This window comes from Cydia strobilella, chromosome 10 (genome assembly GCF_947568885.1).
Source record: "Cydia strobilella chromosome 10, ilCydStro3.1, whole genome shotgun sequence".
NCBI classification, from domain to species: Eukaryota; Metazoa; Arthropoda; class Insecta; order Lepidoptera; family Tortricidae; genus Cydia; species Cydia strobilella.
Genome location: NC_086050.1, coordinates 10,759,557 through 10,821,528, shown reverse-complemented (window position 1 = coordinate 10,821,528; position 61,972 = coordinate 10,759,557). Strand labels below are relative to the sequence as shown.

Below are 61,972 nucleotides of genomic sequence, written 5' to 3'. Positions count from 1 at the left end.
ACAATTATTTACGCAAATTAACAAAACATTATTTGTAAAATTATCCGCCCAAATTACGTAGGTAGGTAGGAGTCTGAGGTCAGCCATTTTTAAACTTCTTCTTAATTTAGCTGCATAACAATCATGTTAGGGATACCAGACGAAAATATCATAATTTTATGGGTAATTTTGACCTCGAAGTTTTTTCGTACTTCTAATTCCAAAAAATAAATAAACAAATGTTGTGAAGATTAAATGTGGTGTACATTAATTGGTGTGATTGCGATTTGTGATTTCTTTAAATTAAAACCCATAATACATTTTATTTTACGTTTTATTTACTAAACATGTTTAGTTTTGTACCACCTGCGCGAATTATAGGAGGTATTTCATTGTTTATACGCCTAAAAAGAACGGCCCATTGACATTATATTTAACAATTTTTTAATACCGTCAAACAAGCTAACTTTGCCTCCAGGGTAATCGCCCCAACGTGATGTCAAATATTGGGGTAATTTTTACCAATATGGTATCCCCACGTTTATGACGTCATCTATGTCTATCCCTTACGGGCGCACGCGTATAGCTGGTCCATGAATCTAGTATAACTGGATCGGTCATGAGGGGTGGGGGAAAATGACGGAACGGGATAGTCTTATGTATCTTTCAGTAGGAGTAGCAGAGAAAGCGCTGTTATTGTTTGTCCTTTTCATAGTTTCACTTTTCCACCGCTGCCACAACCGAGGTTGTGGCAAACAAATAAGTACGTGACATGTCATGTTTGATCGTTGCTTGTTTAATTATCGTTGTTTTGTATGAAATTGTGCTTTCTCTTATGAAATATAGTGATGGTTAGCGTTTTAAATGCTTGAACTTTGATAAAATACTGGTGAATTGTTCTGTAATCGGCTGTAATAGCCGCTCTGAGCATAAATATGAGATCATAACCTTTCACACGTAAGTACGGTATTTTACACTTTCCTCTTAACGCAATATGTGAGAATAACATCGTAAAATTACGTTACACTCAAAGCAATGTAGAATCAAACGATTTCAATAAAAATATCACAATTATTTACGCAAATTAACAAAACATTGTTTGTAAAATTATCCGCCCAAATTACGTAGGTAGGTACGAGTCTGAGGTCAGCCATTTTTAAACTTCTTCTTAATTTAGCTGCATAACAATCATGTTAGGGGTACCAGATGAAAATATCATAATTTTATGGGTAATTTTGACCTTAAGTTTTTTCGTAATTCTAATTCCATAAAATAAATAAACAAATGTTGTGAAGATTAAATGTGGTGTACATTAATTGGTGTGATTGCGATTTGTGATTTCTTTAAATTAAAACCCATAATACATTTTATTTTACGTTTTATTTACTAAACATGTTTAGTTTTGTACCACCTGCGCAAATTATAGGAGGTATTTCATTGTTTATACGCCTAAAAAGAACGGCCCATTGACATTTTATTTAACAATTTTTTAATACCGTCAAACAAGCTAACTTTGCCTCTAAGGTAATCGCCCCAACGTGGTATCAAATATTGGGGTAATTTTTACCAATATGGTATCCCCACGTTTATGACGTCATCTATGTCTATCCCTTACGAGCGCACGCGTATAGCTGGTCTATGTAATGCTAGGTCTATGAGCTGGTCTATGTAATGCTAGGTCTATGAGTGCGACGCACCTATCGATAGTGTGTAAGGTAGTCGCCGTACGTGCGTTAAGGAGGCAGCTATAAGTTAGAGCGAGAAAGAGATATATTATATTATTTTGATCGCACCAAGGTCACGGAGCGGTGCGAGTCTCTTACGGCTTTGAGATGTATAGTTAAGGCCTCTATACACCTTCGCGATATGTCAGTCAACAGAGTGAGATGGAGCAATAGTTAAAATGAGACAACGTATCGCAGCCAACATTTTGGAAGCGTTGTTGTCGCCAAATTAACGTGACCGTGAAAAAAAGAAAAAGAAAATAACTTTATTTTGCCGACATGATATGGACGTCTCTTTTCACGCGGTTTTGTACCGATTACGAAATTTTAATTTTATTTTGTTGCTTAAAGGTTACCTGGAAGAGATCCGTTAAAGGGATAATTTCGCCTTTGTACACATCTGTTGTATTCTCTCTTTGTTATGTAAGTACCTACTTCTTTTTTGCAATAAAATGTTTTACTACCACTACTAAATTTTTGATAAAACTAAATCTTATTCTGGAATTTAATGGATAATAATGGATTATTTAGAAAAATAAACATCTTTTTCTTAATTAGGGACTATAAATAATAATTACCACTGCAATGCGTGTATAAACTGTGTCTATTGGCCTCTACAAACGTCACGAATAATCGTATGTGATTTGCAACACATTGCAGCATTTGGTCGATTGATTCAAGCACTACACACACCTTACTTAATTCAGTAATTGACGACAGGGATGCAGCAATAAGTAGAAGTCAGATTCAGGTGTCTCTATCGTGTCTAACGTAAAGCTGCGTCCCTGTCGTCAGTATTAAGTAAGTGAAGCGCTTTAGCCAGAAACTATCTAAAATCGCATGCCATTTGTTGCACCGTCTGCAGAAGCCTTATAAGTCCAGACGGAACAATTTTCCATCCAATCTAGTGGTCAATTTTAATCTTGGGGTGTGGACGCAAAAATGAAATTGAAGGACATTGGCTCGCCGATTCCTTTAGAAATTGTGTACGTGTGGACGCTAGATGAGATTGACTTCAATTTATTTATCAATTGTCAATTCATACATCCCGCCTGGACGGCCTTAGGGCCTTTTTTTAATTTATTATTTTACAGGACCTTTATACTTACTGCATATAATTATAATGTATGTTGATCAAATCACCTTGTGTATTTCTTCCTTAAATAAACCATAGTCTAAAGAGCTCATCGCGCCAAAATTATTGCCAAACTTGTCAAATCAAAGTTTTTTGACAACAAACTGACGTTTACGAAATTCGGACAATTCGGTTGATGCAAGCAAATATTAATTAAACAAATTTTACTCAGTATTTTAAGCACTAATTAGCTGTCTGCCCAACACAATGAGTTTGTGGGTGGACAAACATCGTCCAAGAGATTTGACGAAACTAGATTTTCATAAAGACCAAGCCGTTCGCTTAAAAAATCTAGTTCAACAAAGCGATTTCCCACATTTACTTGTTTATGGCCCTTCTGGAGCTGGTAAAAAGACCCGAATCATGTGCTTATTGCGGGAGCTGTACGGTTCAGGAGTGGAGAGGTTAAGGCAAGAAACCATGACTTTTACTACTCCATCTAATAAGAAGCTTGAAATAATGACTGTAAGTAGCAATTACCATATTGAAGTTAATCCAACAGACGTCGGAATTTATGACAGAGTCGTAATTATGGACTTGGTCAAGAATGTTGCACAAACTCATCAGATAGATTCTTCTGGACAAAGAGAATTTAAAGTTGTGATCTTAAACGAAGTTGATGACCTTACCAAGGATGCTCAGCATGCCTTGCGCCGAACAATGGAGAAGTACGTGTCCACTTGCCGCCTTATTTTGATAGCGAACTCTATTTCGCGTGTGATACCTGCTATTAGATCGCGATGTCTGACTATTCGGGTTCCTGCACCTACAGAGAAAGAGATTGCTTCTGTGCTACACAATGTCTGCAAGAAAGAGGGCTTGAATCTGCCATCAGAGCTTGGTTTACGTATTGCCAAAGCAGCTGATAGGAATATCCGAAGGGCTCTGCTAATGTGTGAAGCCTGTAAAGTTCAACAATACCCATTCACTGCGGATCAAAAAGTTCCCGAACCTGACTGGCAAGTGTTTATAAGAGAAACGGCATCTATGATTCTGTCCGAACAGTCTCCAAAGAAGTTAGGAGAGGTGCGCCAGAAGTTATATGAATTAATAATACACGGTGTGCCACCAGATATGATTTTTGGTGGACTTTTGAAGGAATTGGTTCGGAATTGTGATATGGCGATGAAGTGTCAAGTAGCAAGTCATGCAGCCAAGTTTGAACATAGGATGCGTCTCGGAAACAAACCAATATTTCATTTGGAGGCTTTTGTTGCTAAATTTATGGCAATTTATAAAAAGTTTGTTGAGGAATCTATGGGAGATATGTTTTAGTTTTGTATAGTTCCTCTAAATAAAACTTTAAATACATGTGGAATTTTGTTTGTAATTGCTCTCACATTACATTGCAATATTAAGCTTTCACAAGTTAACAGTTATTGAAAATTTGTCTGGATTTAGTAACTAAACTGAAGTTAATACAATAATTAAGAATAAAAGAAACTATTCATAATTTTCTGCGTCACTTAAGAATTTAACCCATGGAGCGCCCTACTGAGAAACTGGGGAACTCCAGGGATTAATTAATGATACTAACCAATAGCCATAGTTTTGCCGAAAGCAAGCATGTTCTTTTTTAGAAGTTTTTAAATGTGTTATTAATGTTTTGAGCTTTTGCATTAAGGCCGTTCCCTGAGCCAGAAGGCGAAAAATCTCCTTATATGATCATGTTTTTTTAAGAGGCGTTGATATTCGTAGACGTGGAAAAAATACGTGGAATAAAGTTCTTGACTATATTATCTTTAATAACATAGCTTCCGATACACGAATTATGACACTTTGATCGATACAATTAATTCCCAAAGTAACCTCTAACTCGGACTTTTAATCAAACTACTTGGTTATTTATTATAAACAAAAAAAGAAGAAAAACCAATTCATAGCTTTCGAATTTCGATATTGTAAGGTAATGTTTTTAAAATAAATAAAAATCGTCAAAATTCGATCAAAATTTACACTTGGCGCGCATGCTCTTTCCCGTTCTTTCTTGCGAAATGTGACAGTGACAGCGGCAAACCGATGGAACGGCCTTAAGAATAAATAAAGTTTGTCAAAGGACTGTCTTATTTCAAACATAGACAGAGAGAATCATACTATCTTTGTCTTACACTAGTACTAGCACCCAAAAGAAAAGGATGAGTATAGTTTTTTTTTTGTTCTTATTTACTGGCGAGATTTGCTTGACCAACTATAAATTGTAGTTATATTCCATGTTTGCTTTAACAATAGATGTCCCAAGGCATCATGCCTTGATATATGGGGCATTTTCTATGAAAAGGGCCTTATTGTCGATGGCGCTTACGCCGCACAGCTTCGCGCGGCGTTGTATTTATATCTGAGCATCGTTTATAATGGCGTAAGCGCCATCGACAATAAGGTCCCTTTTTAAAATAGAAAATACCACATATCATGCATTGATGCTTTCTGCAAAGCTATGGTTGGCTCGTTACGACTAAATGAAAGAGCTGTACTGGTAATAATATTTGACTGGTATCTTCCTTGCAAAAAGTCTGAAGTTATCCACCACAGCATGCATGATGGCCGTGACAATTTCGTTGGAGAAATGGTCCAGAACCGAGGTCTTTGCCTGGAGACCAGCCTCAATCATGTTCATGTCCAGGAAATCTGTAATAAACGCCCCGTTACATTTTTTTTAAATCATCAAAGATTTCCATTTATATATCAACCTTAATGTCTAAGTAAGACCATTTTAAGTTCAAGTTTCAACTATTATTTGGTTAAAAATTTATCAAATCAAAATTCTACCTAAGTTAACCTAGGTACATATTTGTTTCGAGTGTTGCATAGTAGTGTTAAAATTGCTATGTAATACCCATTTTAAAGACATATTTCATTAGCAAATTTTTTTAAATTTAAATTTTCATTATATTGTCTTCGGTTACCGCGATAGTTACTCATGAAATAAAACTATGAAAATGGATTATATCGCGTATATTGAAATTACTTATATTACATCCCGACGTTTCGAACCCTTTACAGCGTTCGGGTACAACGGGTGACTGAGGAAAAACTACAAGTGCAAAGATATGTGGATACACATACAAAAAATAATGTGTACATGCAAAATCGGTGCATAAGGCTAGTTATACAATAGAACTATTTTCAAGTAAAGATATATATACGCGATAAAGCTACCTACCCGATTCCTGAACCCCCGAGTCGCCCGTTGACCACGAACGCGGGTTCGAAACGTTGGGATGTATAATAAATTCAATATAATCCGTTTTCATAGTTTTATTTCTTAAATTTTCATTAATAAATTTTTGGTATTATAGGTTTCCTTTAACACCAAACAATCTTTGGAATCAGGTGTCACTTAGCTGTCACCGTAGCGTACCGTATTATACGCTTGTCCTGGGGTGTCACACGCGTGTTACTAATTGGCCCTACACAATCTATTTAGTTCATACCATCGCACATTGGACTTGCTGGGGTCACATAGCCTAGTATAGACATAAATATCTCGTGTGGTTAATTAAGACAAGTAATTACATAATTATCCTATTGACCCTTGATCTGCTAACTGCATAGATACTGCAAATGACATTTTCTTGTTTACCTATCTAAGTTGGTCATTAAGATAGCAGTTCGCTAATGGGTTCTCTGATAATCGTATGCGATTTGCAATAAATTGCGGCATTTGATCGATCGATTGAATTCGTTGCTTCTATTTACTTAGCCAACAATTATCTAAAATCGCATGCCATTTGTTGCAAGTTGCAAGGTCTGTAGGTAGAAGCCTTATTATAAATATCAATATGTTTATGTTATTATTTATTATACATAATGAGGTCACTTGGGCATTGCAACTCGCAACTTACGTCAGTTCACTTGGAATAGGTAGGTACCGACATAGTTAAACAAAACCTTATACTTACTACATAGGTAGCTCCATAAAATTACAAAATCATTCATGGGTAATTGTGTAAGATTTTATAATAAACTTCCAAATATGTGGTATTTTCTATAAAAAGGGATCTTATTGTCGATGGCGCTTACGCCATTATAAACGATGCTCCGATATAAATACAATGCGGCGCGACGCTGTTAGGCGTAAGCGCCATCGACAATAAGGTCCCTTTTCATAGAAAATGCCCCATATCATCTCTGAATTATCTGTTAATAAATTAAAAAAATATGTAAAACGTAAACTTAATTATTATACAATTTTGGTGTTTGACGATCCTTTTATGAAATTTTTATTATGAAGTTTGACATATCTATAATAATTCAATGTTTTTAAGAATAATAATAACTGTATCAATAAATTGCTCTGATATTTAGATTAAGGCCAGGATTACACTTGTAAGTTTTACTTACGTAAGTAGGGACAAATCTATTTGCTAGAATGAGATAACGATATTCATATCTCATTCTGTAGTATAGCTGTGTCCCTACTTACGTAAGTAAAACTTACAAGTGTAATCCTGGCCTAAGGTAATATTTATAAAACTTGACAATTTAAAAGTGCTTGTTGCTAGGCCTATTTGAATAAAGAATATTTTGACTTGACTTTGGTATTAAGTCCTTAGCTCAACATGTATCAAAGGTAACTAAGGCAATTTTATATTATCAGCCTTTTCAAATGCTCCGTTTCGCCGAAATTTACTTACTTTGGGAAAAACACATTTTGAGATCGGGCGCTTTTGTAGGTACTTTATCGTGGTCATCCACGTTAACGACACGATTTAGGCTGTGGCTGTGTGTGTATGTTGGGCGGGAACCAAAATATATGATACCTATTGCATGTCGTTTTTATACTGTCGTGGACTATAAAGGTGGACGAAATAGCCGGTGATATTACTTACTTACTTGGCTGGCGCGATGACCCAAAATGAGTCTTGGACTCCAACACAAGAGGACGCCACTGCCCGGTCCAAAACGATATCACGCCAGCATTCGCCGACGCCGAGCTCGTGAAGATCCGCCTCCACTCCATCCGCCCAACGATATAGGACGACCAACAAGACGGCGTCCAGTTGGTGGACCCAAGCCGATAATATTGATAGTATAAAATGAGATTGTATGCCGGCATAACAATCTCATACATTACAATCCCTGCTGTGTTGAGACATGTCGTATCGTTAGCGTGGACGACCAGATAAAATGTAAAAGCGTGAGAAAAAGATGATCTTTACTGTTGTTAATCGGCTGTAGGAAATACGTAGGCGTGCGTCGATTCCTCACTGCGATCCGCTCCGGTCCGATTATGATGTAGTCATCGTTGTTGACGTTAGTGCCAGCCCAGGTGTAGGTGATGTTGCTTTCTACCTCCTCTGTAATCATACATAACTGATTGAATGTGTAAAACTAAATTTAATGGTAAGTTTGAGAACAAATAAAATTATATTTTCACCTCAGCAGCTCGAACAAGCCTACTTTAGTCACTGCGACGAAAGTGCGACTTTCCTCACTCCAGGGAGTAAAACAGAGTAGCTTTTTAATTTAGTGAAGGCCATGAACTGCCACTTCATACTTCTATTACAAATTCGGTTTTTTTTGTCTGTATTATTCTGTGTAATTCGAAATACATTTTAACCTTTAATATGTTCTCACTACTGAGGTGAAAAATTATATGTGCAACACGAGAGCAAAGTTATTTTACATCTCGTGTTTTTAAGTCCCTCGCTACGCTCAAGATTCTAACTTAGAATCTATCGCTTACTAGGGGCTCAAAATCAACACTCGCAAGAAAAACCAACTTTCCTCTCTTGTTGCACAAATATTACCTATAATCAAATATTTTGATTTGTGTTTTTAAGTAGACACACTGCTAAGTACCTATACATACGAATACGAATCTTTTACGATTACGATATAGTGAGAGAGACTGGAGTGGCCTAATAAATAGTCATAGCGGTACACCCCGAAATTCAGTAAAATGCTGCAAATGGTGCAAACGATTGATCTTTAGGACATTTGAATCAATTTTGCCCGTAGCACCAATTCTAAAAATATATCCCATCATTGCATTTCAGTCACTTTTATAAAATCCACGACCACTATACCCGGTTCCGTACCCAAAGGGTAAAAACGGGACCCTATTACTAAGACTCCGCTGTCTGTCTGTCACCAGACTGTATCTCGTGAACCGTGATAGCTAGACAGTTGACATTTTCACAGATGATGTTTTTCTGTTGCCGCTATAACAAGAAATACTAAAAAGTACGGAACCCTCGGTGGGCGAGTCCGACTCGCACTTGTTCGGTTATTATAACTACCGGCACGTGAGTGTGGGCATTAGGAAGGTATCTACTGGTTCGCCGAGCGTTGAAATAAAAGTCTACTACCTAAGCCTAGTCACGTACCGAATTCCAAGCTCGTCAGATTAAAACAGATCCCTTTTATTAAACGGAATATTCTGTTGTATAAAAAGACTATACTGAAGCGGACAGTACGCATTTTAAGCCCTTCTGGGTAAGCCAATATGGCAATATTGAACGAGTACCTTCCTACATAATCTGCGTTGTAAAAATGAATTGGATTTTTTGGGATTATTTCTCGAATCTCAACTCAACGTTGGTATTAGGACTTGGCCACGTGGTGACGGTACCTTAATAGAAAAGAAAGAATCGAATTTTGTCCTATTGTAAGTATGTACTTACCTATAGGTAGCTACATAAAACCTACAGTAGAGTCATCGTGACTTTTGTTTGAACTAAATGCTTCTTGTTAGAGTTGTAAGATATTTATTAGTGCAGGTGCCTGTACTTTGAATTTGAATCGCGCCAGTAGGTATTCTGTGCTGGCTTTAGTATTTGTATGCACAGCGTCACCAGTTTCAGTATTTTCGTTTTGATCATTTATTGTTCAGAAATAAAGATAAAGAAAGTTTATTATTCAAGCAAATGAATATGAATGTGTAAAACTAAATCTTTCAGCAACTCACTTTTATTCATCGTAGAAACGATGCCATTATTAATTTGTTAACTTACTCAAATGCGATGAAATCTTCGACAGTTCGAACGGGGTTATCAAAGACAAATAAATCATAAAGAATGTTTATATCTCTATGTAGGTAAAGTCGCATTTTATTACGAATTAGCGCTCTAGCATCTAAGCAAGGTCGGGGAACCATCTAATAGGTATTTTATACTAACTGCATATACCCGCGGCTTAGAGCGTTTTCACATTGTCCGATCCGATGATCTGATGTCGGATACGACTACAAAAGCATAGAGTAAAAAGTTCCTTTTTATGTTTTTTATGCAATTAATTATTTTTTGTTCTTAAAAAAATGCAATAATAAAAGGACTTGATGCCATAGGGCATTTTCTAGATGCATCCGATATAGGATCTGACATTGTGAAAACGCTCTTAGTCGGCGTGCGTTTCGATAGTCCGAATGTGTGGGTTTTTAGTCCTATTCACTACAAATTACTGTCCACTAACCTTAAGGCTTACTCTTTCTACATGTCATATTTCATAAAAATTGGTTCCGTAGCCGTGAAAAGGATTAAATTCCGCGAAAGTTTCACGTAGGGCTTAAAACGCCATATACCATAAAGTGTGCGCTCCAAGAGTGTAAAATGAAATGACATTAAAATATTATTATGTTAAGAAGAGGTCAAATGTGTACAAAACTGAACTATTTAAGACCTCGTTAATTTCACACCATCGTGTACAAAGAACAAATTAACAATCATATAAGACATTTCAAGATTTATTAGTTACCTGGTCTCTTAAACATATAAGTATCTATCGATATTAATCCATAGATACTTATATGTTTATGGTAATTATACCATAACGCCAATCAACAAGCGTCAATACTAACAACCTTCACTATTGTTAGAAACTTCACTGAGTTTAATAATTACCTTATGTCTGTTGCTCTTACAGTACAGACACAGACCAACCCCTAGGCGGTTTTCTGTGAGTACAAAGCTGCACGTGCAAAATGCACGATTCCTGTGAATACTATAGGAACTTAATTACATATTATGTACCTAATATAGTTATACTTACTTGTTTTAGTGCCCCTTTGGCATGTTGTAGGTAAAACCCGCTCCAGATTACGCGGCGCGAAGCCGCGAACGCGATTGTAGAGCCGATTTCGCTCATTAGCGAACTAGGCTCCACACTCGCGTTCGCGGCTTCGCGCCGCGATTCGCGCACGAGTGTGGAGGGCCCTTAATAATAATTACATATTAGAATAGAGTTTTTTTAAAGGTTTGCAGACTCATTATGTAGTCATTATGTACTTAGCTAAGAAGCGCTGGTGGCCTAGCCTAGCGGTAAGAGCGTGCGACTTTCAACCCGGAGGTCGCGGGTTCAAATCCCGGCTCGTCCCATTGAGTTTTTCGGAACTTATGTACGAAATATCATTTGATAATTACCAGTCGGTTTTAGGTGAAGAAAAACATCGCGAGGAAACCGGACTAATCCCATAAGGCCTAGTTTCCCCTATGGGTTGGAAGGTCAGATGGCAGTCGCTTTCGTAAAACTAATGCCTACGTCAATTTTCGGGATTAGTTTTCAAACGGACCACAGGCCCCCATGAGCCGTGATGTGATGATGATGTAAGAAGTTTGATTAATCCTGTCCATAGTGTCCATACTTATAAAGGAAACATTCTTTTATTTTTAAAAAGAAACAAAACTGCATTAATAGTTTTTTTTTTTTTTTGTCAACAAATATTCCTGAGTACTAAATATTCGATTTTATGGATATTTTGTACGACAGACTAGTGAAAAACCTAATGTTTCTTGGAGAAATATTATTTAACATTAACTGTATCGACTAGTAGAATAAAATATGGTGTTTATTTTTTGGAATTTTTAGTCGGTTCAATTCCCGGGCGAGACAAGCGAATTAAAAAAAAAATCTTTGAATGCAGTTTTGTTTCTTTAAAAAAATAAAAGAATGTTTCATTTAAGTAAAATGATTAAACTTAAGGTTTTAAGGTACTTTTCATCCAGGGCCCATAATTTTTTTCCACACTGTATATTCAGTATCTCCACTTAAATCTTCATGAATAGTTGTCAGTGTCACGCTGCGTTTTAAGCTCCCTCCCTTCACACTCGAGCGCGAATCGCGGCGCGCAGCCGCGAACGCGAGTGGGGAGTCTATACTAGTTCGCTAATCAGCGCACACCACACACTCCACAAGTCCACACTCGCGTTCGCGGCTTCGCGTCGCGTAGTCTGGAGTGAGCTTTTCGTAAGGTAGTGTTATTTGTTTTTATAGCGGCAACAGAAATACATCTGTGAAAATTTCAACTGTCTAGCTATCACGGTTCATGAGATACAGCCTGGTGTCAGACGGACAGAGAGACAGACAGCGGAGTCTTAGTAATAGGGTCTCGTTTTTAATGTTGTAAATGTTATAATTAGACTAACACTTAGTTTATAGGTTCCCTAGTTTAAGTATCACTAACAAAATATGGATTTTTTGAAAGTCTGAATTAAATAGATTTTATTTTTATTTATTTATTTATTTACCCTTTGGGGACGGAACCCTAAAATATGTATTAATGAGTATAGTAGCATACGATAATAAGGGGATTTCTTACGTATGTCCATAGTTATGTAGGATGTATATGACTCAACCCTATCTGAAACTTTCATGATTATCTCGGCTCCAATATGAAGGTCGCTGTTGAATATGGCCCCGCTTTTACCTCCGTGCACGTGAAACCTGAAAAAAAAAAAAAAACTAGTAGGTACCTTACGACCATACGACCCATCTATAGCTTCAAACTATCGTCAAAAAATAACTCGAATATCTTCGTTCTGTTACTGATAACAGAACGAAGATATTCGAGTTATTTTTTTACAGTTCGAAGGCAAAATATTTATATAAATACATACAAGAAGAAACCCACGGCACGGCTGACATCTACTACAGATATCAACTAGATATCCATATCCATTAGATATGAACCAGCACCGGTATCATGGTCGCGTTTTTGTCACTTGTCATATCATGCGTCACGTAAGTACTTAGAGCGTGTGAGCGTTAGTGCAATTTTTTTATTTGTTAGCCCAATTGTTATAAATGAATTTAAAAGAAATTCTGCAAAGTAATATTATGCGAAAAGCAGTATGCGAAAGGTAATTCTGCCAAACGACATTTCTGCCAAGTTACATTATGCCTCATTATGCAATACAAAAATATGTCAAAAAACTTTCTGCAACACAATTATATAGGGAACCATAAATAATACTGGCACTGCGTATTTGGTCTAACTCTATGAGTATCTTTGTAGTAACAAATTGAACTTTATTCGTCCGTTGTATTGGATTGTAACGTGTAAAAAGGCTTAAACCCAGCTTATTCTTCTAAGTAACCCGGTACTTAGACAAAAGTAATAAATCAAATAAGTAGTTAATTTTTCCTTCCTTTTGTAGTCCGCAGACCGTGACTTGCTATCCTTATTCTTTGTATCGTTCTGAAAAGCGTCAGAAGACTAATGATAAATAAACCCCTGCTAGGATTAAACCAGCCGCGTAAACATCACTTTTCTTTCGTGAAACCAGGAAAATTATTTTCATGTTTCATTAAAAAGATCCCGGAACTTCTTTACTAGGAAAATGTAGGCGCTTTGAAATTTGAACTCAAGACTACACTTTCCGATCACATTAAATATAAAGAGATTAACATAAGTAGCAAAACTGAAAGTTCTTAGAATCTCCAAAACTATATCGTTAGCCAATTATATTTTTAGTAATTAGTTTTCTACTCTTTCTGGCAACGAGTAGGTAGTTTTTTGTGCAATTCAACATTGCCCCAATAATTAATAGTACTTTCCTCAAAAATAAGAAAAAGGGTTATAGTTTTTTATTACGTGATCTGTAAGTGCTACACTATATATAGTACGTAATTTTTTTTTGCCCGTTTTAAGCATAAGTAAATTGAAGGCGCCGAGAACAGATTCGTACGCTAAGTGAAGACCTTATTTCGATTACGTGTTGATCGGCACTAACGTTATCAAATGAGGTAAAAGGGATGGGGGATGTGTCTAGGAATGTCTATGAAATAATGTAATTAAGGGTTATCAGCAATCAGCATGTTGATTTTTGATAATTCGACTTTTGGCCGCCTTGATTGCTTAAATCTACGTATGTGGCGCTGGCGCTGGACTAAGGACGCGGCGCGCAGTCACATAGTGGTATGGAAACAAGCCGTGCGCGCCGCCGCGAGCATGCTCGAGGACTGTGCTCGAGGCACTGCAGTAGCGTAGCGACCTAGCGACGCAGCCCCAGCCCCTGCACTGCCCGGAACGCGTTGTTGTATTGGACGTGAAGTGCATTGTATGCTTTCTGCGTGTAGTTAGCCCACAGGCTGCATGTGAACAGCGACGTGCAGTAAGCTTTGAACAGCGTGAGCTTCATGTCGCTGGAACACCGAGCAAACCTGCGAGCCAACATGTTCGCCCTTACACAATGCTCTCCGCTCCCGTTCAATGTCAACCTTATCTTTCAGGTCGGCAGTAACGATGTGCTCTAAATATTTAAAACTCTTTACCCTTGACCTAATGGTGGTCACAATTAGAGCAACATGTAGGTAGGTACATTGGACGCGTTGGGCATCCTTCGTCGAGGTTGAGGTTTGAGCGCATGCCTCATTCGTCTCGCGCCTCTTACTGACCGTAAATGTAATAACGGTTCTATTTAAATTTAAAGTTAGGTATATAATAATTCATTCTATAATTGTGTTTTGCCAACCTTCGTTCTGCGAGCTTCGTCCACTTAGCTCCGGTAACGTTGACCCTCCTTAGCAGGAATGACACATGCTGCTCTGGCAAGGATACGGCCACACTGTTCACTACGGCCGGGTCGATCGGCCGCATACCCATATGGCCAGATTCCATTAGAAAGAAGAAAGTTCTGAAGCCGCGACGGAGGCAGTCGATGTCGTTCGCTTTGCAGGCTGGGAACGGCAGGGGATTGACTGGAAATAAAATGCATATTTACGAGTACATTAACAATTATTGCGTTATACAACGCAAACAAATACAATAAATGTTAATTGTTGTGTCTGTGTGCATTCTTCTGTAACATCAAGATTTGGGTGCAGGTGCTATGGCAATGGTTTATCTCAACCCGATGTCCTTCTATTAACTATGCAAATTGCGCCCTGAATACAGATTCAAATAGTTACGCAAAACAAATTTAATGATAGCCACTTTGAACTAGAATATCATAATAATCAGGATGAGGATAAAATAGGATCATTATTCATTAATAACTAAGATTGGCAGATCTAATAAACCTATATTGTATTTTTTAGACCTGCATAAGAATGTGAAGTGGGCACTAGCAGATCACGTTTTTATTGGAGTTCTATTGCACCATACTCCTGATACTTCCTGATACTTTTTAGCAATAGTTTTGGAATTTTTATCGTAAAAACCAATACTTTTTTTTTATGTACAAATGGGATAAAAATAATCTAGCCTCGACACATAGTAACAAAGAGTTCCTGATACAAAAAAGGCATCTCTGAGAACGTTCATTACAATTTATATCTATTCTTTTAATTATATGATATGCTAACATAGACATAGTATATACAAGTAGTATGTTAAGTTCACACGTGCCATGCTTATGTCATTTAATAACGCACAAACATATAGGTATTTGGTTCCAAACGAAAGCTCTTGTTTACAGAACTTTAGAGTTCTCGGATCTAAATCAAGCGAAGAAGCCACAAAAAACGTAACTTTCAAACACTTCAAATTAAAAAAAAATACACGTGCAATATACAAAAATAAAATTAAAAGTTCTAGGCGTGTTTTGAGTCTAAAATGACAGCTGTGCGTTTTATGTATACAGAACTAGGGAGTACCTGGCCCTGGTGTGACCTTTAAAGTGTAGAAATCATTTTGTTTTTTTTTTTCAATATAGAGATAGAGACATGGTATGCTGAAACATTTTCAGCAGGTTTGTGGTAGATTTTGATCTAAAACGATAGATGTGTGTCTGTAGTGACAAATAAATATATAGTATAAAACAATGGAGTTCTAGGAACCTTTAACGGCTTTAAAGGATGACTCACATTAGACCGGGCCGTGTCCGGGCCGGAGCTTCCGGCGCTTCGTTTTCTATGGAAAGCATCACGTGATCACCTGTCATGTCATAGAAAAGTAAGCGCCGGAAGCTCCGGCCCGGACGCGGCCCGGTCTAACGTGAGTCATCCTTTACGCTGTAAAAGTGTGATAAAATTTAAATTAGAAATTTCGATTTAGTCTAAAGGTGACTGTCCAATTGTAACTGCCGCTGCACTGCAGTTGCGACGTTACGCGGTGCCGCACTACTGTAGCAGCACGACTGCGACTGTTGCGGCGTGCAGTCGCGACAGCGTTCGTTGATGGCTTGTCAATGTCAAGTCATATAATGTCATACGTACAAATAAAATACTAATTTACTTTTGTATTTTTTACGTGAAGAAGCGAGTGACGATAATGCTACATGCTACATGAAAAAGAAGACCAGTTTGCCTTTCTACAATAGTCAGAGTCCGACGAAGGCAGCTACGCAATATTAATAAAAAATCTGATATTTAATGGTGATCCTTTATTCAGATAATATTGCCGATTAAATGAAAAGCAATTCAACATTGAATGAGACTTAATAATTGACGAAATACAATCAAATTACTCAAATAAAATTAATGCAGAGGAAAAATTTTTCTTAACATTAAGGTAAGTTCACAATGTGAAATTTTCTTCCCCATCCTCTTGCCTAAATGCGTGACCACCGCACACAGCAATCCGACGGAAACGGGACTCATGGAGTTCGTGATATATACGGGGGGAGTGCGCACTTGATCCACCTGCATCACGTATAGGTACTCGGCCGTCAGAAACGTGCGGCTGGATTTAGAAGTCTGTAATAAACGTCCCCTCAAAACCATGCCAGGTAGGCTCTTTTAGCAGGCCTTTTATTGATTTCTGCAAAGTGATTCGTGGGTTCTGGAGATGACGATGCGACACGTAAGAATAAAATTATCCAATGGTGGGCAGGCAGTCGTTCGGTGTTAGCAAAATATTACAGATTTATCTTTCTAAGTATCCATATTAAGCCAATTTTACTTTCCTTAGGTACCAAACAGTGAAGTATGATGAATAAAATAATTTGTAATTTACACTTCATATTGTCCAGTTGCAGGTGTGAATGGGCGACGGCACTCTATGATATGACCGCACCATCCATATAAAACTTGACGGGCGAGACAAGAAATCCTTTATGAAGAAAGATATTTCCCTCGCCTTGGCCGATAAAAAGAACTTTTAATAAATTAATTTGAATAATAAATGGTTTCCTCGTGTTGGTGTGAAGAATTACGTGTTGCACTGTAACACAGTTTGTTTAACCCTCATGCCTTGAGACCTCCGCAACTGTCAATATTCTAAATTTTAAACCATTCGCTTCTCTCGTGGTTCAATTTTGTATCGTTTCGTATGTTTGGATATCAATATGTTACCATGAGGTATTAAATAACATCTTTGCCCCTTGTAATAAAAATAAATGATTGCTTCTTTTATTTAGCTCAGGAATGGCTTTGCAATGACAAAATGAGAAATTGTCACCATACACGACATTATATAATATGATATATTACAATACAATTACAGTTGCCAGGAATATTCGGCAACTATTCGGTATTTGGCCACTTTGCCGGATATTCGGTATTCTATTTGCCTCTCTATCGCTCGTGCCCTGTCGAGCTTATAGCTATCCTCGCAAAACTACGAAAAAATAAAAGAACAGTTTATTTAATGAATCTATAAATAATATCGTTGTATTATTTGAATCCCTAAATCAATAATCTCAAAATACGCTAAATTTGTGAAAGCTGATTCCACAAATCTGCCTTAAGTTATATACCTTAGTTTTATTGGATATATATAATGTACAAATTTCTAGAGAAGGCGGAGAATGTAAAGTTATAGCAAGAATAGTGCCTGGGCGTGGGCATAGATTTAATAATAAACTATACAATTATTTTCTGGATCAACAAGAGTAGAACCTAAATCAACTTCAACTGAATGCTACTAAACAAAGCCCTCAATGTCAACCTTACGTGCAGAACATGTTGAACATATAATGTATACACTTTTTTGGGAAACAGGTTTTTCGTAAATTAATAAAAAAGTAAAAAATAAGACATGTTTTATTTTTCACAACTCTTTATTAACTTTAGTTTTGTCCGCCATGATCGTGATATCAGCAGCTTGAGCCTTGAACTGCAACTTGTAGGTACCTGGAAATTAGAAATTATCTTTTCAGTTTCATGTTGTATTTTGAATATAACTATGTATTTTTGTATGTATATGATTTATTGCTTGCAAGTTACATATATGTATGTCTGTTTGTTGAATTTAACTTCAAATCAGTAAAACGGAGCTAGTAGCGGACAAGCTGTGTTAAACGGTTTGTCTTTAGATATTCTGGCCACATCATCACAGAAAATAAATAGGTAATAGTGACCCGACCACCAAAATGGACTTTTAAATATTCGTAGTAAAATAATATTAATTTTATACTTACATCGACGTGATCCTCACAGCAATATTGTGTGTAACACTTGAAGTATTCCATTCCACATTTACTTTACACCGTCTTTCACGTAGGTCTTCGCGGACTATAATTTTTGTAAATCATTCCCACAAGTGGAAACAAGGTTTTTGATATATTAAGCAATCAAAATCTACTGTTTAGGTATTAAAAATTATAAATCAAATCGTAAGAAACTAGCGGTTTAACTGAATTTTTTTATTATGACAATTGATGACAATGACATCTTTGACAATTACGTGAGTGACGGATTTATTTACTATGGTTCGATAACTTTTACTATACGATGACATTATTATATTCAGCCTCGCGAGAAGGTCAAAGGTTTGTTGAAATATCTTCAATCCTCGATTATTATATCGCAGCAAATGTCGGAAACTGTTTAAAAACCTAATATCTCGAAATGGTTTTCGAAATAGAACATTTAAAAAAATTAACAATCCTAATTAGAGATTGGATTTTGCAAGTAGTGAGTGAGAAGTGCGACTGTGTGCACGTTTTCCCCCGCAAAAAATGGCAGAACGATTTGTACGGTAAGATATCGCTTGGGCTGCTCGAAGGGTTTGCCAGACTATAGTTAACTTCCGAATTTGACACTCTCTTTTTCGGACCTATCATTCTAGTTTCCTAACTGGCTCTGTGATACTCGTATGGCTCAATATAGATTAGCAAAAAAGTTTACAGTAGTACTACAGTCGCCATCAGATATGTCGGAGCGACCGAGGTGCTAAATATATCTGAACATGCACTCTAGCGCCTTGACAATAAAGGCGTGTTCAGATATCTGTGAGCTCCTTGGCCGCCCCGATATATCTGCGATATATGGCGACGGTACCATCGGGGTTGTTTATCCGTGGGTGTAATAACTCCTTAGAACGTAGTGGTTATATCCTCTTTGCTTAAAACTACTAATATCTGTGATCAAAGACAATTCAGTGCAGGTGACAGATTTGACGTGCGGTCTGCAGCCGCAGTTGCAATAATACACCAAATACGCAAAAATGGCCATGCTATGTGCAGTCGGTCTCGTCATTCATTTTACTATGGAAATTGACAATAACACCGACGTGTCGGAGCAGTAGTGCAGCTGCGGTCGGGAAAACGTTAAAATCACCATATTACGTGCAGTCGATATCGTCATTCATTTTACTATGGAAATTGACAATAACACCGACGCGTTTGGGCCGCCGCAGTAGTGTCGGAGCAGCAGTGCAGCTGCGGTTGGAAACGGACAGTCACCTTAAATACAGGTGTGACCTGCTGAAACATTTTCAGCAGATTTAGGCTTAAATTTAGTCTTGTATGATAGCTGTGTGTCAGTAGTGTACATAGACATAGTATAGTAGTTATAGTCATGAAATCGAGCGACCAGGGGTAAGAGAAAGACATATTCATGTATTGATAGGTTAATGTATGGCAGCATAATCCTTTTTCTCTTTCACTTATAAATTTCGGTATTTCGCCATCGCCTCCTATGCGGCCATAACCCGACCATGAAAAAAAACCCGGTCGGTGATAAGGACAAAGCATGGCACTATTTTCTCTTTCCTCTTATAGGAATCGCAATAAGACTATCTTTCTCTATCAAAGAGTGTCAGGCCCTTGAGTGGTACCTATCTCCATGGTCGCTCGGTTTCATGTCTATAACTACTATACTATGTCTATGGTACCACTTAACAAATTCTTTTTCCCCTCGGAAAGCCGTCTTTTATCCTTTAAAACAAGCGGGGAAAAACGCACTTTATCCACTAGTGGGGAAAGTAATTTGACCTTGGGTGGAGCGTGTTTAAGAAGCTTTTGCTGACAGATAACAAAACGTAAAACGCTCATAATAATGGTTCGTTCGATATTAATTATCATAAATAAATGGTTTGAGAATTTAATAAAAAATACCAAATTTAGCTTTATTTAATTACCTTAAATTTCATAAGAAACATTTGTTTTTTTAAATGATTTTGAATGTAATTCTGAACGCACAAGTTGAGTCTATGCAATTTCAAAACGCATCGCCAGAAATGTCAAAATTGTCAACAAAAATTTTCTCACCTACTCCGACACGTAAATATACGCAACTTCCAGAGTTTTCTGTTATAATATTGTATTATCGTAAAAAAATGTAATTCCAGTGATGAAGATAATCTAACGCCTGTGGATGGTGCACTTTCCTCGCTATAGTGAGGGGAAAAGTTTTGTGTTACACACGGGTGCAAATGTATTTTACTTCTCGTGTGTTGAAACACTTGCTACGCTCAGGATTCTATTTTAGAACCACTCGCTTCGCTCGTGGTTCAACTATAGAATCCTTTCGCTTGCTCGTGTTTCAATTCCACACTCACGGGTAAAATACAACTTTGCACCCTTGTATAACAAATAACTATTTTTGCATCATCATCACAGCATCGATTTACAGCAAAGCGTTTCTTAATTTGAGAAGTTCGTCACTTTAAAAACTCTTGAAAAATATGTTTGTTTTGAATTAATGTTTATATTGTGCTATATGTACATTGGTACAGATACTTACCCACTTTTATGGAGCATTGCTAGATTCGTCTTAATTGTATTAGTAACGATAGGTAGGTACTTTGGCTAAATTGATGATTTATTTTAAATATTTTTAGCAGGATTTTGGACATAACTGTGTGATATGTTTCCTTATCAGTATGAGTTTCGCTATAGAATCTAGCCGAGTTCTTCATGAAAATGCCCGGGCAGACACAATGAATTTTACTTACCTATTTAAAATAAAACTTAGTTTTAATACTTTTCAAAGTACTTAGCTTCCTTAGAAGAGCGCAGAAGTTAAGTATATTAAAGTTGGTAACTCCACTAACTGCCTAATTAAGTTAAAGTTATACATCCTATTTTTCCACCAACATTGCTTTTGTGGCATTTTCATCAGCAACTCGGCAGTCTCGTAGTTTTATTAGGAAATGGTTTTATATAGGGACGAAGCGCGAAATGAAAAATGCATGAGGTGGAGCCTGGTTATAGATGACACAAACATGTCCGACAGGAGTCGGCTGTTTTTAATACTTAAAGGACATCTTTGACTTTGTATACCGGGGATCATGCAGTAAATTTTTAAATTCTCAATTTATATGTACGTTGATTGTGTGTATCAGCATCAAAAGAAGCGGATGAAGCAACGCGCCCAAAAGTATCTGCTATAGTTAACGCTATCTCTACTGAGCTCGTTCACTTACCTGTACTAACAATGGCATTCTGTTAAATAAAAGCCATTATTTATTTTGTGTGAGCGCGTGGCCTTTGTGCCTGAGGCTCACACACAATGGCCACGCGCTCAGGCACAAAGGCCACGCGCTCATACAAAAGAAATTATGGCTTTTGTTTAACAATGCCATTGTTAGTACAGGTAAGTGAACGAGCTCAGTAGAGATAGCGTTAACTATACCTTGGAATACTTTTCCAAATATTAACAGTTCGCGTGGTCCTATGTATGTACTTGGCGATAAACATTAGTGTTTACCGCAACTGTTTCTGTGTTTCAGAAACAAGGATTTCTGTTTCTGAAACCGTGTTTCTAAACAAAATGTTTATAGTGAATACGTGGCTTTACTTGCCGTTCTACCAGCAAGACACCTATCTATCGTCGGCTGTCGCTCTCAGTTTCCGACTTTGCCTATGTAAAATAACCGCAAGGAATTTTGTAAAGTATTCGCAGTGAGCTAAAACGGGAATAAATTCGAAATTGTAGCCAATGTTCACGACGTTTCATGTCCATGCTGTGAAGGTTACCTAAATTATGTAGGTAGATTTGCAGTACCGATCAATTCCTTCAATACGTCATGCAACCGATATTTTACGGTGTTTGTACGTTCACTTACCTATTTATTTATTTTTATAGCCTATATTGTGTCCCACTGCTGATGGGCAAAGGCCTCCCCTGTCTTCCGCCACTCGTCACGGCTTTGTGCATGCTCCCGTCAGTCGCCACAATAAGAGTCCAGGTCGTCTCGCCATCTCCTTTTTGGCCTGCTTCTGCCTCGGGTGATCTGTAGTGCCCTTCTGGTCGCTAATTTGGCCCATCTGTTCGTGTGCATCCTACAGATGTGTCCCGCCCAATCCCACTTGAGCTTGGCGGCCTTCACATCCACATCCGCGATACCAGTTTTGCCTACCCATATATAATTATTATGTTAGTGTATAATTAATTGTATTAACGATTCACTTGCACTTTGTTTGAATATTCACTTACATTTCACATTGAAAGAGCGCCCCTTTTTAAACAACCAGTTCCTGTTTTCCGGAATAGCGCCCCCTTTCTTTTGTAATCCCGAAATCGGTTGATCCCGTAAGTAATTGTTTTCGTTCCTTTTCCTCGGCGAAGACGTAAAGAAAATTTTTTGATGAAGAAACCAATTTATTTTCGGTGATAGAAGTATTATCCGGTTTTAGAGTCAACTTGAGCATGAAATCGGAGACGCGGTGCAGAGAAATGGTTGAGCGTGAAATACGTGTTTGTACTTTATATTTTACAAAAGCGGGCGCTGTGAGCATTGACTTGTATATTACTTCGCAAAGACAGCCCTTTCTTTCCCCCGTCCTCGTTTTAAATATGTTATATGTATAAATATCATTACTGAAATCAGTTCAATGCAAGCTTTTACTGCTGATTTGTTTTTTTAACAAAAGTAATTTGTTTTTTCAACGTATAATAGACAGTAAAATTGGTCATAAACACCACGTCGACAAAATTATTTGCTAGAAAATTTCTAAATGAAATGATGCACTGTTGAAACTTAAACCATTACTGAATAAACAGTCATTGATATCTGCATATTACGCATATATTCAAGCAAATATAAATTATGCAATTAGTATGTCGGGAAATGGAGGGGATATCGATAGAGTATTAAAAGTACAAAAGCGATCAATCAGAATATTAAATAACTTAATCAGGTAAAATATATTTTGAAAAAGACCGCATAATGACCGTTATCTAACATCTAACTTTGTAGGGTTCCGTACCCAAACGGTAAAAACGGGACCCTATTACTAAGATCCCCTGTCCGTCTGTCCGTTTGTCTGTCCGTCACCAGGCTGTATCTCATAAACCGTGATAGCTAAACAGTTGAAATTTTCACAGATGAATTTCTGATGCTGTTATGACAACAAATACTAAAAAGTACGGAACCCTCGGTGCGCGAGTCCGACTCGCACTTGTCCGGTTTTTTATATACAATAGTCTTCAGAAATACGCAAGGATAAGAATAATTTTAAACAAAAGAAATATAATCATAGATACAATACGAGGAATAAAGAACAGCTATATGTATGCCTAAATCAAGAACTAAGACTACTAAGAGAATATACAAGCAAGGAAATTGTATGTAAGGAAATTTATTTATACAACCTACTACCTACAGATATAACTACTTTACCAGAGAAGGACCTTAAAAACAAAATCAAGAGCAAAAAACCCTCTATAAAAGAGTTGTAAAAAAAATTTTACTAAGAAATGTCTGACTTATTATTAATATTTTTTTAAATATACTGTAAATACTGTATATACTGTATGACGTGCTAAATGTAATGTAAATAAAAAAAACAATTATATAAAACGTTACACAGTCCTTTTTTAAATGTTAGTAAAATTTTACAAATTACATGGTGAATAAAATAAAATTATCTATATTATTATTATTTCAGATTTTTTATTTGTAAGTTTTTTAGTTTAGGTCATTATGTTTTTAGCTCACTTTATTGTTTTAATAGAAAATAAATGTTTATTTCAATCTATAAACAATAATTCAAGCTATCTTGGAAATTGCAAACTATGTTCGTTTTTCGATTTCGATTAGCGTTTTTGTGCTTCAAATCTGTTTGGAATTTGAAGCTGTCTCCCCTTTAACTAGCGATGTAGGCAGGTAGGTACAGGTACCCCAACCCCAAAACTATCTTGTCTCAAGCCGTGCACGTATAAATAAACCAGGTGAGCTCGCCAAGACCTTCATTTTTAATCAACCTGGCCTGGTACAGAACACTTAAGGCGCGTTAAAAATTAAAACAACTAAGCTATGTTGGCTGCGAATCAAATTGGAAAATTATGAATGAATACTTTTGTACGGTGTACTGAAACAATTAGATATGTAGCGTAATAAAATTTATAAAAAAGCTCTATACGAGGTCCTTTTCGTTTCGATGTAGGTACCTATGTTCTTTAATCAAACAAAATTTGATATAGGTAATAAGTGTTTGCTATAAAAAACTATGGCTATAACGTGTCTGAGAAGGGAAGTTTTTAAATACCTCATAACGAAAGTCATATACCAATGTTATTTAAATTTAATACCAAAAGAGAAGAAAAAAACTGGACAACTTTTTTACGGAACACTAAAAAACGCGGACCTAGACTAACAAAGACAGGCAAAAAGGTCAAATGGGAAACGATAACAGACCTCAGAATCTTTTTATTAGTTTGTATGTTATATCATATTTTAGCATTACCTTATCATTTTTATCATCGTTCTACCGCTCTACTTTGTCTCAGTGAAATATCAGGAAAATCCCGAGAGAAATTTACATCGCGGTAAACGCGTAGGTATATCAATTTGATGGTAAACCATTAATTTAAATTGTGCATTCATATTTGTCTGAGTTAATGAAATATTCATTCTTAACAATTCCATTTTGAATTGAATAAAATAATCGAATTTATCTGAAATTAAAATGTAAATTGCATATTGCGTGCGCGTTAAAACGGTGGTTTTAACGTATTAAATATACTACTACAATATACTACCTTAACTTTTGCTGCGAAATCTTATTTGTATTTTAACGAAAATGAATAATCCGCTACCGTAACATGGCGCAGCGTTGTGTTTTTGCTGCTTTATTTTGTATTGATTTATTAATGTACATACTATTTTTACCTCTTTTAATATACATATTTTTTTTATGAAATTGCTTTATTTAATCAATACAAAAAATGGTTATTATTCTTATTTGTAATATTTATATGTATATTCAAAGGCAAAATTATTGGATCGTTTATAAGCTCGTCAACGTTCTTGTCCTTGATTATAAAATTAATATCACTAATTTAAATAATTGAATGAGTATGAGTATGAATATAAATTGAATTTTATTGCTAATGTCTACTCCATAGCTCGCTAACGTCTTACCGTCTGTTAAAAACGTCGACGCTCAAGCATTACTATTGCGGCGCCACTATGGAGATTCTGACCGTTCGACCGTGACGTCATTCAGTACTGTCTGGTCCCCATCCAAGTGCCAATATTACCATTATGGTAGACCAAGAAACTCACTGTCCCTTTCATAAGTTAAACAAGAATTCAAGACATTGCACCCTATTTGATGTTTATAAAAAGGTTTTTTAACAAGAAAATGATTGGTCAGGTTCCATGTACTTACGTGTCTCAAATCCACCTGTCTGCATTTGAAAAAGCTGTCCAGTACATAGTTTCAAGCACAAATATAATGCAAAAATACACAGAATAGCTCTCGATAACATTTTACACAATAGAATAGGACCGCTTGTTAGCGTAAACTTGAAAAGACTGGGTTTTAAAAAAGATCCTGGTTAAAACTGGTCTTTGTATGGGATGATTCAATAAGAAGTGTGGGCTCAAACCGGTGGAGCTAGTGAGATTATATACGGGTAATGACCTAAAAAGCAGTTGATTGCGAATTGCAGGAGTTATTTAATCACGTATAAAACATTTTCCGATGTAAAACTGTAGCTAATGAGGCTAGTTTTCTAACGGATCTGAAGTAAGCAGCTTTTTATGAAGCATCATATTCAAAGGAAAACTTAACTTATAAAAAATGCCACAATAATTATCTGCCATGAATCTAGTATAACTGGATCGGTCATGAGGGGAGGGGGGAAATGACCAAACGGGATAGTCTTATGTATCTTTCAGTAGGAGTAGCAAAGAAAGCGCTGTTATTGTTTGTCCTTGTCATAGTCTCACATTTGTTTTTATTCCCCACCGTAAATTTAGTATGTTTTATGGTGGGCTACAAATCTACTCGACCAATTATATTGCCGCATTGCGTATGTTCTGTCCCTTATGGGCGCACGCGTATAGCTCATCTCTGTAATGCTAGGTCTATGTTATCAGCTGGCTCGTGGTAGTAGGTAGTTGTACATACTATGTCTATGGTATGTACATGTACATACGTAATGATTATTTAAAAATAAAAATGGATAAATGGTAGAGAATGCCTTATGGCATTAAGTCCACCTTTTGTACTGTAAGGTTTTTTCTTTTGTGCAATAAAGATTAAATAAATAAAATAAATAAATAAATATGTTAAAACACAAAATAGTGTTATTTGAACTATTTAGCTCTACAGGACGATAAGATTCGGGCGTTATACTTAACGTTTTTGATTATAGGTACTATATTGTTGTATAACTAAAATACCTAGAGGCAAAGCGGGTATCAACTTGTTCTACTTTGATACAATTCGATACTTATTTTTAACCGACTTCAAGATTTCAAAGGAGGAGGTTCTCAATTCGGTTGTATGTTTTTTTTGTTTGTTTTTTTTTTTTTAATGTTTGTTACTCCGTAACTCCGTCATTTCTGGACCGGTTTTGAAAATTCTTTTTTTGATTGTAAGTACATACATACAGATTGGTCCCGTTTTTGTCAAAAAGCAGTTCTGATGATGGGATCCATGAGGAATCGAGGGAACTCCTCAAATGTTAAAGGCATACATAAAGTGATTTTAGTATTTTCATCAACAAATCAAGCACTTACATTTAAAAAAAGTGACATTTGATGAAGTGGAACTGCTGATGATGATCAGAACGGAACTCTTCAATGACGCATAGTTCACGTTTGGCGATTTGTCCTCTTCGTTATGTTTGTTAAGCAAGTTAGGTTTCAAGAAACATTTTTGTCAAGTTCGAGTTCTCATGATGGGATCCATGAGGAATCGAGGGAACTTCTCAAATGTGAAAGGCATACATATAGTGATTTTTGTATTTTTATAAACAAATCCAGCACTTCCATTTTAAAAAGTGACATTTGATGAAGTGGAACTGCTGATGATGATCAGAACGGAACTCTTCAATGACGCATAGTTCACGTTTGGCGATTTGTCCTCTTCGTTATGTTTGTTAAGCAAATTAGGTTTTCAAGAAACATTTTTGTCAAGCTCGAGTTCTGATGATGGGATCCATGAGGAATCGAGGGAACTCCTCAAATGTGAAAGGCATACATATAGTGATTTTTGTATTTTCATCGACAAATCCAGCATTTACATTTAAAAAAGTGACATTTGATGAACTGGAAACTGCTGATAATGATCAGAATGGAACTCTTCAATGACACATAGTTCACGTTTGGCGATTTGTTCTCTTCCTTATGGACCCAGACCTAAACTTGGACCCGGACTCGGACCCGGACCCGGGTCTGAACATGGACCCCAACTCGGACCCGGACCCGGACCGAACTCTGACCCAAACTTGGACCCGGACAGCCGGACACGGACCCGGACTCTGATCCGGACCCAGACCCGGACCCGGAAATGCTACTAGAAAAGTGGGTTAGGTGGGTGGTTGGGTTTTGAACTGCGATTCTCACAGAACAGAACTGCTATCAGAAAAGTAGGTTAGGTTAGAGCTGTGACCCTTACAGAAACGAAATGCTATCAGAAAAGTAAGTTAGGTTAGGTTAGAACTGCGACCCTTACAGAAACGAAATGCTACAAGAAAAGTGGGTGGTTTTACCTCCTTTTCTACATAATTAGGCAAAAGATGCTGTCTTTTTCATTTCATTGTCTGGAATTTAAGAGTGCACCATCAACAATAAATGAACTTTCAGCGGCATCCCCCATTGAAGTCGGTTTTTTTTTATTAAAAATTATTTCATACACTCTTATGGAATGATAAAAATAAGTCTTCACAGACGTTAATGTGAATTCCCATAGAAATACCCTTAATTTGCTAAAAACTGCTACTATATTCTAAGATGAAGAAGAAATTTGAATAAATATAATCTGAAAAAATATATTTTATGACAGATATGTCAAAATTTGTTTTGTGATTAGATTCTCCTCGTGTGTAGCGGTTACCTGCTGAAGTCTAGAGGGTAGGGCAAAGCGGAGTTGGTTTGGGTTGTTGGAGTCTTTATTTTTTAAATAAATAATTATTAAAGTTCGATAACTCTTCTGTCAAAAGGAATGAAATTAGTTTTGTAAAATCAAAGGAAAAAATAAACTTTTAGGCATTACCGTGTTTTATTTTATCAAAACTTCGTTTATTGATGACTAGAAAGAAACGGGCGAAGTGAGTTATAATATAAACTTGAATACCTATTTAAGTAATGACTTATTTTATGTTAAACACATAGCATTCATTTCTTTCCATCGAAATAGCCAGCACATCCTGAATCAGAGCTCAACAGGACAGCAAAGGCGACTAGGGTAAAGGGCCGGATGTGGATGTGGGCATTAATAAAAGATTTCGGGGCCTGACCTGCGTATACGATGAAATATGAAGCTATCAACGTACAGCCTCAGTTTTTGCCGTGAACGGGGGAGTTTTTCGCTCAGTTTCTGACCTAATAACCACGAAGCGATGCTGCTATTTTACCTATTCTATACAGATAGTATACGCATTGGCTTTTTTCAATCAAGCCGACTCGAGTCGTATTGTTTCCGGACCAATGAGTCTCTATGAAGTTGTTTACTCGTATGTATAAAATACAATTTGTATTTTTAACTATTAGTTGTCCAAAAAAAAGTGTGTGCGTGTAATCTTTACGCGCGATTGAAGTAAAACTTCTTAGGCGATGACGTTTATCGCTATGTTGGCACTTTGACGTGTGTCCTATTGTGCGTGTGTCACTACCGAGCGTTACTTCCGTCAGAAAAAAAAACTGTCGCGCCTAAAGAAGTTTTACTTCAAAAAATGCGAAGAATTTATGAACAATTGTTGATTGACTGAATGTGAGTTCATTGGACCATCGGGTTTGGTTGCGGTATCAGGGCAAATTAATCAAACCGTAAATTGGGTCCCGAAAAAAATTGTATTTGTATTGCAATTGTACAATTCATTACATTATTTGAAGTTATAATTAATTTTTTGTGTTTGTGTACGTCTTAATTTAATTTAATCATATATTATTATGTACCTCGTTTTAAATGTTTTAACCTTATATGGAAATATTTTCTGGATTAAATAATTTCATTCATTCATTACAAATGTACCAAAAAAAACAATAAACAAAAAAATCTGTAGTTTTTGAGAATTGAAGTAGAAACCAAGTTCCACTATATCTTCTTGCTGGACTACTAAATAAAACTGGTAATTTCATTTAAACAACCCGAGGTCTATTACAACTTTATAAAGCTTTATAAGTATTACTTGCAATGTGCCGTAGTGTATCTTGCTTGTAGTTATTGGTGCGAATTTTGTAGTCCAAATACAAATACGCTTCCGGATGAGAAAAATATTTCAAACCTTTCTGCGTTATCAGCCACTTATTTAGAATGTTAAACACAAGGGTTATTTTTTAGAAGCTGATTACGATAAAAAATATCCCGTAGGTAACTTCAGGTTGTCTAAAGTTATCTGCAACCCAAACACCCACGAGTTACACGCAAATACTACAACAAATGGTTTTTAAATATTTCAGTGAGGAAAATGAGGACTACGTTTGTATGGAAAGCGCGGATCCTCCACTTTTGTCTTAATCAAAGAATATAATATGGTCTTAATGCTCCATGAATTACATGTCGAGCAATCTTTGACTTAAAATGTGTGACGGGTTTGTTTTATATATGTTATTCCACTAACCGAAGAAGACCTACCTAGTTAATTCAGAAAAACTGAAGTACCTATGCTGTAACGCACTATAGCTAATGTACCTACTCGTAGTTGCAGTGAACACAAACATTATAGTTACAGTTTGCTGCATAATATTATTATTATTTCGACGGATCCTGATGTAAGGCAAAGTTTCAGCAATGTTAGTATTTCGCGAATAATTAACAACTCGCATAAACGATTCCATTTTGCGGAATTGTGTGGCGATGGAGATCGCTTATAATTTTATAGCTCCGTCCACACTTCATATTTTCTCCTTATCGCTTTGTTTCACTTGTCGAGTAACAATGACGCATATCATGATCGGTAGTAACCGGGAAATGATACGTACACTCTGTTAGTGTACGTAGTACTGTAAGGGGCCCACTGATTACCAGTCCGCCACACGATATCGGCCTGTCAGTTGTTCGGAACTGTCAAGCGGGAGGCGATGACAAAAAAAAATTTAATGACTTTTTTTGCTGCCACTCCTAAACCCAGCAACGGAGCGGCAGCTGACGTTCAAGAGGGTTCATCATACATAGCCGTTAACCACTATACGAGTTTTCGCCCGGGAGGTGATTGGTCATGGAAATCTGTTCCTGGCCCGCGGTCTATTATAATTATCTACATACGCAAAAGTTATTTCCTAATGTTTGTATTTAAACTCTGGCGCTTTATGAAAGTTGATTTTAATGTGTTCGCACTGTGCAACACAATGTTTACTAAGTACATTGTATAATTAATTGTACAAATAAACTTTAGTTAAACAATAAAATGTGGCGAAAACTGGAGCATTTATAGCACCGCTACGAAACTCTTGCTGGGAGATATGACGTTTAATTTGGAATATAGGTACAATGTTATATGCAGTAAGTTTTTTAATTATTATGCAATCAAAAACATGTTTACGCTTTTGCTTATTCTATTAAAAATATTAAAATGAGACAAAAATGTAGGTACAGTCGCCATCAGATATATCGGAGCGGCCGAGGTAAAAAATATCTGAACACTATTGTCAAGGCGCACTATTGACAAGTACCTGATCACGCCTCTATAGACCACTGGCCGGCCACTGGTGGCCGGGTGGTTTAGTGGTTAGGGGGGTTAGCCGCGTAAAGCTGAAAACGCGGGTTCGGCGGGTTCGATTCCGGCCTCTGCCACCGTTGGATTTGGTCACTTTTTCTTTAGTGTATGATATCTATTTCAGTTTATGTTTTTATTAATTATTTTAGTTCTGGTCCCCTCTCCCTCTTTCGTAGCGGAAACAACACTAAAATTACTGGAATTAGTTTTCAAATAGATATATAATATAGGTATATGGATCTCCAGTTCGCGTTGTATTGTATTTGTCACAGTGTCATTTTTAGTTTAATTTTTTAAACAGAAAAGTTAACAAAAATAGTTACGGTTGTTATAAACATTATAAAATTTAGTCTAATTGTTCTACATAAAGGGACATCTGTATGTTAAGCTTTAAGACTATTGTATGGTGGTATTATCGTGGTATGGTAGATACTTTTGACGCATATTCTGATCCGTTACTTTTGACGCTGGCTGTACAACGGAACGCAGCCAAGTTGGGAGTTGGGAGTCACTTGTATTTGGTTCGAGAGCTGTGTACATGAATTGATTTTTGTTCCTCAGTTACGGGTCTATGGAGCCTAAATATTTCCAATCGATTTGAGTCACCTTACAAGTAAGTAGTACAGGAAAAATAGCATATTTTGGCGGCAAAATATGTACATCCACGATACTTTGTTTTTTATCTTTTTCTTGGAACTAGAAATGAGGATCTATCGTCCTATCAAAATTTAGGGGTCTGGCCCCTTTCCGGGGGGCCGTCGAATGAGACCATACTCATACTTATAGTTATAGGGTTAATATTTAGGGAGATATGTATGTTTTTGTTGAATAAAAAAACAATTTATTATAAGTTTAGAAGTTTTCACGGTGGACTTCAAGTTCCTATCTAATACCAAACCCGACCCATAAGTTTGAATGAGCTAACTTATTTTTTAGATTATTTGTAAGTAACAGTTGTGAATTTATTAAAAACAGGCAAACTATTACATTAAATGTTCCTTAGTATTACTATTTTTATTTTATGACCAATTAGGGAATACCCCATTTTCTATCTGGTAAATTATCTACCTCTATTTACCAAGAAATCATTTTTACATCAAATAATGCATATTTTCGAAAAAATCATATGAAGTATATAACAATACAGTCTACTCGATAGGTACTAATAACAAGCAGCAAGTAATATATATTCATAATAACGCCAAAGTTTCAAGTGGATAGGATTACAGGCCGTGAATTGTGTAAAGGGATACCAGGGCCGTGTTGCATAATAAACTACAACTAATATTACAAGCAGAACTCCTTTTTTAATAAGTAAAATTATTAAGTTTATTATGCAACATGGCCCAGAAACAAAAATCCAATATCTTGTCAGAAATTTTGATTATTAATTTTTTTTTATACTACGTCGGTGGCAAACAAGCATACGGCCCGCCTGATGTTAAGCAGTCTCCGTAGCCTATGTACGCCTGCGACTCCAGAGGAGTTACATGCGCGTTGCCGACCCTAACACTCCTCTCCCTCGAGCTCTGGCAACCTTACTCACCGGCAGGAACACAACACTATTAGTAGGGTCTAGTCAGGCCTCCTTCACTCGCTCAAAGCCACGCGCTATATGCCTACCGCTCGGCGTATCGTCGACGATATAATCGACAGAGGGCCGCCGAACGCCCGCCTGAGCGCTCGCACCGCACGTTTCCCGCGCTTACGCTTCGAAATGCCGAAACCACGTAATTATTGTGCAGTAGATGGGTGTAAAAGTCAAAAAACAAAAGAAAATTTGTCGTTTTTTAGGGTTCCTTACCCAAAGGGTAAAAACGGCACCCTATTACCAAAGATATAACTCCGTAATAAATGGATACAGTCTAAGGAAAAAACGTGCCTCGAAAATCAAGAAAATTTGATTCTCGTTCAGAGGGCGCTACTAGTTTTGGCCTATAGTCGTATAGATGGCGTTTACGGTTTCGTTTGTTATTTAACAATTTTAACGCATATCAGTGAAAGAACATGGGTCAAAATCATAAAAATAATTAATGCAAATAAAAAAATCATTTATCTATATTTAAATACATTCTATCATATTTTTATAAATCTTCATTTTTAGTTTTAAAGTGTGTCGACAGATGGCAGTGAATTTACTGGGGTTACAAAATTTACTATGACAGTACCGCTCTAGTATAAGTTACTCTATGCTATTTTCGAAATCATTTATGGCGTTTTTAGGGTTTCGTACCCAAAGGGTAAAAACGGGACCCTATTACTAAGACTGCGCTGTTCGTCTGTCCGTCTGGCTGTCTGTCACCAGGCTGTATCTCATGAACCGTGATAGCTAGACAGTTGAAATTTTCACAGATGATGTATTTCTGTTGCCGCTATAATAACAAATACTAAAAAGTACGGAACCCTCGGTGGGCGAGTCCGACTCGCACTTGGCCGGTTTTTTCATTTCCGAGAGACGAAGAAAGGTGAGTAGTATTTTAAATCTATCTTTATGAATTTTGACACTATTTATTTCTTTGAACATAAGTAGATAAATCGTAAATTAAGGAGTTTTTTGAGTCAGGTATTATAAGTGTTGTTTTTAAATATTTGATTGACTAATATAAAATATGGTTGATTCGCAACATTCGTTTTATTACAATAATAACATAAGTAACAGTACAACCCTAGCGCATTCTTACGATGACGCGTTGGCACGTGGCTCGCACGGCGAGCAAGGCAGTCTCGACTCTTTGTGCGCCATACTTATGGTACATTTCTTCTCGTCCTGAGCAGCAGGTATTATTATTAAGATTTTGTAGGCTATTATAGAGTAGGTATTTTCGCTTTTGTATGGGAATGATGTATCTGTTACGTAGTAACTATTTATTAATCTGTGGTCTAGTGTTATTTGGCTGCGGTTTCAGAGTCCTGGTAAATAAAGGTAAATGAAGAAAGTAGAGAGTAAGGGCGTTGTGCATTGCATTAGACTTTGTATAAAGCCTACTATCAAAATAAAATCCCGAAATTTTGATTTTAAAAATCACCTCACTTCTCTAAAAATACAAACTGAACCCCGCGTGGCGGGGTGGCCTAGGGGTTCAAGGCGTTAGCCCGGATTGCTAAAGACGAATTTCGCCTTCACAACCGGAGGGCTTCGTCACTTTTTCTTTAATAATATGACATCTATTTCAGTTTATAATTTATATAATTATATATAGTAGTGTGATTATTTAAAACACAAATCAAAAATATTTAATAAAACAATTTGATTTGTTCCCAAAGTTAGGAATATTTGAAAAAATCAATATTTTATGGCAGTATTTTCACGGCCTCTTTTTAAAATTTTGCATTTAATGGATTCCAATTGACTAAACTAATTTTACATCCCAAATATTAAAATGGTAATTCGATTGGGCAACATGCTAATTTATAGTCTACCCAATTCAACGTCATTAGAACAAAACCGTCAGGTATGGTAGTAGATCAGAAATCAAACTGTTATTATAGTATCTATCTGAGATCTAGACAGAATTTACCAAATAAGCATGATAATATTGTCTGACAGATCTCGTTAGGCAGAAACCAACAGATATACATTATTGTTCTGACAAGTAATAGCTGACCCTCTCATTTCTATTATTCCGGTCGCAGCCATGACAAATGAGCGAAATCCCTTATATGTAAGGAAACATCCTGACGCTTGGTAACCCTTAGCATGTAAGTAATGTACGCTTCGCACAGAAATGCTCATTTCATCCAACATAGATGCGGTCTGTTACAAATCCGAACCGCAACAGATTCCTGCATCGATACCCCCCAGAGACACGTAAATAATGAACTGCATGGCACTCTCATACAAATTTGCGTTTTAAACCTTGTGTTCAACAAATACTGAAGAAACTAAAGATAAAGCTTACACTATCAATGTTATCTGCGATATGTCAGTATAACCGCGGATTTGAAATATGCTGGATTTCGCTATCGATCTTATATCGATATTTGTTCTTCTTCTTTTATTTAAATAGCGGTCTGGCTAATCCAGTTGGCACAAATTTTCCAGTGTCAAATATTTGATGTCTGCTCCTGAGAACACATCAATAGTGATATGATTTATGTAGTGTACCGACTATCGAATGTCAATTTACGAGTAGAGTTTTTTACCCTACTTAATTTTTGTAGCGTTACAGACCTAATTCGAATTCCATCATCTGTCAAAGTAAAAACAGGGTTATATATGAAACAGGAGGAACTAAAATGATCCGTCAACAGCAAAATTGAGAAATATCATTAAATGAGAAATGTCATTATATATGGAGACGTCCAGTTTTTCAATTTTACTTGTCTCTATAATACGTAATTTGCGCTGTAAATGTTGCGATCCGATTTGGAACGTACCCAGAAACACGTCTTTCCTAGTAACTAACTTGATAAATATATAAAAGTATAATAATATTTCAAGTACTTAAGTAGATATTGTTAGTTTCCAGACCGTAAAGATATATTTGGGAAATAGCAGAACGAAGCCACAGTTCCTGTGCCAAAGAATATGCTCTATAGAGCACGTTCGGTAGATTGCGGTGGATGTCAATGGTAGTCTTAACCGCCCCCGCATCGGATAAATATTTTAGGACTTAATCCAAGTGGGTTATCCTGTCTGAAACTTTACTGTTTCTGTTAAGAATAAATTTAGCCTAATATAATAATTTAAATAAAATATAAATAGAGGAAATTATGTATGTAGGTACCTACTCAGGCACTACATTGTAATAAGTAGCTCAGCCCGCGGCATGATCCCTAAACGCCCAATGTCATCGATATGTATACACTATTTACGGCACCTTATTTCCTTTTAATAAGACATAATAGTATTTAACATGGCCCGTTCGATAATGCCTATAAGTTAATACAAAGCAGAATTCCTAACCTCAAAATCGTAGAGAGATTCTGCTTTATAAAATCGATGTTCTTTGAAGTGTCCGTGAATTTGTAATAACTATCGGGACTTTCATTTAATGTTTGGAGCCTAACAATATACCACCCATGTTTAGCGAGAGTTGGGCCAAACATGTATTGGGAGCGGAACATCATCCATTACCAACTATAGAGAATTTTAAGTCCGCCGGACGATATCGGTTTGTCAGTTGTTCGGAACTGTCAAATTTTTATTCTAACTGACAGGCTGATAATCAGTGGGCCCCTTTAAGCTATTAAATAGGCATTATAGTCTAAATACTATCATTACGAGCATGAGAAGCAATACCTACAGGTATTTATTACACTGCATTTGAACGGTAAAATATTGTTTTTCTATTAATTCATGGTAATTACCTAATCCGAAAATTAAACCGTGTACGCACGGCACGGCACGACAACAAAACATCCCTTAGTAAGATTAATTTGAGTTTTTCGAAGTAGATTTATTGGGAAGATTGGAAAACAACGTTCGCACGGACGCGCCGATCGTTCCATTCAGCCAATCATTTGTCAGCGTCCTCGGGCTATCTGATCAGAAAACTAAATGAATTTGGGAAACGTCCCCCTTAAACCTTCGCACAACTCCTGGCTATGGAAGAAAATTTCAACTGCGACCGAATGATGCCGTAAAATTGAATGAAAATTGATTTCTCACGCGCGTAATACTCCAATTTAGGCCAATGATACTGCAATAATAATTTTATTGAATCAACAACGCTGAAGGCACGAAGCTATAAAGAAAATAACACTGAAAAAAGTAAAAAATCGTATTTTATGTCAGCCATAACTTAGTTCGTAAACAGTTGGAAGTTACTTGTTGAATAATTTGAGTCGGCGGTAAATTGCATTTCGTGATAGGAATATTGTCGTTTGCGATCGTTCTCCGCCTAATCGAATACCGTATTGTTTATAATTTTAAGGGTTCAATGAACAGCGGAACATTTCTCTTGATTAAGTCTTAAGGATCCCACTGTGCACCACTACGAATTGTTAAAATTTTTTTTCATGAAACGAAACTCTTCACTAATGAAGCTAGGTAATTGGAATTCCTTAAGTAAAAACTTGGCCCTCTTTGGCAGTAGGTTAACATAAACATAACGTATTGTATATCTAAAGGGACCCAAACTTTGCAATTAGGGAGGCTTTAAAAAACATTTTCCGCTCTGGGAAGAAAAATGGGAAAACGATGTCGGAAAGAAGGTAAAAAGTTTCATAATCCTTTAAGTAGGTAGACGTTTTGCTTGAATAATGAAAGTTTGGAAATTGGCCAAGTATTGAATTACTAATGTATTGTTTTGTAACCGCCGACGTCGCCAATGTATATTTTGTGTATTCTTAAGAGAAGAAAGAAATAAATTAGAAAGAAAATACATTTATTAACATCGTAATTTGTAAAAACATTAGACAATACTATAAAATAACACGTACAACACAAACTAGATGTTAAACGGGATTCACACTCAGCATAATGCCACGGCAAGCCATGACGCTGATTTTTAGTGGGTACCTGACTTAAAACTAAGCTACAACTAAACTAAAACTAAACGAGTGACAACACACACGTCAAACACAGATTACAGAATAAACTTAAATTAGGCGTTAGATACAACTTTAACATTTTGTTAAACGTTGCGGACCGTTGGCTTGCATACTAAAATGACAGACACCATTTAATATCAATTTAGTTTATAGAAGCAACAAGCAAGAGAGAAATAGTAGATATAAATTGAATAAGCTAAAAACAGCAGAGAAGATGGGTTGTTTTTTCCATCAGTGAGAGTGAGACACAACAGGTAAACTAACGTACGCATAGTAAAAATTAAATTATTGAAGCTTTATTAACCAATTTGATGTATACTAACCAATAGCTTACTTAATTTACTTTAAAGTCAAACCAATTATAGATAAGATAAGATAAAAATGCGCCGCACCCAGCCAGGCTGCTCCGGACTAGCAGGCATATTAGGAGACGAAATTTTGTGGGGAGTGGGAGTGTCACGCTCTGTGATGGGGGAGGGATAGTTATAATCAACCGGCTATGCAATATTGGTCTAAAGCCAATATTAGAAGATCGGTGGGGTAGGTTATGTCGTCGAAGAAGAGCATTGGTGATATGCTATTCGTCGTTTCCGTTTCGTTTCGGTCTTCGTAATATTCATTCATATCAGTAGGTCGATGTCATATTGAGATGGCGTTTGCTCGTCGATTCGAGGTGCTGGTTGTTTTTCATCTGCTTCGCTGTCGGTTTCTTCCAGTTTGTATATGTCTCTTGCTGCTTTGATGAATTCGCCTTTGTCGTCTGCCATGTCGAGCTACTCAGAGGGATGCCTGGTGTAGTACTCCATGTCCTGCATCAGTGAGTTTTCCCACGTGTAGATAGGTCTGTCTACTTTAATTTTACTGGCTCGGAAGCTATACGCGGATTCTAAGAGGGTATCTTCGGATGTGTCCTATGTAGCATTCTCGGAGGCATTTTATCTTTATAGTTAATGTTTTATATTACGAACCTTACCGTTTCGGTGCTGTTCCTGACTTATTTATCGTGTCTCTTAAGATTATTCGCTCGTATCGTTTGAATTTAGATCTATTAGTTTTGGTACACATGGCACACGACGCCGTACATTTATTGAGCCCATATGCGATGGTGGGTTCAATGACCATTTCATGTCGCAGGCGTGTAATCTGCCATTGCATACTCTATGATAAAGTTTGTGAAAATAATTAACAACGACAACTAAACTTGATTTTTTAGAAGCACTATTATAAACATAATTATTATTATATATTATGTAACACTGCAAAGTGTAAAGTTTTAACTGTGTACCTACATATTTACTTGTACCTGTGTAACATCATTAATACCAGCCGGACACAAATCCACTCAGTAGGCACAGTTAGAACCACAATATATATAATTATCGTAGCACATAACACCATAGATGTTTCTTCAATTCGATGCAATCCAAACCCCACTGATACCCAATAGGTTTTTAATTAATATTTTACCGACTAACTGCTCGCTCAGTTAGATTAGGTCGTCCTATAAAATTTTACAAAGAGATATTACGTAATATTGTATTCGGTTACCGCGATAGTTACTTATGAAATAAAACTATGAGATATAATGTACATCTTAATTTTCTTCCTTAGTCGCCTTCCTGATTGGCTGGACCAATCTTGGCTAGTCTCTTTGTATTTTAAGGGGCTGACAGATTATCAGTCCCCTGGACGATATTAGCCTGTCAGTAAGAACAAAAAGTTGACAGTTCCGAACAACTGACAAATGTTAACAGAGAATAAAACCGTTATTACGAGAATATAAATAAGTCCGTAATTGAGAAATCACGTATGTAAAATTAGAAACTTTATAGTATTAAACTTTACACAAAGCAGGTACGATCCTCTCTACCTTTATTTCAAAAGTTAATTTCATTGCCAAGTTCCTCGCAGGCATGTCGTGAAATTATGTTAACTAAACATAAATTATGTGGTAATTATTAACTTCCATGGTATGTGTGCAAAATGTTACATTAAGTTACGAAGGATAAAGTTTTAATGTACCTACCGCTTTGTACGGCAATGTTGCTATTAATTTAAGTCGTAAGCGTCGTTCATAACATTATTATAACTAAAATTATCTTTTACGACCCTTTACTTTGTTGCGCCCCTTTTTAACTGACTGTCCGGAAGGAAGGGTATTTTAAGAGTATGTCAGTTGCACTAAATCTAACCAAAACGGTTTGATGGGTTATTAGATTCGTCTCAGTTGGTCAGCTTATCACTCAATAGTGGGCAACAGTTATTTGTTTTAAGTACAATTAAGGGACAACACTATGGTATTAGATTACAAATAATTATCTTATGTGAGAGAAAATGTGAAACCACATAGAAGATCCGAATTTGATTCACTTTCTCGAACGGAAGATAGGATACATCACATTTTTGCCAAGAAAATATATGTCCTCATTTGCATGTATACGGGAAAACATGTTTTACTTGCTGAAACATAAATTGAAACTGACGAATTAATTATTAAATCGTTCGATTTATCTAAACTGCATATTTATTTAAGATGCCATTTTGATGACTTATTGAAGTCAACTAGAAGTAATAAAGGTGGAGTATTTATTCTATCGTGACTTAAGAAAAATATGGTGGAAGAACAATACATGAACAATACACTTTATAATATGCGGACGAAGAGTAGCTGCCTATTAATTAAATTTCATTTTGACTTTGAAATAAGATTGTTGTTTCAAGTGGATATAATTTATTTAAGTGTTAGCTTCAAAATTGTAGTTTTTATATTTAAAGACATGAAAAAGTCCACACGGAAACTAGATTAATGGATGACTCACGCTACAAGATACTTCTTTTATTATGACGTGTGATCGGTGATCACGTGATACTTTCTATAGACAACTGAAGTGTCGGGTGCCCCGACCCGGGCCCGGACCGTTGTGGCGTGAGCCATCCTTAAATAAGTATATTTACAAGCAAAAGCAGCCAAAACCTTACTAAGTTTAAGTTGGTTCGATAGAAAAAAAAAACACGAAAACATGTCCAATTTTCATTTGATTTCAGTTGTATATCGTGGCATAGCACAGCAGTATAATGTTGGAGTCAATGAAACCGTTTGGGATAACTGGCGTCTTTTCTGTGAACATAATGTAAGTTGATGATTTGGCGTTTTAGTAAGTATTAAATTAAAAGTATATTTATTATCGGATTAACAATTATTGTTATTTAATTAAAAGTAAAACTAAAAGTAACTAAGAATAACAACTTATAAATAAAAAAAAAATTAAAAAAAAAAAAACAAAACTACTCTTAATTAAAAAACATCTAAATAAGGCCCCCGCGGCATTGTGCCAAAGATGCTGGCAGCATTCCCTCGCTGAATGGCAATACTTATGCGCTGCGAGAGAAAGCCGCCAGCTCTCTGGTCACCGGTTGCGTCGACGAGCTTTTTGCTAAGTTCTTTAAAAAGAACTTTTGCGCTTGGACCCCACGGCCCCAGTGTCTCTACACCAAATGCCACAAAGTGGTATTGTGGGCCAAGACCTCGGTACTTTGCGAACTTTTTGCCTTCAGCCGCCTCGGCAGCCGCCCCAGCCCTGAACGAAGTTCTTGGTAGATGGGACGGAGCTAGTGTATCGACGCATGTGGCGTCCCAGACCAGCACCCGTCCCATCTTCCACGGGACCAGGGTCATACCATCCGGTCTCTTGCCGTCGTCCCTCAAAACGCCGTTTGGTTCAAGGATAGCCGGCGCGTTGACGGTGGCAAGAGAACGGCGGATGATATCGTTCAGGGCAGCGTGCCTAGAGAGGCGACCAGCGCTTAATTGACAAGAAAGGCCGTGGTGTCCAAGCACATCGACGGTTGCGCCGCAGGGGCATCTGTGGGGGGCGCAGACCTTTACCCCTAATCTAAGACTTACGGCTAAACGTAAAGTATCCGGCTCTAGATATGTACCAGTGGGGGGGGAGGGATAGGCATGCAGCCACTGGCCGGATTCTTGTTCTGCAACTGCGAGAAGCCGTGCGCGCGCAGGGCCGTCAGAGCTGGAAAGTAGTTCCTCATACTTAATTTTGCACAACGTGTCGTCCCAGCAACGTTGAACGTTTAATTTTGAGGGTAAATTTTGACCCGGACAAGCCGTCAGCCAGGCGTTTCTAGCCTCCGTCAAGCACGCCATCTCGTAGTTTAAAGGACAGGCCTTTAGTATTTTTCCTACGAGGGAGGAAGTGCCATGGACGGAAGATAGAAAAGCCGGCAAAGCAACACTGGAAATTTTGCGCGTACCCAGCCCGCCGAATCTGATGGGCAGGGACGCCTGGTTCCAAGAATGCTCGCTAAGCTGTATATTTAGAACGGATTCTAAGGAAGATCTAATAAGGTTGTCAATCGATAATAAGGAGTTTTGGTGTTTCCAAAATGGACAGCAGCGTAGCAAGTAAGTAAATTTTGGTACAAAAAGGCAAAATTTTAGAATAGTCAGAGCGGAATGGGAATCGATTTCGAGCAAGCGATCGGCGCAGTTTTTGAATTTAGTAATCGCGTTTGTAGTAATGCTGGGAATGGCTTCTTCGAAAATTGGTGACCCTAGGAGGTTTAGTGAGTCCTTGCTGACTACTTTTATATTGGGAGTGATGGCTTGAAATTTTTGTACGATGTCGGGATTATAACGGTTTAAATATAATTCGCACTTTTCACAATTCAATTCCAATCCTATTAGCTTAAATTTATTTATTATTTCCGAAAGGTCAGCAAGTACTGTGTTTACATCACCTCCTAGGGTACCATCATCCAAGTACCAAACGTTAAATTTTGAATTCAGGTTTTGAACAACTGGATTGATAGCTAAACTGAAGATGGCTGGTCCGAGAGGGTCGCCTTGCTGGCAGCCAACTTCGGAGGAAATTTCGTGATTTTTGTACAGTAATTTTGAAGGATTTGCATAGCAATTTAATAAATAGTTATAAAGTTCCGGAGCGTGGTTGTTGACTTCTGCAAGCAGGGCGTCCCTATTGAGAGAGTTGAAGGCATTTTTGACGTCAATTTTTAGAAGAACCTCACACTGGTCATTGATCAGGCAGGTGCGGAGGGCATGGACGGCGGCTTCGCACCCTCCTTTAGTACCAAAACCAAGTTGTACCGGTTCAAATTGTTTTTGCAATTTAGAAAGTACGTGTCGGACGGAAATTTTGGAAGTTAAACGCCGAAATGTTGAACCAACAGCAATGGGCCTGATTCCCCCATCTTTTTTTGTGAGAGCTATAAGATTTGCACCATAAATAATGGGTTCAAAGAGGGGGTTGACTTTTCCAGAAAGCATGAGGTTGACAAGTTTGGTGAGTGCGATAATGAGGCGTTTGCCTGTATCGCCGACGCAGTGTGAGGTTAAATCTTTCAGGTGTTGTGGGGATAACCCGTCGAGGCCCGCTGCAGAACCCGTTTTGAACGAAAGAATTGCATTTTTTGTGTCTTTATCCTGAACTTGTAGGCACACGTAGGGTTCTGTGGGCGGATCTAGGAAGTATGGTGTTGCTGGGGCGGACGGGTGTTTGTCTTGTAGAGCCGAAAGAGTTTCAGTCGAGTCCACAGACAGCACGTCAGTTGAAAAAAGCAAACGTGCAGCTCCTTTCAAGTCACCATCGCTCACTTTTCCCTCTACAGTCTTTTTCAAGTTGCTGCACGAACGGTATGATGGATGGTTGTTTTGTTGAAAAATGGGATTCTGGAGATTAAGGGGGTGGGCACAGTTGTTTTTAATTTTTTGAGTAAGTGATTGTCGTTTATTGTCTAAAATAACATGAAGAGTGGAATATGAGAATGTAAGTAGGTTTTCCCAAGAATCTAGGCTATTGCTTTCTACGCAGGTATTGATGACATCGGTTAGTCGGATTGCTACGGCAATTCTTGCACCACGCGGTATTCTTTTAATTATAGGAAATTTGTTTTTGAGGTGACTGAGGTGGAGATGGAAGGAGTTTACGTTCTGCTGAGGTGTCGACGGGCTGGATTGGAGACCAACGGCGGGAGGGCATGTAGCGATGATGGACGAATTTGTAGGTTTGTGACATTTTCCGATATGAATATTCAGGCCGCGGGTTGTTGAAAATGATTTGTCGCACTGATTGCAAGGAACGGCTTGTGAAGACGTGCTGCTAGAGACTGCTGTAGAGGTCTGCATCCACCCAGGCTTAAAATTAATATTGTGTAAAAACTAAAACTTACGTTAAAATAGGATAGACCATACGAAAAACTACAACATAACACAATGTTTACAAAAATAATAAAAACCGCGATGACAAATGACAGCACTGTCACAACTAGGGCGCAGCCCCAGGGCGCATGTGGATGTAACTTCTTTTTTCTTTGTAGGATGCTGGGTTATTTTCAGCCTTTGGAATCTGCCGCAGATAATTAGGCAGCTTTGCACGGTTCGACAAGGTATTCTTCTATATGGTATGGTATTCTTGTATAGTGGTTTGTCATGGAAAATTCAGAGTAGACTATTTGTGAAAATGTGAAAATATCCACTCAAATATAGCATTTTCAGAAGTGAGCATGTATTATATGCTGTTAAGTCCGTTGAGTACGATTTTAGTACTTAAAAGAGTAATTTTAAAATATATTTATTGTCCGGAATTTTATTTTTACTTCCGTTGTTGACAGTTGACAGTTCAAAGTCCAAGTATTTAATCAGTTTTATCACACAACTTTTAAGAAGTAGAAGGTTTGTGGACACCTATAAGGACCCAGCAAAAAAATTAAGCTTTGAAGTAGGGGCACAGTTTATTTATTTGAAGTGGATTTTAAGATATCCACAGGAAAGAACCATAACCTTAACTCGTACTAAAAAAAGTTTTCGACCCTTTAGTATAAAATAGCTAAATTTTAAACAGAAGTATATTCATGAAATAAAACTATGACAACGGATTATATCGCGTATATTGAATTTATAATACATCCCGACTTTTCGAACTCTTTACAGCGTTCGTGGTCAACGGGTGACCACGAACGCTGTAAAGAGTTCGAAAAGTCGGGATGTATTATAAATTCAATATACGCGATATAATCCGTTTTCATAGTTTTATTTCATGAGTAACTATCGCGGTAACCGAAGACAGAAGTATATTTTTAGAGTTATTAACTGAGGTATGGTACGCGGTCTATCTACTGAGCTCGTTCACTTACCTGTACTGACAATGGCATTCTGTTAAACAAAAGCCATTATTTCTTTTATGCCTGAGCGCGTGGCCTTTGTGCCTGATCGCGTGGCTATTGTGTGTGAGCCTCAGGTACAAAGGCCACGCGCTCAGGCACAAAAGAAGTAATGGCTTTTGTTTAACAGAATGCCATTGTTAGTACGTAAGTGAACGAGCTCAGTAGAGATAGCGTTATCTATAAAACGTTTATATCCACGCGATATCCCTTTCGTCGCAGGTTTCGCGCTTTTAATGTGGGTTTACACACTCCCTTAATATTTTGAATGATATTAAAATGCCAAATGTATGATATCTATTTCAGTTTATAATTTATATATATAGTAGTGTGACTACTTAAAAAACACAAATCAAAATATTTTTACAAAATAATTTGATTTGTTCCCTGGTTGGTTTTACTGTACTTTTTACCTTAAAATTGTATTGTACTTATGTACTTTTGATTCTAGAAATCATGTTAGGCTACGTACAGTAGTACAGTACGTACCATGCTACATAGGTTATGGTAAGCTGTGGGCGGGCGGCGCGCGGGTAAATATAATGTGCATAATGAAAGACTCCTGCCAAAACTTCTGCCACTTAAACTGAATGAGCTTTGCATAATAATCTTCATATTTTCCTCAAGTGCTATGAATTAATCAGACCGCTACAGCAACGGAATTATAATGAAGTGTGGGACGAGTACGACAACTATTGATTTACAACTGTTTGCCAACAATGGCAGCACATTGTAGGGACGCGTTTAGAAGATTCAATTTACTGAACGGGATACAATTGAAATTTACTTCACATGCCAGAACGCTTGCATTCGATTCGAGTTTGTTAATTTGCTAAGTTGGACGTAAAATTGCTGCTGTGATGCGAATTACGATTGTTATTTACTTGAATAAATAATGGTAGGCACTTGGCTTACCTATACTAGAGTTCAAATATACGTATTAAAATATAACAACGGAAATAAACATTTCCACTTTGACACCAAAAAGTAAGTTGATTTTAAAATCCATAACCCGTTCACTAAAATCCTTAAATCGGTTTTATATAATGTTTATATTTTTTTGCATTTTCCTCATTCTCAAGAAAACCTTCCGGTTTTTATAAATGGTTCTATAAAAAGCAAACGTTTATTTTTATGGCTCCTCCTCTACACGATGGACCATCATTAGTGGCCCACTAAGATGGGCCAGCGTGTAGAGAGGGTAGTGGTGTCGAATGGCTTATGGCGCGACAGGATAGACCTTGAGCCATCCGACACCACTACCTCTCTACACGCTGGCCCATCTTAGTGGGCCATTATGATGGTCCATCGTGTAGAGGAGTCGGCCATTACTCATAGTAAACGGTCTTATTAATATTAGAGCCGAAGATTTGTCCCGGCTGCAGGAGATAAGCCTAAAACACGATGGCATTACTTAAGTTGACAGATTTTATTGCTTTCACGTTTTCGTTTTTATGACAAGAGAAATTTATAGTCCACGCGAATGCCTACTTATTTCATTTTATGTTCACGAGATCCTAATTTGAGCCATCCTTCAGGCGGTTGGGATAAATCCGTCACGTTTGGGTATTCGATACATAAAAGGATCATGATTAGTGATGGGTCGTTACCGTATACTTACTCAAAAGCGGGAATATTCCCGGTAATGCTACCAGTAACATTACCCCGATCGGTAACATTGAGAAACTTTGAAAAAAATATAAATATTAATGCTATTATTTATAGTCATAAAACAGAAGGAATCTGTGAGAGAGTAAATTCCCAATGTTACCTAATAACATTCCCAATATTACCAGGTATTTTTCCAAAGTTACTGGGAACATTACTATCTGGAAATAATTATTAAAATAATGCTTAACTGTGTAAAGTAAAAGAAAATATGTGTATAAATCAGTTTAATAATGAAAATATAACAATCAACATTTTGTATAACCTTTCAAGTGGCATACCTACGATTCATGGTGATCCATAAGTAGTAAACAAGGGGTCACACTGTGTGTAGATTACAGTGAATAAGGAAATTAGCCATCTTACATTAATCATTTAGTAGATCTTGGGTAAATTGGTAGTAATCGGTTGGTTTGGTGGCAGTTGCTTATAGGTTACCTACGTTAGAGTTAGGCTTTTATTTACAAAAATATCAAGAGTACCTGATCTGCAGGTCAGGAAATGATGCTTGTACCAATGGAATCGAAGAAAAGAAAGAGATAACATATCTAATTTAATATTTTTCTTGTATCCTTCAATTAGCAATCTAAATAAAGAATAGCGTCGCGCTTGTACAATTAGGGCTGTAAGCAAGTTCATGCCAATAAGTTTTCATTCCGATCTCGAAACGCAAAAACTGCAGTTTACTGTATATTATAATTATATTAAGTGAATAAAATTCTTCCACACAAATATGCCCTGCGGCCTGAAAAAGCCAACGCAGATATTTTTTCGCCTACCGAGACAAATTTACATTGATTGTGTACTTATTCTTTTAAAAATTTCATAAAGTTGTTAATGAAAATATGAAACAATTAAATATCACTCGGCCACACTCGCCTCCGTATTTACAGCTCAGCGTTTTCATTTTGTTCAATTTGAATAAGTAATTTATTTTTTGCGTGTGTGACTTCCGTGGGCATCATTTATCATTTCTTACTGCTGCAATTGCGCTGGGCGATATTTTATCGCGTGGATAATATTTGCTTATAATGGAAATTGACAATATGGTTCACTAATGTATTTATCGGCGAAAATGTTCACTTCCCAAACATATTTTCCCGTAATTTCATTTCGACGAATCATCGAATAGCACACTGCCAACATTCCGCATATTTCCTTTGCAAAATATGACAGTAAGATGACTGTCAAGTAAAATAAAATATTTAATTCAATAAGTACTATAGGTACCTACTAGAAATCTTTAAAAAATAAACTCTTTATTTGGGAAAACTTAAGCATGCATTTACATCAGGCTAATGATATTTGAAAAGTTTTTAAAACGTCGTAAGCGTCGTAAAATTCATGGCGCATACGCGATTAGGTTGCGAGATTCACGCTCCGCTTCTATGGTTTGATGCCAAAACGGCAGCAACTCATGGCCCAAAATACTGGTTCTCTGTACCAGTTCTATACGTTAGTAATACTAGTTCAATGCAGTAATAGGACAAAACTATTTCTTACACAATAATCGAATAAAGGATGACCCACGCTAGACCGGGCCGGACCGGCCGAGGCATCCGACCTGTCATTTTGGTGATCACGTGTTGCTTTCCCTATAAAACGAAGCGTCGGAAGCTTCGGCCCGGCCCCCGGCCACGACCCGATCTAGCGTGTCATCCTTAAATCATTTATTTATTAATGCATTACATTTTAAATGAAACACAAAATTGTTCGCAGTCTGCTAACGTTTGTTCCATCATACCAATAGGTCGGAACGGGACAAACGATTATTAGCGGCTTGTCAACTTTAGTAGACGTTTCTGAATAAGGGATTAATCATCATCATAACAAAAAGTTAAAAGGGCTTATCTGTTAAAACCGCGCTTAAAGTCATTAATAACCTTGTAGCGAAAACCTGCATTCGGAAACTTGAAATTATTTCAAATTCAAGCAGCGAAATCGCATCTGCAAAACAGCTACCTTTCCAGGAAAGGCTTAGCAATATTAGATTATTGTAAACAATTTTCGCACGTCTGCTTATGGTTAGGTTATCCCCTACTGTTAGCAGTTGGTTTTGTGCTTCTCTCGGAAAATGTCGGAAACATCCTGTTACATTTAGCCGGAATAATTCAACCGAAACGTCGGAAGTGTCAGACATGGAACATAGAGGCGATTCTGATTTAACAATCTGTTCTGATTTTGATTTTGGCACCGAGCAACTCTCGATGTGAAATCCAACAAATATATAAAAGATAATCACGGCAAGCTGCTCACATCCCATAAGGAAATAAGCAAAAGATGGAAGGAATACTATGACCATTTAATGAATGAGGAATTCCCAAGCGAAGACTTACCATATATGCCTTCCATTGCTGGACCTATAGATTGTATATCCCCTGAAGAAACCAAAAAAGCTCTCTTAAGTATGAAATATCACAAAGCTACTGGACCAGACCAGATACCAGCGGACATCTGGAAAATGATGAGCAACTCCGCATTACCTTGGTTAACGCTGCTTTTCAACAGAATTTTAACTGAAGGTGAAATTCCAGACTCGTGGCGTAACAGCATACTGTGTCCAATATATAAAAATAAAGGTGATATATCCGAATGTAATAACTATAGGGGGATAAAACTTACGTCACACCCTAAAAATCTGGGAAAGAATTGTTGCCTCCCGTCTGAAAGCCCTTACTAGCACATCAGAAAATCAATTCGGCTTCACATCTGGAAAATCGACCACCGATGCTATCCATATACTCAGAATGTCAATGGAAAAACATCGAGCAAATAAGGAAAACCTCATTCTCCTCTTTATAGACCTCGAGAAGGCTTTCGATCGTGTCCCAAGAAAACTAGTCTGGCAATCCATGAGAGCCCGATTTATCCCAGAAGGCTATATATCGATTATCCAAGATATGTACAGAAACACGAAGACACGCGTCAGAAGCCCAGCTGGAGTAAGTGACCCATTCTCTGTCAATGTCGGGGTGCACCAGGGATCAGCTCTAAGTCCGCTTTTATTTAATCTTTCAATGGAATACATAACTCAAGACATACAGGAGCCGGTCCCATGGTGTATGCTCTATGCTGACGACATAGCACTCATGAGCAAAAGTACAGACGAACTGCAGAAAAGCCTTGACAGATGGGTAAACAAGATAGAAAGCCGGGGACTTCGTATCAGTCGCAGCAAAACCGAGTGCATGGAGTGCTACTATGGTACACCCAATACTAACTACTGTAGTATCAATATAGATAATAAACCCATATCGAAGGTAGATCACTTCAAGTACTTAGGTTCTATTATAACTCCTGATGCAAATGTCGACAGGGATGTTACACACCGTATTAACACCGCTTGGATGAAGTGGCGCTCATTATCTGGAGTGCTATGTGACCCCAAGATGCCCATACAAATAAAAGGCAAAGTCTACAAAACCGTTGTCAGACCAGCTATGACATACGGGTCGGAATGTTGGACCATCAAAAAGACTCACGAACAGCAATTGCACGTCAACGAGATGAAGATGCTGAGATGGGCAGGCGGAGTAACTCGTTTAGACAAAGTCCGCAATGAGTATGTTCGAGGGTCGTTCAAAGTAGCTCCTATAGATGCCAAGGTGAAAGAAGGACGATTACGTTGGTACGGGCACGTAATGAGGCGTGAAGAAACTCATCCCATAAAACGGGTCCTTAATCTCCCAGAACAGCCGAAGGGACAAGGCAGGCCACCTTCTACATGGTGGTCTAACGTGCAAAGAGAGGTCCAGAAGCAGAACATTAACCCACAGACAACCCGAAATAGAATTCTTTGGCGCAAATGTACGGGAAGACCCGACCCCAGATAAACTGGGATAAGGGTAGGACAAAGAAGAAGTTCTGATTTTGATTTTGTTTTGACACGACCTTGACTTACGCAGGACTTTCGTCGTATCAAGACAAGATCAAAACTGTAACAATTTATTAAATCTGAATTGGCCTCACTATAGCTACATTGTGATCCTTGGACAGATAAATGACAAATTGACATGTTTGTCGGAAATATCTATATTAAGTAGGATGACATAGGTGAACATCGTCTATAGACCGCCCGTCTGTAGCGTGTCCGCCCTGTGCTTATGTGGCGATCCACATAAGCACAGGGCGGACACGCTATACATCAAAAATTACTTGGGTTTATATGTGTGAATGGCACGTCTGTACACGCGGCATGCGTCATTGTGTGAGTAAGGTGCTTAAAAACAGTACTGAGCGGTCGGCAAAAGGTCGTCAATCGTCAATCTGCTGTCGCGGGGCGAGGTAATTCGAATCGGGGCGGGGCGGTGCGTGGCCGTTCTGTATGATAATACTATTACTTACTTCTTCTGTGACATAAGCCTGTTCCTCTATGATAGGTAGGTACCTACTTTTATAATTTCCTTTAGTTTTCTAGTTCGATTTTATATATATTTATTTATATTATGTATTGAGTATTTGTTTGTTTATATTTACGTTATATTTATTTAGGTACCTATGCATTATTATTCTTATATTTGTATTTACTCGTAAGTATATTTGTAATAATGTGTACTTATTCAAAATTTATATTTCATTACTTTTAGTGGTTGTACATTGTTGTTTTTGTTTGTCATTCATTGTTTGTTACTTATTTTCTACTCATTTTCTCAAAGGTTGACTGGAAGAGATCCCACATAGGGATAAGTTCGCCTTTGTTGTATTTAATTCTTTTTGTAATTGTGTTGTTTGTATTTGTTTTACTATGTACAATAAAGAATATACATACATAAGTCTTAACTATAGGTACTTTTTATTACCTCACCTGAAATATATATAAAAAAACACTTTCTGTGAAAATTAGAATAGGTTTCCATGTTATACGACGAGGGCATATTTCATTAACAGAAATTAATCCGTTGTTGAGCTCCGAATCAACAGCTTCCGCTAAGACTAGCGTCCCAAGCGTTTACCTACCCCTCACCACTTACTGCTAATCACACGCTGAATAAACGTTTTACTGTACGTGCTTTTGGGATTGATGTTTCGTATTCAGGATTCCTGAATTATACATGAACTAAACAGACTGCCAGCGGAGAAGTCAGAGGGACAAAGGTGGGCACTGTAGTTTCAAAACATAACTAAAATTAACATTATAATGTTAAATATCGCTATTCTACGTAAGTACAAACAAGAAGTTTATTAACGTTACCATAATTATTACAATTTTAACAGTAAAATTTTACAGTTGACTAGACGTTAGTTATATAGACGATGAAGGGAAACTGTCTTAAGGTACCATTCGGTTTCAGACTGCACCAGCATTAATGTTGCAGTATTGCGGTATTACTAGTTTACATTCAGTCAGTTGTAACTTGTAATTTTTGTTCGGAATTAATTGACATATTTATGCGCAAGCGTTCCATCCACAATTCAATCAAAATCGAGATAACACAACCAGCTAACCTTTTCCGATATACTCTATCATATACCTAAGCATGAAGATTTATTTTATTTAAATAAAAGTGGGCAAATATTTTAAGACACACTTTTATTAAAGAAACACGTCCATAAAATAAAATAAAACATTTCAAGCGAAGTAAAAACGTTTTTCGTAAGCACGATTTGTAAAATTTGCCCGCTTTTTTCGATGTTTTACTTTTTTTCGAGTTTATTGTTCAATATTCTATTGTTTATCTGTGGAACTCACACGTTGACATACATTTCTTTGTGTGAGTGAGCTAACTACAGTAAATTTAAGTTTTAGTACTCTAGAAACTGGACCTTAAAGACACGGGCCAAAAAAAATTAAAAAAGCCCACATTTGCATATATTTTCTTAACTTTTGGATTATAAACTTTTATGGTCATGAATCTTAAAGACTAATCTAGAATAAAATGGCAAAATTCTATCGTATAAGTCATTTAAGTGAATATTTCACCGCCAAAGTTATATGGGCAAAGTTATGAAAAAAAAAACGAGATTTCTTCATAAAAAATACAAAATGCCAACCCTCCCAGTTGTCAATAACTATATCTGTGACTTAATTTAACAAAATAAATTAGGTATTTTTTTATAAGTAAAATATTGACGGAGGCGAGGCATCCTACACACAACGATATGCTTAATAAGAACAATAATATGTAACACGTAGGTTAGATACCTACTGGAGCCGTGAATGGGTTAAATAGGCATTCTACATGACATTAAAGCTCTCCAAAAGGCTTTCACGTGTTGGATGTATATTATTTTACCAGATCACCACGCACGCACACACCGGGCGGGTATAAATAACCGGGTTCAAAGACCCGTGAGTATTTGAGGGAATTAATAAGCATAATAACTTTAATTAATAGCGTTGCATGGTAATTGCCCCCACTCATGTCAGTTATAACATGCGAGATTCAGCTGGGCAAAGTTGTAAAAAGTGGTACCCAAATATGTTTATGACATCGCCCACTACGATAACTGCAAAAGTAATACAGATAAGGTGTTGATATTTCGTCTACAACGTTTCTGGACTGCATAAAAGTTACAGTCAAAATTAAATACATGTAGGAATTTTCTAGGCCGAGATACCAACAAAACAATTTTTAACAAGACTAGAAAAGGTCAATCAGTATCAGCCACTAGACGATAATCGTATTTCGGCGAACAATTTTATTTAAACATACATAGGTCCTTGGTGAAAATACCCTCATGGTTTTTTGTTACCGGATAGAGCTCCGAATCAGTGACCTCGTGAGTTATTATTTCATATGTCTGCAATGCACTTCATAAATTTCATATCTGCCCGCTTCCGACAGTCTATTTTTCATCCCATATAGAATGCTCCCGGCTGCATTTGCTTACGGAGCTGATTTTATTGACATAGAAAATGTACGAAAATATTCACTCAACATCGGAAGTCCATTTATACATACAAAAGGTGCCTTTTGCGACGAGCTAGAGTGGTATCATGCGATAAGGAATACCTAATATTATTTGTCAAAGCGGCGCTCGTGAAGTATGATAATAGCATTTTACTTGCGCATCGTAACTTATCGCTTACTACAAAAACAACTCGCAAAACTGGTTTTTGATGAGGGATAACTTGAGAGGTAGGTTACTTTATTTAATGTGATAAGGATATCGGACATGAATTAAAGGAGAATTTTAAAGTTTTTCTATACATTTAATCTGCTTCTTATCTTCATCTGAGCTTGTGCAACGTTGTTTGAATTTTAACCACCAACGTTAAAAATTTAGGAACAAACAGAAATACGAAATACAAGTTCTTAAATACCTATGATGAACCTATCGCTAGCTAGATATACTTTGCGTGTAGTGTGCAGCCTAAATGTGTGTAAGTATATGTACGAGTATATACCTACTCGTACATTAATTAGTTATCGCTGCATCGTGTTGTGAGATTTATATACCTATTTGATTTGATTTTTACAAATGCATCATCATTTCTTAGTTAGGTATGTATTTGTGAATCTTAAATTCCAAACTGAGCAAATCTGGGGGCACGGTAGTGCCTCCGCCAAGACGAGCAAAGCGAAGCGTACGGGCACTACCTACATATTGAGAAAGTATATTAGGGAGTGTGTCTACCTTAGTTGTAATATTACTGGCTGTGCATATAAACATACCTTTTTTTTTAAAACTTGTACTATAACGAACAAAAAGTAAAAATATAGCAATACAAATTATACATGGGTGATATGCTTTTTGTAATTTCTATGTTTTTTTTTAATTCCTTGCTCTTTACACATGTTGGAGGCCAGCGGCGGTAGCATGGTCACATTTAAGTATATCGCCTGTCACCATGACTTCCACGTTCTAATATGTATGTAAGTGTGAAAGTGATGCATGACACGACAGACAATAAACACGCGACCGTAGCATGGCGCCGCAGGTTCAAATGTTCAAAATGTATTACAGACGCTCCGGCTTGATAAGCCAAAAAATATCCCAACATTAATGAAAAACACATTTCGATAACTTAGGGGTAAACAACCTTTTTGGGCATTATGGGTATAATATGACGATTTGTATAGTCATAATACCTATCCATAATGCCCAATGATACCGACGGAGCATCCCGCCTACATCGCCGCGTATAAACGAGCCATAATGCTGTGTAATGCGACGCACTCATACTGATTTATACGACACAAGCTTGACAAGATAAATTGTTCAGCCATGTTGCGGTTCTACTTTTTACACTCCCCCAATTAATTTTGCTAATGGCTTTTAAAAAGAGACGTTTACTTTGTTATACGCTTAACTTTAGGTAAGCGGTCTTTTAATTATCTTGTTGGTAGTTAATTCACTTGTCACTTAATTATAAATAGATGCCATATACAAAAACATTGACGAAGGCCAATACAGACCAAGTCCCTCGTCATTCATTTCTCATGTTTGAAATAGAGTAAAAACAAGTTTTGTATGAAAAACTTAAATTCGTTCTATTTTTTTCTGGTATAAATAAATTACAAACCTAGATATACCTTATCCTATTGTAAGTACAAAGTTTTAGAGCAATCTAGCTAGTCGTTTTAAAATCAGAGCGTAACTACGTTTGTATGGAGAAACGAGCTTGCCGGGTACTCTTAATTCTAACAAAAAAAATTACCAGCACAAATATTTGCAAGAATAGGCCACAAATGAATTTATGTCAATTACTGTTCCAACCAGAGGCGATTTAGCGGTGTTAACATGTACATCCGAAAGCCAATTTAATTTACATTTGACCCTTTTGTTTGACGGTATAAATCAACGGGAAATGTTTGTTGTTCGCAGTGATACCTTTTATTGGTATTTGAATACCTAAAATAAATATTTGGAGACAATCTTACACAGATCGACCTGCCCAAAATAAATAAAACTTGCACAGTCGACATCAGATACGATACGAATATATCGGAGCGGCCGAAGTGCTAATAAATAGTGCGTTGCTGTGTTCCAGGTACATTGAGTCGAGGGGCTTTGGAGCAGTCCCCATTATTTGTTTTATTAAACGCTTAGTTTTACGACATATTCCTTATTATATAAAAAAACAACATGTAGGTAGCCAAACTCCTTCTAATAATCGAAAGTCATAACACCGTTTGTTATCAATTGTCAATTGTGATTACCGTGACCTCAGGTCGTCGCCTTAGATAGAGTCAGCCCAAGACAAGTCTGAACTACAAATAAAAATTTCAAAAGTGAATAACTATGTTGATTTCATATGACATTTGTTACTGTAGGCCAAGCATTAAGAAGGTATAGAGGGAAATGCTAGGAACACAATTTTTGACTTCGTAGCTTTGTTTGGACTAGTTAGGAGGTGAACATATCAAAAGTCCCTGGCCGTAACCCTGGTGCTGGGCGGGAGAGTGGGGTTTGAAGGTTCCATTTTTCGGTTTTTCGTTTATATCTCGGAAACTATGCGTCTGAACGACATGGCCACTTATACTAAATGAAAAGTGATTTAATTTGTTACAAAGTTTATTAAGTCAACGTTTTCGATATCTTGTATAGTTTTTGAGATATCCGCTCTTGAAGGTTTATTTAGGGCTCTCATTTTTATCATGATTATCTACATCAGTGAAGCTGCTAGGCCGGGTTTGGTAACGTTTTCGTATATATCGGGGGTGCTGAATTCATTTATGGTATCAACATTGACACCTTTCCGAAGTAAAAACATATAAACTTTAAACAAATAACTTTTTTTAACTTCTCTTCACGCTTAAACCGCTCAACCGATTTAGTTGAAATTTGGTAAATATATGTTTTAAGTCCCGAGACAAGATATAAAATAGTTTTTATCTCAAAAATCATACTTTGAAGGGGTGAAATTTGGTGTAAGGGGAATTCAGCTTCTCCGCCGAAGTTGAATTCCTGAGGTTAATACTGTTTAAATTTAGGTTTGAAGAAATGTTTGGTATCATTTTCAACTAAATCAAACATGTAGACCATCCCAAATATTATTTAAATAGGTTCAGCGGTTATTGATTACCCATACAAATTTCCACCCCACTTTTCACTCCCTCAAAAGATGAATTTGGTTATAAAATCTATCCTATGTACTGTTCCGAGACTTAACCCATCTCTATACCAAATTTTAACGAAATCGGTTCAGCGGTTTAAGCGTGAAGATAAGTTCTAAAAAACTATTTTTTTTTTTAATTTTGTTTTTGCTTAGGAATGGTGTCAATGTTGATACCATAAATTAATTCAGCACCCCCGATTTATACGAAAACGATACCAAACCCGGCCTAGCAGATTCACTGATGTAGACAATCAAGATAAAAGTGAGAGCCCTAAATAAACCTCCAAGAGCGGATATCTCAAAAACTATACAAGATATCGAAAAACTTGACATAATAAAACTTGTAACAAATTAAATCACTTTTCATTTAGTATAAGTGGCCATGTCGTTCAGACGTATAGTTTCTGAGATATAATCGAAAATACCGAGTAATGGAACCTTCAAACCCCACTCTCCCCCCCAGCACCAGGGTTACGGCCGGGGATTTTTGATATGTTCACCTCCTAACTAATCCAAACAGAGCTACGAAGTCAAAGATTGTGTTCCAAGCATAAGTTTTTACGGTAGCATATAGGTACACCTAACGTTACGATCATTTTCAAATAATATTCGTTCTTTTTATAATTTCATAGTTTGGCAATTTTATACATTTCCGTAACACAATTGACAACATTTGCCCATTCAGTTTAATTTTAATTAAGTACCCTACAGCTACTGATGATTAGGGCTTACGGGACAAATTTAATCAACGAAGCGGAACTCGGCTGCTCCACTTATACCCCTCGAATTCGTCCCGTGGGGAGCTTGGACAATGGCAGCTCCGGAACGGTTGACACGGTTTGCCCTCTACGTTTTCGAGCACATATTTGCAATTTCTGTTAAGGTGTTGTTCGAATATGACCTTTATAATTTTATTAAATAAAGTGCTGTATTTGTACCATGTATGTAAGGTGTGCGCAGCAGGTTAATTTTCATACTCAAGCTTTTGCAGGTTTTTGGAGTATTTGGAAAAACCTTTTAAATTTTATTATTGTTATTGTCACATGTCGTAACTAGGTAGGTAGGTATAATACTTCTAACCTTGCTAATATTTCATCAGAAAATATTTTCGCAATATTCGTTTCGCGAAGAATTTAATCAAGTACGTGCGAATGAAAAATGTGACTTACTAAATAACTTTGTGATAGATACTTTGCCTCTATAAAATATATTCGTCGTCGTGAGGCATGGCTATAATTAAGCACCGTACATAAAGCCTTCGCTTTAATTGCGTATCCATAACCCTGAAGGTTATCTATAGGTTGTTCTATAGACTACCTACCGCAGACTCTGCATAAAGCTTTCACGAAGAAAAACCTAGGCAAGGGTAAAGCAGTATTCCGCAGGAGCGGCGTGCTGATTCCCCATAATAATACAATGTGAAGAGCGTCTAAATATGCGAGTGAATCATATGGATGGTCTAGTAAGTAAGCGGTCTGTGTGTGGCTCATTGTATTAGCTTGATTATTAATTAGAGGTCATTAGTATACGTAGATTGAACTCGTTCCGCTAAATAGACACTTTAGATAAAAGTAAAGTATTCTTTTGAAGAATAAGTAGGGGTGACCAAGGAGAGTTGACGCAAATTTTACTTTTTCGGTCATACCTAACTCTGTTGTGTTAGAAGCTAGATTTAAGAAGTCTGTATCATCTGATAGCTCATAACCATTTACCACCCAAAACAGAAACATCATAATGTACTTGGAACTATTTAAAAACATTTTGTTTTCTGCATCAATGCGATCTGTTCCAACTCTGCTAATACCGAGGTAACTTGAAACATATGGACTGAGGTAAGTTGACACACATCTATAATTAATGAATGAAAGCAATAAATAGCAAACTCGTGTCAGTAAATATTTTAACTAACTGGCAGCTCGATTTATAATTTTAGTTTTCAATTTAGTCTTTTAGCTAGGTATAATTTTAAATAGAAAAATATGCTACATTAATCAATTTTTTTGTTGAGTAAACTAGTTATTAGTGACTGAAGCCTTATAAAACACACGTGTTTTTTAATAAGCTTTCGATAGGTAACCAAAGTGCTAAAATAAAATTGAAAAATATGATTTTAACAGTCTGGTATGAGCAGCCTCTGCCAAACTCAAACAAAAAATTGACGAGGTAAGTTGCAACAAGGTGTTTTAACATACCTCAACTTGTATTTTACAGATGTTAACACTTCTTTGCACTTTTAGATTATAAAACATGCACTTTGCTTAAAAACGTTTATAAGTACAAATAATTATATGATAAAAAGCACTTCCAGAATTCTTCAAACATATATCGGAAAAATGCCAAAACTGATAAAGATATGACCTTAAAAAATGACGAAAAACGTACTTTTAGCAACATTTTAGCTCTTACCGCTGTAATACCTCAACTGCTCATCTGAGGCCTAAACCATATATAATGAAGTTGGTTAGAATGGAAAATGAAGCATTTCTTTCTTTGGAATAGACTATAGTTCTAGCGTAGGTATATACTTAGTTTGCGAGATATGGACGATGTGTCAACTTATCTTTATGATAACCTACCTCGGTCTCCCCTAAACTTTGTAAAAGCACTAAGCGTTCTAATGTCCTCTGGAGTTGCAGGCGTACATAGGCTACGGAGACTGCTTAACATCAGGCAGGCCGTATGCTTGTTTGCCACCGACGTAGTATAAAAAAAAATGTAGGTATAAAAATGACATAATATCACATACATTATAGCAGTTTATTTATTTTATATAATCGTATGGCTACAAAAACTGGTTGCTTACTAACAAAAAATTTGTGGGAATATAGATAACAAGCTTTTGCCCGCGACTTCGTCTGCGTGATATTAGTAATTTGGGTAAGTACCTTAATTTTTAAACAAATCTGCTTTTTATTCCATCATTCTTTTCACCCCCAAATTGGTCCACTATAAATTTTCACCCCATTTTTTAACACCCTTAAGGGATGATTTCGGGGATAAAAACTGTTCTTTATCCTTCTCCACAGCTCAAACTACCATACCAAGTTTCATCTAAATCGGTTCAGCGGTTATGGATTCCCCATAAAAATTTCCACCCCCTTTTCACCCCTTTAAAGAATGACTTCTGGGATAAAAACTACCCTATATGCTTCCCCGGGACAAACTATCTCTATATCAAATTTCAACTAAATCGGTTCAGCGGTTTAAGCGTGAAGAGGTAACAGACAGACAGACACACTTTCGAATTTATAATATTAGTATGGATTACAGTACTCTGCTTCGGCAGTACTCTGCTACTTTTTTTTCTCTTAAAAAAAGACTCGAATTTATAATATTAGTATGGATAGTACGTATTGTATATTGAATTGAATTGAATTGAACAGCTGTTTATGTAAGGCGGTGTTAATTCGCAAACATTAACTTTTCAATAACTTGTATTTTTTTTTATCTTAAAGAAACTCGACCTGGCTGTCCGTTACGTCACTACGTCTTCACGCTAAAACCGCGGAACCCATTTAGATGAAATGTGGTCCCGGGGAAGGACCTAGGATAGTTATTAAGAAAATCATCGTCCAACCCTGATGAAGTTGCGGGCTGTACTTTATACATTTAAGCCTACCGTGTAAAATACCCACTCGCTAGTTTATTACTCGTAAGTACTTATAATATTTTTCCACCGCTACTGTTGCTGTGTAAGATGTGATAAAACTATTGTCCATCGTCGTTATGGCGTTGGGAATACAACTTTGAGTCCAATTTGAGCAATGTAACATTGTTATCGCTTCAAGGAAGAAACGGTACATATTTAATACGCGTTCGGCGCTGGTAAAGATACTGCACTTACCTCAGTTATATATACAAATATGTACAATTAGCTGTGCTGTAGCGATGAATTAATGAGTCTGACGCCAGGCGTAGCGAGTGACCAGTGTTATAGCTTTGCCATGTATCCTGAATATACTATAACATTGTATACATTAAGGCTAAAATATTAACTAATGTATGCACTAGCGTACCGTGTAACCCAGTCTTTATAAATTTTGTTGTTAACACTGTACGACATTTTGGGAAATTGCCACCGGGAGTGTTGCAGTTGACATTCTGGGGAAACACTTAATTATTTAAGGTGCATTGATGATGACATATATGATTCATGGTGGTGTTCATTTAGCCTTATTAATATAGACTGGAAAACCTCCCCCGAAGGCTTGACAGGTACCTACTAATTTGACTACTTATTACTAGGTTAAGAATTATGTATCTTGTAGCTTGGTTTCAAAAATAAACTCTAGATGTTCTCCTTCCGTATGTCCAATAAACATGTACGTTTCTGAATGTCACTAAAATGCTGCACTGCTGTCACACCTGTTAACTCGCGTTAACAAGCGCCATCTATGGGACACTCTCTCCTCTATATTGAACCCTCGATGACTTATGTTTTACGCACCCACAGGGTATGTAGTTCAAGAGAAGGCCCATAGGTGGCGCCTGAATCAATATCTAGGTTTTAAGTTAGTAATAATAAAATAGTACTCTCACTTTACGAATAGACACCATTCGATATACTCCTGCTCCTGCTCCGATATCTCCGACTCCTGCCTGACTCCTTCGATCTCCACCCACGTGCCAACAACACCATAATAGTCAGTGCGGAAAGAGAAGAGTCGTGGAATGTAAGGGAGCCCATACATTTCACTATTCTTCTCTTTTCGTACAGACTATGGGCCTTTTCAGACTAGAGTATTTTTCTGCGCGTTTCGGCGGTACGAACTTACACGAGGGGCCCTGCCCAAGCCGCACCTAATACCAACCTACCTACTATGCCGGTATGCCAATGTGACCTTTAGCGTCGCATGAATTAGGGTAGACTGCAGTGATAAGAAGGAAAACTAATACAAATAAGTAGTATTATAGTGAATAACATGTTTTGCTATACCCTTCCAGGGTCCATTATGTACCTATGTAATATACTGGTATGCAAATAAAGATCTCTATCTCTAAGATAAGGCCGTGAGTCCTTGAGCTGGCAATAAACAATTAAGAGCGAAACAAGTCCTTGATAGGGGTCACTTTCCTGCACTACTTCGCACTTGGATGTGACCGTCTTCAGCAGTGGTTCTGGATTCTCAGCACGAAACCTTCCGGAACGTAGAGGAGCATGCGCATTCAAGTTGATGAGTTTCGATTTCAACCCCAGACTTGGTCCCTGGAATTCCAGTAAAATGGTTATTTCCAGAAAATTCCAATTTTGTGCAAGTGACTGCGACATCCGGGTTTTAGGCCAAATTAATGTGTTAATTAGGATGCCATTTATATAGTAAAGGATCTGCCAGACTG

The 61,972-nt window shown here is 37.0% G+C and overlaps 3 protein-coding genes across 3 annotated transcripts; 1 reads left to right on the top strand and 2 right to left on the bottom strand.

Moving 5' to 3' along the window:
• The first annotated feature begins 2,936 nt into the window (after positions 1-2,936).
• LOC134744988 (replication factor C subunit 3) lies at positions 2,937-4,289 on the top strand. The gene has a single exon (XM_063678945.1). It carries the CDS (start codon positions 3,046-3,048, stop codon positions 4,111-4,113), a length of 1,068 nt encoding a protein of 355 aa, XP_063535015.1. The 5' UTR covers positions 2,937-3,045; the 3' UTR covers positions 4,114-4,289.
• A 983-nt stretch (positions 4,290-5,272) lies between these two features.
• On the bottom strand, positions 5,273-41,425 carry LOC134744938 (uncharacterized). Its single transcript, XM_063678886.1, has 5 exons — positions 41,296-41,425; positions 14,529-14,754; positions 12,374-12,498; positions 7,998-8,135; positions 5,273-5,463 (listed from the first exon to the last, which is right to left on the bottom strand). The coding sequence occupies exons 1-5, from the start codon at positions 41,423-41,425 to the stop codon at positions 5,291-5,293; spliced, it is 792 nt and encodes a 263-aa protein (XP_063534956.1). The 3' UTR covers positions 5,273-5,290.
• Positions 41,426-41,568: 143 nt separating this feature from the next.
• Positions 41,569-61,326, bottom strand: LOC134744937 (uncharacterized). The gene is made up of 3 exons (XM_063678885.1): positions 61,175-61,326; positions 42,040-43,427; positions 41,569-41,798 (listed from the first exon to the last, which is right to left on the bottom strand). Exons 1-3 carry the CDS (start codon positions 61,324-61,326, stop codon positions 41,698-41,700), a joined length of 1,641 nt encoding a protein of 546 aa, XP_063534955.1. The 3' UTR covers positions 41,569-41,697.
• Between the last annotated feature and the right edge of the window lie 646 nt (positions 61,327-61,972).

What these genes read in the sequence shown, in the direction of transcription:
- LOC134744937 (XM_063678885.1), bottom strand. Translation starts at nt 61,326, where the DNA reads ATGTATGGGCTCCCTTACATTCCACGACTCTTCTCTTTCCGCACTGAC. An exon ending in GAATGGTGTCTATTCGTAAA is followed by an intron (nt 43,428 to 61,174) that starts GTGAGAGTACTA and finishes CCGTTCGTGCAG; the next exon opens with CAACTTGAAAAAGACTGTAG. An exon ending in CATCAGATTCGGCGGGCTGG is followed by an intron (nt 41,799 to 42,039) that starts GTACGCGCAAAA and finishes ACTACTTTCCAG; the next exon opens with CTCTGACGGCCCTGCGCGCG.
- LOC134744938 (XM_063678886.1), bottom strand. Translation starts at nt 41,425, where the DNA reads ATGGGACGGGTGCTGGTCTGGGACGCCACATGCGTCGATACACTAGCT. An exon ending in CTACATAACTATGGACATAC is followed by an intron (nt 8,136 to 12,373) that starts GTAAGAAATCCC and finishes GTATGATTACAG; the next exon opens with AGGAGGTAGAAAGCAACATC. An exon ending in CCTACAGCCGATTAACAACA is followed by an intron (nt 5,464 to 7,997) that starts GTAAAGATCATC and finishes CGTTTATTACAG; the next exon opens with ATTTCCTGGACATGAACATG.
- LOC134744988 (XM_063678945.1), top strand. Translation starts at nt 3,046, where the DNA reads ATGAGTTTGTGGGTGGACAAACATCGTCCAAGAGATTTGACGAAACTA.